The sequence below is a fragment of the Rhizophagus irregularis genome, chromosome 1 (assembly GCF_026210795.1).
Source record: "Rhizophagus irregularis chromosome 1, complete sequence".
Classification (NCBI taxonomy): domain Eukaryota; kingdom Fungi; phylum Glomeromycota; class Glomeromycetes; order Glomerales; family Glomeraceae; genus Rhizophagus; species Rhizophagus irregularis.
Window position 1 is genome coordinate 6,424,922 of NC_089429.1, and position 57,893 is coordinate 6,482,814.

At 27.4% G+C, this 57,893-nt stretch overlaps 9 protein-coding genes across 9 annotated transcripts; 2 read left to right on the forward strand and 7 right to left on the reverse strand.

The window, feature by feature from the left end:
• Window positions 1-3,358: 3,358 nt before the first annotated feature.
• OCT59_001324 (uncharacterized protein) lies at window positions 3,359-4,970 on the forward strand. The gene has a single exon (XM_025316099.2). It carries the CDS (start codon window positions 3,393-3,395, stop codon window positions 4,815-4,817), a length of 1,425 nt encoding a protein of 474 aa, XP_025181319.2. The 5' UTR covers window positions 3,359-3,392; the 3' UTR covers window positions 4,818-4,970.
• Window positions 4,971-10,143: 5,173 nt separating this feature from the next.
• Window positions 10,144-11,260, reverse strand: OCT59_001325 (uncharacterized protein; the record flags this gene model as incomplete). The annotated part of the gene is made up of 2 exons (XM_025330255.2): window positions 10,144-10,880; window positions 10,954-11,260. 2 exons carry the CDS (start codon window positions 11,258-11,260, stop codon window positions 10,144-10,146), a joined length of 1,044 nt encoding a protein of 347 aa, XP_025181320.1.
• A 7,600-nt stretch (window positions 11,261-18,860) lies between these two features.
• Window positions 18,861-19,305, reverse strand: OCT59_001326 (uncharacterized protein; the record flags this gene model as incomplete). Its single annotated transcript, XM_066139482.1, has 2 exons — window positions 18,861-19,072; window positions 19,215-19,305. The coding sequence occupies 2 exons, from the start codon at window positions 19,303-19,305 to the stop codon at window positions 18,861-18,863; spliced, it is 303 nt and encodes a 100-aa protein (XP_065988881.1).
• An 11,594-nt stretch (window positions 19,306-30,899) lies between these two features.
• OCT59_001327 (uncharacterized protein) lies at window positions 30,900-31,220 on the reverse strand (the record flags this gene model as incomplete). Its single annotated transcript, XM_066139483.1, has 1 exon — window positions 30,900-31,220. The coding sequence occupies one exon, from the start codon at window positions 31,218-31,220 to the stop codon at window positions 30,900-30,902; it is 321 nt and encodes a 106-aa protein (XP_065988882.1).
• A 3,259-nt stretch (window positions 31,221-34,479) lies between these two features.
• OCT59_001328 (uncharacterized protein) lies at window positions 34,480-34,901 on the reverse strand (the record flags this gene model as incomplete). The annotated part of the gene is made up of 2 exons (XM_066139484.1): window positions 34,480-34,737; window positions 34,806-34,901. 2 exons carry the CDS (start codon window positions 34,899-34,901, stop codon window positions 34,480-34,482), a joined length of 354 nt encoding a protein of 117 aa, XP_065988883.1.
• Window positions 34,902-36,285: 1,384 nt separating this feature from the next.
• On the reverse strand, window positions 36,286-39,044 carry OCT59_001329 (uncharacterized protein; the record flags this gene model as incomplete). The annotated part of the gene is made up of 7 exons (XM_066139485.1): window positions 36,286-36,792; window positions 36,888-36,917; window positions 37,025-37,199; window positions 37,247-37,611; window positions 37,700-37,774; window positions 37,853-37,986; window positions 38,765-39,044. The coding sequence occupies 7 exons, from the start codon at window positions 39,042-39,044 to the stop codon at window positions 36,286-36,288; spliced, it is 1,566 nt and encodes a 521-aa protein (XP_065988884.1).
• Window positions 39,045-44,292: 5,248 nt separating this feature from the next.
• On the forward strand, window positions 44,293-44,675 carry OCT59_001330 (uncharacterized protein; the record flags this gene model as incomplete). Its single annotated transcript, XM_066139486.1, has 2 exons — window positions 44,293-44,449; window positions 44,554-44,675. The coding sequence occupies 2 exons, from the start codon at window positions 44,293-44,295 to the stop codon at window positions 44,673-44,675; spliced, it is 279 nt and encodes a 92-aa protein (XP_065988885.1).
• A 10,519-nt stretch (window positions 44,676-55,194) lies between these two features.
• OCT59_001331 (uncharacterized protein) lies at window positions 55,195-55,470 on the reverse strand (the record flags this gene model as incomplete). Its single annotated transcript, XM_066139487.1, has 1 exon — window positions 55,195-55,470. The coding sequence occupies one exon, from the start codon at window positions 55,468-55,470 to the stop codon at window positions 55,195-55,197; it is 276 nt and encodes a 91-aa protein (XP_065988886.1).
• Window positions 55,471-55,679: 209 nt separating this feature from the next.
• On the reverse strand, window positions 55,680-55,997 carry OCT59_001332 (uncharacterized protein; the record flags this gene model as incomplete). The annotated part of the gene is made up of 1 exon (XM_066139488.1): window positions 55,680-55,997. The coding sequence occupies one exon, from the start codon at window positions 55,995-55,997 to the stop codon at window positions 55,680-55,682; it is 318 nt and encodes a 105-aa protein (XP_065988887.1).
• Window positions 55,998-57,893: the final 1,896 nt, after the last annotated feature.

Sequence of the window (57,893 nt, forward strand, 5' to 3'; positions counted from 1 at the left end):
TAAGTAATCTTTGAAAATTCTAAGAAAAATCTTGCCTTGAATTTCATTTATTCGTCAATATGGCATGATAGTTACTATATAATTTAATTATTCATTGTTCTATATTTCGCATGTTCTGAAACTATTTACTATATCGCAGATGCTAAAGAAAAAATTATTATGATTTGTATATTGATAGATTTAGCAACAATTAAAGTAGGATACTATGTATTAAGCAGATGAAAAAAAGCCGAATTCATACGGATTGTCAACATTTAAAATTGTCTATTTACATGTATGACTAAAATCAAAAAAATTAAGAACCAATCCTAAATCAATTTTCATCCTTACCTAAGCCAATGACCAACTCTAAGGTTTTATTAATTCTATTTTAAACTTCTTAAAGAAAAAGTAAACGTCCTGAAAATAATCAAATTATAAAAGTTTGGCGGAAAGAAGTAGTCTTTATGTAATTTCTTATTCATAATTAGTTGCTAAAATAATTTGGTTAATAAATTAACTATACATTTCATATTTGATAAAGCAAGTTATTATGTCTAGAATTTGATGAGGAGAATAACGAATGAGGTAGAAGAACAATACATATTACTAGGCAATATGATTAAAAAAAGGTTGCAACATTAAAAAATATACAATATTTAGCTCTTAGCAATGAATATGGTGAATTATATGAAAGTGTTGAGTTGTGTGAATGGAAACGCTACTCTTTTCCAGACCTTTAATATCTTGAAACAAAATGTTTACTAGTATTGCATGTTTAATAATTGAGAAATCCAGGAAGAACATTTTAGAAATTAATATACACTTTCCACTTGAATCTAAATATTATAAACCTGACAATAGAAAGTTAATTAAGGTGATATCAAGATATTGTCCAAAATTAATAAAGTTATCTATGATGTTGACCATAAAAACTTGGAAACCCTATAAAAAATTTTATCCGTTATTCTGTAAAAACTCCGTAAAAATAAGCCTTTCACGGATCCATTCACGGAAAATGTATATGATTCGATAATTTCCGTGATATAAGGTTTGTATTAATCCCGGAAATATGAGCCTTTTATGAAAAAAAGACGGAATATAAAAAATGGATCAACTTTTTTTACAGGGAAGAATGACCAATATTTTTTCAATTGGAGAAATTATTTCTTACAGCAAATGTTAATATATTACCCAATGGGGATGAATTATTAAAAGTAATAAGCAAAGTGTCCACAAGAATTTAAATTTGGAGACAAATGGAATTTCTCATTGAAAGGGTTGGAGTCATTTTTTGAAACTTGGAAATCTAAAAATACAGTAGACCACCAATTAAATTTATTCATGATTGGGATGAATTGATTTATTCGTGGACGTCGGATCATGATAAGATGGCGGAAAAGTATAAGAAAGTGTAATTAGGTAAAATCGAACATTAAGTTTTATTATATATCAAATTTTATGTTGATAATTGTATACTAAAAATGCTTCTGCAAGCAGAAGTATAAATACGTTAATAAAATTTCTTCTCACCCAAATTTCTCTTATTTATATATTGTTTTCTAAGTTACTTATCATTCATGTTGTAAAATTACTGTGAAAGTTTTAACACAGCGCTATACAATTTGTAAACTGGGTGAATTATCTTTTATTTGATTTTGTCAGATCATTACTTAGGTAAACTATTATGATATAAAGAGTAATAATGAGGCTCAATTAATTTTTTTTTTCGTTTTGGATCTTTTTTAAATCGGACAATAAAAATGTAATTTATGCAAAATCATACCAATCACATGTTCTTTTTTTTCCTTCAGTTCTCCTATTATAAAGCTTACGTATTCCATTTACGATTTAAAATCAAGACTTAATTTTATTTTTCTAACGTGACGCACTAGGACATTGATCACGCGACTGATATGATTTCTGATCATTTCACAGACATTTTGAATGCACGCCACTAAGATGAATCATATATAAGTACCGTTATGAGACTTTGTAAAAACAGTTAAGTTGAATTGATTTTTATTCAAATAAATAACGAAATCCTCATTCTCTTTTTTACATATTATAATAGTTGTGATTAAATTTAATAAAGCTTAAGTTCTATTTAATCCATATTAATTATAATAAAACCGGATTAAATTAATATAGTTGTCGGAACAACCGATTTTTAACACCAAAATATTGTAAATAGAGGAACATCAGATTAGAAATATGTGGAAGTTTTTTCATGTAAAAATTTGTTTATATATATGTTATGTGTCGGATGCCGATTTGCGTCTGACGACTCTGACGTGCGTCAGCAGCAGATGACGCCGGTCTACATTATCGGCCCGATATTGCCTGATATTATAATGCCTTAAGTGTGTTGGCCAGAATTACTAAGCCAGTCTTCATCTGATGCACGTCAGGACGTCAGGTCGTCAGGTGTCCACATCTGACGCACAACATTATATATTTAAACAAGCTTCAAATTACCTGAAAATGATAATGTTGAATAAAAAAAGCAAATATTTGATCTCTTAAAATAGTAAAATTTCTATTTTTCTTTATTCAATTTATTAAAATATGCAGTTTGAAAATATTCCATGGAAACATGAATTTCTTTAACATCCTGCATAAATAACAACTTGACATCACATTTATATATCAGCATTTATATATATCAGTAAGTTTTTCATAATCATATCAAAATTATAGATTCCATCTAATTCCATAATTTATTCGTCCATTTTTAATAGTTTGATGATTAAAACTTGGCCTTAATTCTTTGTTACAATATATCCTCATATTCTCTGAATTTTTCTGTAATATGAAATCTAAAAGGGTATTTAGTTTTTGTCATAAGCATGTTCATATTTTCAATACAGTACTATATAATACGACAGAACGTTGTCCTACAAAATTTATTTCATTATATATCATTAAGAAAGAAAGTAGGGCACAATTAGATGAATTACATAGATAATTTAGAACATATTAAAAGATAAAATTTTATCCCAAAGTTTGAAAGACAAAGTTTGTTGGTTTCAGTCAAAAAACCTTCGTGAAATATTATAATTGATTTATAAATTCGCAATTTAAATATTTGACTCGTACTATCAATAATCATAGGTACCATTGAAATAAACTGAAATTATTTGATCTCATACAACTTATAATATAGAGTGATAACATAAGTGATGTAATAGAAATTTGTTACTATTAAAATTCGTATGTATATTAGTACGTAATCAACAAAATGACGCATTCCCGAAGCTCCGCTTATTGTAACACAAAATAAAATTTGTGATCGATGCACAAAAAAATCATTGCCATTTTTGCATTAGATCAATTTCAAATGAATAAAAGGGGAACGTAATTCTTAACCATTTATTTATAAGAATTTTTTTTCCCCCTTTTTGAAAAATAAAATGGAAAAATTAAATATTGATTGCCTTATTCTTATTTTTAAAGAATTATGGACAGATAAAAAATCATTATATTCCTGCCTTTTGGTTAATAGAGAGTGGTGTCACTTAGTTGTCCCTATTTTATGGAGAAAATATCCATACTTTTTCAGTTGTAAAAAATCAAAAGAAAAATTTTATAATATAATACTTTCTTGTCTACCAACTTCTTCAAAACAACTTTTACTTGACAATGATATTAAGTTACCCTTAACGAATCTTCCAAAATCCCTAACATTTAATTATCTCAGCTTTTGTAAATATCTTAAAGTTGATATTGTAGATAATATTATAAATGTTGTATTTAAAAAAGAAATTTTTAATAAGGCAAAAAAAAGAAATCTTTTAGAAAAAGAAATTTACAAATTATTCATTAGTCAATGTAAAAATATTAAAGAATTAGAGTGGCAAACTTCTAAACCTCTACCATTATTTTCAGGAGCCCTAACATGTTTCCCTCAACTCTATAATCTAAGTATTGATTTATATTCAGTAAATTCCAACAATCTTCGTGAGATGGCAGAGATTTGCAAAGATTTAAACAAATTATGTGTTTACAATTATTCTCAAAGTGTTCCCGGGTTGATTTCTTTAATTGATGCACAAAGAAATTTAAAAAGTTTTTCATTTAGTTCTCATATTAAGAAAGGAATAACATGTGAAGAACTAAGTACAGCATTAACAAGAAAAGGTCGTACAATTAATAATCTTTTTTTACATGGTTCAATTGGGGTTATTTCACATTCATTTTTAACGTCACTTATCAATCTAAAAGATTTAACAATTTATCATGATTGTGAAAGTTATAAAGGAATTAAAGAATTCCAAAAATATTTAGCAAATTCAGAATTTCCAGATCTCAACTCACTTGGTATATATGATGATTTTTTATGTTTTAAGGAAATGGCAATGTTAATTGAAAAAACCAAAGGAAATATTTCATATTTCTCTGTTTATACATCTAATAAATCTGCTGAGGGTACAGGAATGTTAATTAATGCTATTTCTAATTTTTGTCCAAAGATAGAATACCTAACTACATATCTTGGTCCTAAAGATTTAATTTATGTAAAAGCATTATTAATGAATTGCAAAAATTTATTAAGTTTACATCTTAATAGTTTGAATGAGACTAGCGATATAGGAGATGAATTATTAGATAATTTAACAAAATTTTCTCCAAAATCTTTAACTTATGTAACAATTAGTGGGGATTGGAAGTATTCTATTGATGCTTTTAAAAAATTTTTTGAAAGTTATAGGGAACGAAAATTACTTTGTTTTAATATCGATAATTATATTGGAGAACATTTTACAACAGAACATACAGATGTTGTTAAAAAATACTTTAATGAAGAGATAATAGTAAATTCAAATCTTTTATTTTAATTATATATTCGTCCGGAAGTTATCTTATATGTAAGAGCTCGTGATCCTGTAAATTTACGTAGGTTTACAAAAAAATTTCCTGATGTTTATTAAGATAATTACATAATTACAAGTATTAGTTCAATGAAGCTTAAAAATCAAAATTAGCATAAGGTTTGCGACTTAATAAGGATTATTATAGAAATTACTTGTATATTTTTAAAAAAATAAAATAAGAATCCCTTTCGCTGACATATAAATGTTTATAAAGAAATTTGCTCGTCTTGTAACAAATGAAGTGAAGTTATCGTAAAAGATAACATTTACGTTACATAAGCGTAAAGTGTAAACTTTTTTTCAAATTTTATTGAAATTATTCCTTAATTCGGACATAATGGTGGATTCGACCTATGAAAATACGATGTAACGTCAATAGATAATACAAATTTTTTTTTTTCTTCTGTAAAAAATTTACGTCGAATAATATTATTTTGATTATTATAAAAAAATTATCTGTAACTTAAACACATCCGGTACCCAATTAATTATATCAAAATATGCAAATTATTATAAATAAATTTAGAAATATTTAATTTCATTTCATATTTATTCTCATTATGAATGCATTGAAGCAAATATAATATTTGTTTCGCCATTGATATATATTGTATTCTCAAATGTTTTTTGCAATTATCAAAATATTTTCAAAAATTGGGAGAAAATATTATTTACTGTTGATTATGCTTTCTAAAAACACAGAATTCATTAAACCTTAACGGCTAATAACAATATTATTCTTATATCAAAGTTAGAAATTGACACAACAAATACTCCTTCATTAGATTTTAATTTAAAGATTCGTACTAGGAAATTTTTTTCATGGTCAACTGCAAAAATAATCGTAGTGTTTCAATCCGTTTATCCGCAATCCGTATCCGTGGACGAATATCCGCTATTTACGGTTATATCACTAACGGATCCTAGTGGATCGTAACGGATTTGTATCACTAACGGATTATATATTATAATGAAAAAAATTTTTTTTTATTATCAGCTTTCTAATTCGTTAGATCCTTTGGTTCTTCGACCACCTGGACTTTGGAGACAATAGTTAGGTTAACTTTTTTATTTCTTTTCTTCGTTACTTTTTTTTTGTTTCTTTTCACTAATTTCATTTTTCTTCTTTTAAGTCCTTCATTTTATTATAAAGAATGGTTATCTATGTCTAATACAATTATAGCTATTAAACAAAAGAAACTATCTGGTAAAAAGAACTAGAAACTCATCCCGACGCAGGACCTCACCCTTCGGGTAGCACCATTTTAACAGTAAATCTACCCTACTGAGAAAATTCGGCCCGCGTTTCCACAGTTACATGGGTAGCGTAAATAGGTGTTGCGTTCTAACCAACTGAACTAACCGGGCGATAACGGATTATCCGCGGATTGAAACACTAATAGCACAGCCTCACGAAAAATCACGTGACTAACTTTCTGGTCAACTCATTTTTACTATTGGGTTAACAAAATTTTATTTTTGATGTATTTTTTGTCACGTAATCAATTTCTTTTAAGCAATTTCGTGATATTATAAATTATATGCAAGTCAATCTCACATAGTATATCTGTTAAAAGTATAGTACTTATATGCCAAAATAACCTAATGTATTAAAAATGCTTCATATTTTAAGAAATGTCATTATTAACATCCTATAAAAAATTTTCTGGGAAAAATTCTGATAAATGATCATTTTTTTAGTTTTCATTACAAAAAACTCCGATAGTATGTGATCAATTTTCTAAAAAAATTTTATAGGGACAAGTTAGACACCATAACAGGGAGTTCCAAACAGTCCCATGAACGAAAAAGAAAAACGCTGTGCTAATCCTCAGATTATCCTATCGTTCAGCGGTGTAGAACTAGTGCCCGTCATAAAGACGTTTTGCCACCACTAGCTACAAAAATATATTTATTATTAAAATCGATAAAAATTATAAAATTAGTAAAATGATAAATTCAAAAAAGACGATATTTCTAATTAATAATATTAAAACCAATTAAAATAATAATTTCTAAAAGATGTCATATCTGCATTTCGTCACGATTATGTAGATCATTTCAAGGTACTAATCTCGTAATTAAATCAAATAACCCGATCCTCTAATCTTAACAAAAAAAATCTTAACGTCATTACGGACGCAGTACATTTCAACCACTATACACTTAAACTAAATATAATACTGCGCCCCAAAATTAATAATTTCACTAGATAATTTCGGCCCTTACAGCGGGAATCCCGTTTAAAAATTAATCCGGCGTATCGAGTTCTGACTTGTATTTCTTTAATTCTAATGCGAAATTTTTATTTTATTTTAATTTTTGTATTCATGACTTAAAATTTAATAAATCTTGAATGATTTATTTATTTATTTATTTATTTTTTAAAATAAAAAATTATAATTATCTAATTTCATCATATAATTGAAAAAATGATCATTTTCAGTTAAAAATTGAAGTTCTCTATATAATATGAACCAATCACTATTAATAATTTAATCTAAATGATAAATTTCAATTAATCATATAGGCGTTTTTTAACAAACAGATTGGATGAATAACTGAACAATCATCATAAATTCACTATTTGTAATTTGAAATAAATTCTTCGCCCAATTACGATAATTGCCATCTATATTTAAATATTCCATTTAACTAAGAAAACTATTCCAATTTACACGTAAATCATTTGTACTAAACACGGCGTTATATAATTCTTGCTTCATTGCCTCTATCTTAACTTGGTAATCCTCCGATTCATCTTTGGATTCAAATACGAAACTAACCTTAATATTCTTTTACAAAATTAATGTTTCAAACATTTAATAATGTTGACTTAACTTGTCAAAATAAATTTTTTGTAGACGTCGTGGGATAAATCGAGTTGGTAAAGTGTAAATAATGTGAATTACGTTTTGTGATTTGACATGACTGTTTTTTTGAACAGATGAACAGATGATCAAGATTGTAAATAATTCGTGTGGAATTTGCCCAACGTTCTGAGTTGCCACGAAAAATAATTAAAGTTAAATAATAAATTTTTGTCTTTTTATTTCACTTCACTCCCAAACCGCTAAAACCAGTCATCCATGTAATACCAAAACAGTAACCCTCGAAAGGAGATACGAGCCGAAGCCCATGTAAAGTTGAGGTATTAGCTTCTCAAATGTGGCCAGCAAATGAGCAGGACACGGGTGACATCGATCCTGGTAAAAGATCCACCATCTATTTAAAAGAAAACTAAAAATTATGGGATTGGAACAGGCTGGTAAATCATCGGAAAATTGCTGTAAGTCTTTTCTATAAATGTTGAATAATCTGATAACCTGATTAACTATTTAGAAATTACGGCACGAAAAATAATTACATATAAAAATCCACCCTTTTTATTCATTAGACTTTACATTATATATAAATTATAAAAATACAAATATACTCTATTTTAAAGGTGGAAAACAAAAGTGCGGAGAAACAACACATATAAATTCTAAAAATATGAATATACCTACTTTAAAGATGGAAAACAAAAAGGTGCGGAGAAAAAAACCCACAAGTTATCAGATTAAGAATACCTGGCACATGATGTTTTATGTGAATTGGTTTTACCTAGTTGTAACTTTTATGGTTAAAAAATGTACCGTAGCATGTTTCTTCATATTCGCCTGATGCACGTCTGAAATTGGCTCAGTTTACGTGGTCGTATTCTTTTTTTTTATTTTATTTTTTCGTTTTAGGAACATTGTTATTCTTTATTTTATTAGAAACAGCCTCTTGAACTTTAATGGGCGAAATAGAGGTATTTATTTTTATTTTTTACATTTTATTTTTGTTTTAGGAACGTTACTAACGTTACTAACTGAACGTTCCTTTTTCCTTATTTTTTTTTTAGGAACAGCCTCTTAAACTTTGAAATTGGGCGAAATGAAGGTATTTCTTTATTTTTTTACATTATATTTTTGTTTTAGAAACATTACTAATTATTTTTTCTCTAGATCGTAATTTGTTCTTTAGTTTAAAAATTTATATCAATTAGTAATAGATATATATTTCTCTTAAACTTGTGTGATTTGTTAGCAATCTCATTAATTTGAAAATAATTTGCAGTAATATATTTTAAATTACGACAAATAATTCTATTTAAAATATAAAGTATTATAAAACAATTTATTTCAATCTAAAATTTCTATTAAAATCCTCATTTTTTAAGCAAAATTTACAATATATCAATCAATTTTTATTAAAATTTCGTATAATTTCAAAGAGCAACTTTTACATATACCATAAAAGATGGGTTGATTAATAAAAAAAAAGGTTTATATAGAAGTACAATTGTTGTAGGTGATCGGACACTTTTTTCGGGTTACGGTACATTTCGCCGAAACCCATTTCGCCAAAGCCATTTCACCGAAGGGACGTTTCGCCAAAAGTGCATTTTATCGAATCCAAATGGACATTTCTCCGAAAATGGTAGCGATTAAAATTTTAATAAAAAATATTCGTCGCGCAATAAAAATAAAATAAAATTATTTTTAGATTTTTTTTTTTTCGGGATAATATCACTTTAGCATTCAAGTAACTGCTGATATTAATTGTTAAGAAATAAATACATTTATTCACGAAAAGTAAGTAAAAAAAGACTATAAATATATTATAAACAACGAGATAAATTTAATAAAAATCAGCTAATTCAAAATTTTTCTAGAAAACATTTCTTTATGTATTTAATATAAAAACAATAAACTAACCAAATGGAATAAATAATTTTTCGGCGAATGTTCATTCGATAAAATGGATTCGGCGAAATGGAATTCGATGAAATGGGGTTTCGGTAAAATGGTATTTCGGCGAACGTCCTTTCGGCGAAATATCCTTTCGGTGAAATATCCCTTTGGAGAAATGGCTTCGGCGAAATTGGTTTCGGTGAAATGGACTTCGGAGAAAAGTCCGGATACCCTTTTCCGAGCACTGTATATATAGTATTAACCTTACGAAAAGTAATATCTATAAGGGAGAGCCATTGCTGCCTCCCTCCGCTTATAGCGATAAAAAGAGAGTCTTCAGTAGTAAGGCTTAATATAGTCATAAAAAAATAAACGGTATTAACTGAATAAAAAAAATTGTAATATTTTATGATACATACTAATGAAAACTTAAATATATGAAAAAAATTTAATATTTATTCATTAATTAATTTGCCCATACATGTAATGTAATAGCTAAAATGAAATGAAGAAATAGAATCTATAATTTATAAAAAACTGTACTTTTTAAAATTTAAAAAAAAAAACTATCAAAATTTAAAAAAGATCTTATATAAAGTTCTAATTCTCAAAAATTCAGTATAAATTTCTAATAAAGTTATATTGAAATTTTCATAATCTTCTAAATTTGCCGAAATTTCTTTAAATTCTTGAGATCGATAAACCTCCTCAAAATTTATTGCCATAAAATTTAAAACTGGTTTTTTTAAGTCATTATAGTTTGGGACTAAATTAAACATAATTTTTGATACATTTGAGATTGTTAATTCGTCTAAAATCCTAGTTTTTGCTCGTTCTCGAAGATCTAATAAAACATATTGATCCGCTAAACGAAATAATTCTATAGCGATAGAATCATCATTATCTTCATTAGTCCATTGAATTTGATTTGTGTAAAAGTATTTGAGCATGGCAGAAATTGTAATTGGGCTATATGTTGAAATTTGAATCCGATGTTTTATTTGACATGTCGAATTATTAAGTGTTGATTCGAACCAATGACCTGATAACATTTTCTCAAAATATTCGGATCTTTTGGAAAGTATTGAACTACATGCATAGAATTTTTCACCTTGTACATCAAATTCTACGTCAGCCGATTGAAAATTAAATAAATGTTCTTTCCATGCGTCTATAAGATCCTTTGGAATAGGTTCAGGATAATATGTTTTGCTTTGATTATATTCAATGTTATCAAAATTAGCTCCAATTATCAATTCTCCATTTTCAAGTGAAGATTTTCTAATTGCATAACGATATCCAGGATCTATATTAAAAAAGACATAAATTTAACGATTAGAAAAAGAAAACTAAGTGTGAAAAGAAACACCAAATATTACCATTATCAATAGGGGTACCAGGAGGTATAGCAAAGCTTTTACTATAAAGTTCAATGATTTGATTATCATTTCTAATTTCTTTTGCGAATAAATTGAAAGTTAATTTTGAACGTTCTCCCCAAATAATTTCATCTTGATTTGCAACTGGCTGTAAATAAAGTCCATAATAGTCATCGTCTTCAAGAAGTATAAATATTCGCCAAAACATATTATTTGTACCAAAAATAGGACTATAATAATCTTCTTCTATTTCAAGCGATTTAGGTAAATTTACTTGATAAGTTAATTTTGGAGTTATTTGAGACATTTTTTTTTCTTTGGTATTTTTGGATTAATCCAAAAAGGCTCTTTATAACAAACATTTTGTGAAGGCTTGTCAATAGAAAAGCAATTTACTAATTTATTCCGTGTTTTATCGCTCCATGTTACTTCCGTAAATATCATATTCCCGGAATTTATAGCCTCAAAGCATGAAATTATCCAAGTTCAGTTGCTTGGTATTCACGGAGATTTTACGTGAATTACTGAATTACGGATAAAATTTGAACATTAGCCCTGTTCAAAAATCCAAGCTCATATTGCATATATATTCAATTTCGAAACATTCGGATCAATTTTTTTAATCAATTTGAACAGGATTATTGCTAAATATCAACCTGCTGGTGATTGTCATCTCACCAGAATTAGGATAGAATTTTGGGCAGAATTAAAAATGTCATGAAACTCCGCTCGCACTCGGTGATTGATCACCACACTGTGATTTTTGACATTTTCTACAGGATAAATTTATTAAATTGCTTTTATCTTTCGTAATTTTGATGCAAAGCATTTTAGCTTCGGATAAATTTTCCTCGTTCAATAAGTTATAGTAGTAATATTTTATAAACTTAATATAAGTTCTTCTATAAATTAATTCTAATTTCCTTGGCTTAGAGAAAGCAAAGATGGGCTTATTGGTGTAGGCTGTGTTTACCACAAAATTCAAAAAAAAAAATTTGGACAAATTCAATTTGAGATGATGAGAAGGAATGTGAGAAAGTTTTACCATCACTGATGCTGATGCTGATGTGGCTTTCAATGTGGCTGCACAGCCTTCTGCAACAAAGCATGATTTTACATATTATTTGACTTTGACTTTAATCATGCAACGATTGCAACATATGTACTAATCTAAGGTAAAGCCACATCATGTATCAAAAAAATGCCGATATAAATTATACGTTTAAACCTATAGTGAGAGATTTGAGAGTACTAAGCCTCAATGATGATGAAATGATACAAAAAAAAGTTAACGAAATCACAAATTTTTTTTTATTTGTAGTAGCTTCATTTGATTGGATATTCGTATCAATTTTTATGAGAAAAAAATAAACATTTCTCTTTTAAAATTACATCAATTACGACAATAACGGCAAAAATTCGTTTTATTTAATTTGGCAAAAAAATCGCTAAATATGGCAAAATATTACACACAGCACAATTAAAGAGAACAAGAATTTATATAAAAGAGAAAACGAGATATTATTTAGTCGTGGTAATTTTTCGATAAGTAAATACGAGTGGTAAAAAAGTACGATAACGTAACGTAAAAAAATAATAAACGAATTAATAACGAAAGGTTCTAAAATAGCGATTTTAAAAATTTACTCTTAGAAATTTTTTTTTTTCTCATATACAAATATAAAAAATGCTTTTTTTAAAAAAAAATTCTTATAATTAAAAAAAATAACTGCCAAGCAGCGTGTAAAAAATCTCGGTCACTGGAAGATAAGGAATGTTGCATATTCCTATCGTCATCCTTCTGAATTTGCCCCGTTAGAAGAGCCAGTCTTCCATGTTTATCATTCGTTAGGCGCGGTAAGAAAATAACACGAAAAAATCCGGTTCACTGAACATATTCCAGTAGATTTTATACGCTGCTGCCAAGCAATAAAATCTTATCTTATTTGGTGGTAAAGTTAATGATTTGATTTTCGGTGCAGGCGGCACGGGCGGTTTTGTAAATGCAAATGAAAAGAGAGTGTGTCATTAATTTTTTTTTTTTTTTTTTATTTAAGAAATCGGGAGAATTGAGTGTCATTAAATTGTTATGAAAAGAGTGTCATTAATTTGTGTCATGAAAAGAGTGTTTTGTCATTTTTTTATTAGAAATCGGGAGAATTAAAAAGTCATTAAATTCATTAAATTTTTTTTTTTTTTTTATAGTTAGAAATCGGGAAAATTTTAAAAAAAAATTTTTATGAAAAGATTATATTAAATTTTTTTTTATTTTTTAATATTTTTTATTTTTTTTATTTTATTTTTTTTTTTAGAAAAATTAAAAAATTTTGAACACTTTTTATAACAATTCTTACAATTGCGTAATATATTACATCATACAAATTGTGTATACGCTTTTCCTAAAGATATTTAACAGCTTAATATCTGTGTCTCAAATTTTTGAATTATTAGACCAGTACTTTTGTGTTTATTTTATCATGCAATTGGTTCGAGGTTGTAGATTAGCGGAGTTTACTTTTTTTAAAAGGAGAGCGTGTTACCGTTATATAATTATTTTACAAACAAAAAGTAATATGATCATAACTTTTCGCAATTTTTATTTGATGTCGGAAAAACTCCAAATTACAAATTACACAAACAATGACAAACCAATAAACAATCTTTTTTTAGACCAAATCCAATTTAGCAATTAATTATAAAATATTTATGGATTTTAGGAAGTCACCCGAATAACACAAAAATAATATTATTTATACTGTATACACAGTGAAATTCGATATAATTAAACCATCCGTTCCATTAGTAAAATTTGTCAAAAATCCGTTATATCAAGAATTTCGTTATATCGAGGGTAAATTAATTATGTTATCCGTTCCAGACCCCAATTCCGATATTTACTTACGATCCGTTATGTCGAGGTTTCGGTATATAGAATTTCATTGTTTATTAAAATATTCCAGTTTAAATTAGGTGTGGGAAAATAATAAATTTAATTTAACCATATTTCTGAAACGATATGGACAAAGATTATGTTCAACATTTCTATAATTATCTATTGTAAAATTATCTTTGTTAAATGAAATATAAATTTTGTACTCCTCGGCCGTTATATCGTATTATGACGAAATTCTATATTTCGACCTATTATTATTACTTTATATTGTATTGTTTATATTTTTGATTTATAATCATTTTTTTTTGATTAATAATATCATAGAGATTAAAAAATTACGTATAATGTTTACGATTCGGATATTCGTTATCCGGTTATGGATGAATTTGGATGACAATAAATTCTATTGTCACTAAAAATAAATATATTTAATTTAATTTGAACATTTTTTTTTTGTGTACGTGTTTTATAAATTAAAAAAATCCAAAGTTCTGAAATGATACAAATGAAACAGAGATATCCGGTACAACGTTATGTTTACCTCCTTAAAATTTGTATTATTTGGAGATGAAGGAGGAAATTTAAATAATGAACTCGAACATATAACAAGTAATAAATTATGGCCAGGAAAATACTTTTTTAAGAGATAATGACTTTAATTTTGACAAAAGAAAAAATGATGGCGCTAAAAGTACAAGATAAAATATAAATTCAAGCCACAAGATAACATGGAATTAGTAATTTACCATTATAATGGTAAACGTCTAATCTTATGATATTGCGTCATTTACTACGATATTATTTTATTACGGGTAAAGATAACATGCGGGCCGATTCCTTTGTTATTTAAACATAATTATGGTTCGTTTTTTAATTCTAATTTTATTTTCATCCAGAAAAAAATATTTAACATAGACGGTTAAAAAATGTTTTGTAAGTTCAAGATTCTCTTGAAATTCCGGTAGATTTCTTAACAACGAATTTAGAAGCATTTAAAGTTGAACTTATATCAAAGTTATTACAAATAGTTTTCTTCCTAGTTCAATTATAAGCGTAATTAAAAATTTAAGCTTGTAGAACCACCATTATTAGGGTCGCGTTTAACTCTCCGACAATTACTTCACCGACATCATTTCACCGACAAACGTTTCACCTCACCGACATATATAAAAAATATTTTTACATATATCTTTATATGAAATGGGGATTTTTTTTGTTAGTAACACGTATTTCTTAGTTAGATTTAATAAAATACAAAAAAACTACTACTATAGAGAAATTGATTTAGCTTAATTATAAAAGTACTTTTCACAATATATTTTTTTGTCGTGATGACGCGAAATTTATATTAAATTACATATATAAAAAAAATAAAAAATACAATAGATATAACTATATGTTATTCTATCTATCTACTAACGGAAGTAAGTATCAATATTTACTTATTAGATCTAAACTAAATATCTAAATAAAAAGTTTTTATAATAAAATATCTCGCATTATTACGAGTAGTTCCTCTTTCAAGTTTATTATAAGCAAAATTTTGTTCCAATTGATGGTAATAGCAACTGAAAATTAAAAGAGATGAGAAGATTACGTTAAGCAGGAATGATAATATTTATAATAAATCAGCAAATTTGAAACGTTATTTAATTTCGTTGGAAAAAAGCAAGAAATTACTTATTTTTGCCATTTGTTTTGGTTTAATTTTTAATAAAAATTTTTTATTTACATTAATTGATTTATTCTATTATTTGGCAATTTATTTACTTATTACTAAAGTATTACATCTTCGTTATTATAAATCTAAAAAGTATTTGCTGTATAACTAGGATAAACGGAAACTCGTAATTATAAATCACGTGTTACAAGTAAATACAAAATATAAAAGGAAATAAGCAGGGTAGTTTGGTGGAAAATTACATGGGTTACAGTCGCTCAATAATGGTTAAAAAATTTCAATTTTCTAATGGATTTTGGAATTTAACACTGGATTAATTGTGAGAATATCGATACTGTTCTCAATTTTCTTGATTTGGATTTTGCAATTTCAGTTATTAATTAAACTCATAAATTAATTAACCAAATTTTTAATAATTTTAAATTTTTTAAAATAAGATGAATTTAAAATACTAATATTATTTTTTACATTAATATAACCTAATTTTTTTTTTATTTTATAGATATTCATGTCTTAATTATTTTCGAAACCATACTTCTATATATTAGCATTTGCACGCACCGTGTAAGGAGACTAATTTAAATATTTTATTTTATGTAGGTTTGTGTTGCTCAGAAATTCTATGATATTGAGATTAAAGATTCTAGAGTTGCTAACAAATGTGACACTTAATATTGAATTTAAGTGCGATTTTGATCCCACTTCTAATGATAATCCATTTCTTCAGATAAGTTGTTATAATACGGATTGAAAATTATTAACAATGATCCATAAATTTAAAAAGAAAAAAACATAATTAATTCATATTAAATTGAATAATTTCATTTGAACCAGTTTTTATCCAACCGGTTTGCGTAAACCAATCCCATAATTTACTAGATTTATTGATATCTATTGGAAGATGTCTTTGTGCATCAGTCTTACGAAACGGGAGTGATTGTTGCAAAAAACTTCTTGCTGTTGAAATTAAAATGAATTTGGCTCTTAAATATTGAAGAGGTGTAAGACGTAAAGAGAGCTTTTTTCGAATATAATAGTTTGTAGTGAGATAACATTTCTATAGATAAAGGCTTTCTTTTTTTCCAAATGATGTTTGGTGTTATATGTTCAAGTATATCCGAATCAAGATTTAATTGTGCAATATTATTTATCAAATCAAAGAATTTCATAGAAGAGTGTTGGTATCAATGATTTCTCCTTTACAACCACAGGAATTATAACAAGAACTATCGTGGCTCTGTTTCTTTTACCTCTTTTTTATAAATGTTTTGTTTGATTTGTTTTTGTTTTAGCTTTCGATTTCTTTGCTTTTTTTAGATGTCATGTTTGTTTTAGTTTCATTGGCATGATTCTGTGGGAATGGATCTGTGCTGGACGAACCATCATTAAACGGTGATGATGTTGAGAATGATATTGATGAATCATTTCTTCGTAATAAATCTTTTGGATTCTTTTCAGGTGGTGTGTAGATCTCAGGAGATGATTTGGAAGAAACTTTCTCTTGATAAGAATTTTTACTATTATAGTAGATTTTTAGATGGTGACGTCATTATATATAGGGTATATCCGCCATAATCAGAAAAGTTTTATGAATAAAACTCAAATTATTTTCTATTGAAGATTCAGTGGAAGGAATTTTGACATATTCAAGTCCATTTTCGTTATTAGTCAATGACTGTGGTGAAGGAGATTGTGTAAAAGATTCGACGGCCTTAGGTAGCAATAGGAACTTGCATTAATAAATTTGAAGACATTCTTTCGAAAAAAAGAAAACCGAGAATAATTTATTTATTATTTAGGAATTATTTTTTCTTTAGAAGTTTACTATATTTTTTATAAAAAAATTTTTTTTTTTTTTGGGAAGTGGTTTTTTTTTCAAGAATGGGTACTTTTGCACATCGTTTATATATTTGAATTTTCGTAGTTAAGATATAATTGTATCCAATTGAGCTACAGTATTTTAATTTACATGTATAAAGTCACCTTAATTAATTTTTGTGAATATATAGAGGTTTTACTCTATGTAATCACGCTTCTATATAATCACCAATTTGGATGTGATTATATAGATAAATTTGTTACTGATATACCATATATACATACCTATATATATTGTAAAGTAAAATAAGTCCAAAGTTTTCTCTGTTTATTGATATTTTAGTGAAAGTATAAGATTGAGTATCGGTAATGTATTAATTCAATACTTCGAATTTTGTAATTATCCGGAGCGAAGCGAAGGACAATATGTCTACGCACTATAAAAAAAAAATCAATCACGTGAATTTCTCTGTCCGTCACGTGATCGTAACCCAATGAAATCGCAAAATTTAGTTTTTTCTACAACGGTTCCCGTTTCCTAGTATTAGCAGATATCAGATTAATCAGTTTGTATAAAAAAGGGAAGTGAAAAAAGAAGGAAGTTCCGATCCGAAATTGACAAATAGAGGCATTTGTAACATATATCCGTTTCAAACATTTCTACACTTCCTTATAGAAACGCTCTACACTGCGCAACATATGTAAAACAATATCCGTTATTTTCTCATGTAATTTGATTAGTGAAACAAGAAGATTTATTCCTTACGGAATTTGAAATTTTTTATTCTAAATATACAAGCGTATTGTTTGTCATTCCAAAGATTAAAAATGAATTATTACATCTGGGAAACGCTAAATGCTAACAGACAATCGGGGATCGGAACGACTTTCAAGATTTACCATTTATGAAACGACCATTACATATAAACAATAAACGATTAATAATGATCGCTAGCGAATTCGACTAATGTTACTCAATAAATCTTTTTTTTCTCATGAACCTAAATACCCCAAAAATCAAAACTTGATACTAATAGAAATGCAATAAAAAAAGCTCGACAATTTTTTACTATAAATTGTTAGTACAACTTAATAGCTTGTCGTATGTGTAAATAATTATCATTATTGCATTCGTCAAGTATTATTAATTGAATGCGAAATAAATTTAAAATTGTTCATGAAATAATCATTTTTAACTCTTTCATCAACCTTTTTGTTTCTTATGTATCACTATAATATAAATACAATCGTTATGTTTCAGAAATATTCCAAATAAGGAAACTTATTGTTATTTTTTATCGTACAGAATTTAGAAAAAAATTGATTTTCTCCCCTCGCTTATTAATATGATAATATCATGTACGAAAGAATATTAAATTTATGAATTATCAACATGAAACAGGTACATACATTTTTTTTATAAATTGTATCTTATTTAATTGTTACACACGATGAGATCCAAAGGTAATCAACGGCTCAACAAGTAATCGTGTGTGTAATTAAATTACAAAAGTTTTATTTTAATTGTTGCCATATATAGGAGATAAATGTACCATAAATTTCATTTGAGATGATATTTTTAAACTGTGTCATTTGTGTATGAGATAACAAAGGTATTTTATTATATGCGTTCGGAATATTTGTTTTTCCTCTTAATCTTGTTTCCTTAAATTTTAAATATTCAACTCCTAAATATGGTATATAAGCAATTAAAGTTACACTTTTGCCTACATTATAAATAGGACCGCAAAAAAAAATGCAAAACCCCAATTATAAACAATTAGTAAAATGTATACCAAAGAAATAATATTTGGTGATTTCGACACGATATACACGATATCTATATCGTCGATATTCAATAAAACCTACCTGGCCCTTTGGCAGTATCGACATGATATACATGATATCTATATCGTTGATATTCAATAACACCTACCTGGCCCTTTGGCAGTTTCGACATGATTACACGATATCTATCGTTAATATCCAATCACCTAAAATCTAACACCAACTTGACCTTTTGGTAGTTTCGACATGATTACACGATATTTATATCGTTGATATCCAATAACACCAACCTGGCCCTTTGGCAGTATCGACATGATTACACGATATCTATCGATCACCCAAAATCTAACACCAAATTGTTACTGATAGTATTTGTATTTTTTCGAATAATTTCCACGATTTGAGGCTATAAATTTTATATTTGCGGAATACATTTACAGTTTAAAATAAAATTTTTTCTTTCTTGAGGTCTTTTTTTCAAGAATTTTTTACAAATGTTCTTCCAATTTAGTATAAATTTATTCGCTATCTTTGTAAATATTGTAAAATTTAGTATAGAGAAATACTGTAGTATGTAGAATTAAGTCCATCATATCCTATAAAGAAGAATTCTGTAATAACTCCGATAATGATCTTAAAGACTTAGTTACGTTCGTAGTTTGATTTTACAATATTTCTAAAGTTATATGAGACGTAAATAAAATATATGCAATTTTTTTTCAAAAAAACATATTGATTTGTGCTCGCATATTCTCTCATATCGTTAGCCAATAAATCGAACCAAAGCGATTAAAATTTATTGAACACATTCATAACCATTTCCTAATTTTACGAAATTGATTCTTCAAAATTGACACCGAAATATCTACCTGAATAGCGAAAAGTTCGAAGACGTCCACGTTAGTAAATAATAGTTATCGGCTCGAGGTATCACGATGCAATACACGAATTATAAAAAATCACGTGATGCCGGATAAATCACTTAACTATATTACTCGGCTATATTTAAATTGCCGATAATACAGCAGTTATACAGCATATTTCAGGAAATTTATTTAGCCGACCTCATTGCGAAAATTCTGTGACAAGTCAACCTGCATATTAATATTGTTCATTTGTTTTGTACTATCAATTATTGTACAAAAAACTGAATTTAGAAACAATGAACAAAACATATAAATGACAGAGGAACAGAAATTTTATAATTTAACTTATTTTATACAACAGGGTATGCTGACCCACTAAATTTTTGTTTATTCAAATTACATTTTTGTTTGTGCGTGCAAAACTTTGATTTCACGCGAGTATAAAATTTGAATAAAACAATCGTTTTTTTTTTATTTATTTGATGGTAAAATTTATTTATCTATTTTGGTAAATAATTTCTGACATGTTTCGAGTTTTGTGACACGTTAATTTGAATACCCGATAGTAAATATGAACACATCGCTTATTACACAGCATCATCGTTTTCCTTATCATTCTAGTTTTGTTTCAAGGAAAAATGACTTAAACTTCTAGATTTCTCAGTTGAACATTTGTTTACTTTATTCTGAATTTTAATTTGAATCTAATACAAAGAAGTTGTGATGGAAAGAAATATTGGAGAAAAAACTTGTACCACAACCAAAAAAAAATTCAATTTAACTTGTTATGATAATGAATTCTTTCTGCTCTCGGTAAAAAGGACAAAAGAAAAAAATCATATGATTTATTTTACCTTTGCCAGTGCATGAACATCAACAGGAAATAAAAAAAGAGCTGAAATTCCTTTAAATTATTCAAGAAGAGGAATAAAAAAAACTTATAATAAAATTGAATTTCAACAATATATAGTTATATATGAATCTGCGTTAAGGATTTCAATTTATTTGAAAAATGGGATTTTTTAGGTAGTAAAATGTAATAATACGTCTATACATGAGGGTGTCCAGGGTGATTTTCAACGATTTTTTCGCAAATTCGCGATTGGCTGAAATTAACGTAATTTCGGCCTTTCTAGTAAGGCACCATAATTTTAGCCGGAATTATTTTGGCCAGAATTTCAGCAAAATCATAATCACATGGTTATCCAGCCATCCAATCAAATTTAAATATCGTGAAAATCGTGAAATTTTATCAAAATCGCGACCGCTGTGGAAAATAAAATACAGAAAATAGTATATAACCGATTATATGCTAACATAAATGATCTCATGCATTTTCCTGTTTTCATCTCCCAAACTTTACAATATTTCTAAAATTTATCAGGATTGATAATAAATAAATTGTGAAAGTTACGTACATCACTCATTAATTTCTATTATGAATTCTGTAACGTAAAATATTCAAAACACAAAAAATTTGCAACTAAATCAATGTAATCGGTGCAACTTTATAGCTCATTACAGGAATTAACGTGATTTGTGGTATTTTGTCATAATTTCAAACGAGTATGCGTCTTTGGTACGGATTCGATAATAATTTTATTTCTCACGATAAATCTATCTTATCGTACTGATGATAAACGTGTTGTTCGTTTTGCTATATAAATCTATCTCACCCAACTTGTTTTTTTTCTTTTTAAAAACAAAATTTTTAAATTTTATTTTTAAATCTTCCAACATTTCATTTAAATCATTATAAGTTTATCCGTCACTTAAACTCATACGCATTTAAACTATTCATTCATATTAATTTTGAATATTAAATCAATAATCGTTCCAAGTAGTTTGTGGAAAATATTATTAATTTTTGAATTCTTCAACCTACATGTATTATTTATTATTTGTACGTCATGCCTTCTTTACCAGTGTATTAAAAGATAATAAAAACATCGTTAAGAAATCTTTTATGGCTATCTAAAGTATAATAATTTATAGTAACTTTTACGGGTTATTTTGATTTGTCAAATTCTTAACCAATCATGCATTAACTCGTGTAAAGTTAAACGTTATGAACCCCTTTAGATAAATAATTAATAACGTTAACGAAAAATGTATATCGAATTAAGTGTATCGTTCCGTAAGTTTACATGATAAATCAGCTGCTATATTTGTAAAAGATGGAAGAGGAACAATATTTTCAAAATTAAAATTATTCTTTATATATATATATTTTAGAAAATTAAACAATCGGAAATCGCCGTCACATTAAATCATAATCTTATGTCTTACTGTATTTGTATTGTTAGGAAATTTCAGTATCATCAGAGCGATAATGTTGTTTTTCTAAAGATGCGATTCACGAAAATTATATAATTTCAAAAATTCTAAATCAACTTTTCCAATATTTGGATATCCATAACAAATTAATTTTACAAATTACTACAGTAACGCTCGTTATAGTGAAGCTCGTTATAGTAAATTTGGCTTATATTATTCCCCCAGTTCACTTGCTAATAAATCTAATAACGCTTTTACTATCGCAATCGATGTGACGTATCTGCAATCCTGTGACATTGGTTTCCTTCCGCAGCCAAATTAATCGTAATGAAACGCTACGTCATTTGATCATCGCGCATTTTTGATAGACACCTTTCCAATTAAGAGATAGGTCGCAACACGGAAGTCGACTAAAATAGGGCGTTTCGTTTCCGAATTTCTTATCAAAAAAAAATGTGAAAATTATTGGATAGAAATATTGGTTTTCTTTTACACCTGATGACAAACGTGTAAAACACGAGTATTTTTCGCTACGCTTCGGACAATTATTATTATGATTATTAGTATATAATTATTTTAAAGATAATATTTTATTTTATTGATTTGGTTTCATTTTATATTATAAAGTTTGGTATATTAAATGCACAAAAATTTATTTATTTATTTATTTATTTATTATTTATTAATCATTACGATACAAATATTCCTCAAATGTAATTTTAAAATTTTCAATTACACCTTCATTTTTATATTTTTCTTTATATCACTTGTCGACCTTTTGACTCCTCCAAAAACGCTTCCAAACTTCTTGGAGAAAATCAAAAATTATTAAAAATATAATCTCTTTTAGATCTAATTAATATATCAAATAACTTATCTCCTATGATTACAATAGTATTTAATTTAAAAATTACTAATAATGAATGCAAATTTTGACAATCCAGTAAATATTCATCTGATGGTAATAATGCTAATGATAAATATTCAATTAAATGGCAGTACTTGCAAATATTACAAATAAAATAAGAGAATCTTCAGAAAAATTATCCTCATAATTAACAAAATATTGGTTATTAAATAAAATTTCTTTGATATTCCCTCCGCTATTTTAATAATACTAAAAACTACATTTAATTTAATATCTCAAGGTTAGGGATATATTCATTTCGATTTGCTATATATAAATAAATACCCATTAAATAAACGACTTCCTCATGTAATATAATTAACGAACCATTGAAATATCTACAGCTTCATCTTCATTATAAATCATATGAGTATTCGTCTAATTTACTTGACAGCTTCATCCTCATTATAAATCATATGAGTATTCGTCTAATTTAATTGACGGCTTCATCCTCATTATAAATCATATGAGTATTCGTCTAATTTAATTGACGGCTTCATCCTCATTATAAATCATATGAGTATTCGTCTAATTAAATTGACGGCTTCATCCTCATTATAAATCATATGAGTATTCGTCTAATTAAATTGACGCTTTCATCCTCATTATAAATCATATGAGTATTCGCTTACTTTATAAAAAAAATTCTGGAAAAAACTCATTTTTCTAGTTTATATTCCAAAAAAAACTCAGATACGTAATCATTTTTCTGAAAAATTTTTTATAGGGTTATTTATGTGTAACACTCCTTTAAATAATAATGATGTATAGTTGTATGGGTAAACATGTAAAAAGAATACTTTTGAAATATCTACAGCTTCATCCTCATTATAAATCATATGAGTATTCGTCTAATTTATTTGACGGCCTTCATCCTTATTATAAATCATATGAGTATTCGTCTAATTTAATTGACGGCTTCATCCTCATTATAAATCATATGAGTATTCGTCTAATTAAATTGACGGCTTCATCCTCATTATAAATCATATGAGTATTCGTCTAATTAAATTGACGGTTTCATCCTCATTATAAATCATATGAGTATTCGCTTACTTTATAAAAAAAATTCTGGAAAAAACTCATTTTTCTAGTTTATATTCCAAAAAAAACTCAGATACGTAATCATTTTTCTGAAAAATTTTTTATAGGGTTATTTATGTGTAACACTCCTTTAAATAATAATGATGTATAGTTGTATGGGTAAACATGTAAAAAGAATACTTTTGAAATATCTACAGCTTCATCCTCATTATAAATCATATGAGTATTCGTCTAATTTATTTGACGGCCTTCATCCTTATTATAAATCATATGAGTATTCGTCTAATTTATTTGACGGCCTTCATCCTCATTATAAATCATATGAGTATTCCGTCCAATTTATTCGACGACTTCATCCTCATTATAAATCATGAGTATTCCGTCTAATTGTATTTGACGGCTTCATCCTCATTATAAATCATATGAGTATTCGTCATATTTTCTGAAAAGTTTTTTATAGGGTTACTCCTTTAAATAATAATGTATAGTTGTGCAGGTAGCTGTAAATCATATGAGTATTCGTTTAATTTATTTACTACGTTACTTTCAAACGATTAAGAACATTCTTCTACTTTGCTAACATGATGAATACTTCCTCATACTTTCTCGTATGAATCTTCATCAAATCCTCTTCAAATTAAATTCATCATTCTATTCAAAATAATTTTTTGTATATCATTTTTCTAGTTTTTATTCCGAAGAAACTCAGACACGTGATCATTTTTCTGAAAGATTTTTTATAAGGTTTACAAATTTTTCCTAATTCACAAAATACACGGTTTTTACTAGATGATAGCTGATCTGCTGTAGCGCTATACTTTCTTTGATTGTATTATAGTTTTACTTAGACTTCTGCCTGCTTGACATAAACTAAATTTTCTAATTCAAAAGGTAGGAGGGATTAATTATGGTGTACAGACTAATTCTATGAGTAATTCCAGTCGTGGATATAGCTTCTGAGATGTTCAGTGTTTATCACGTCGAGATATTGTACTCTTGAACATTTACTTAACAAGAGTTGGTAAATTTCTCATCATTTTATATTATTGGGTAAAAACGTTAACAATTTTATGATAACGCTAAGGTTTTCGCCATAAATGCACCAAAGTTTATTTATTATTGAACATGAGTGTGGAGTATTTAAATCATCTTGAAATTTTTATCATATTTTTATAAAGGTTGGCGATTTCTAACGACTGGAGTAGTGCTTTTAAATATATAAATTTCGTCTAAAAACCAATACAAATCATTCAATCATTCGTATGACAATCACATAACAACATGTATTGTGCATATATTAAAAAATAGATGCGCCATAATTCCTTATAGGAAAAGATCCACTTTTTGTGAAAGAATTTTTACCCATGATCGCATAACTTATCACCTCAATTAATTTACTATTTTGTTATCACTTTATAAATATGCCGGAACATCCGAGATGGAATGTTAGATATATAAATAGCCCCTGACTTCTCATGTAGGATCTGTAAACCTTATTTTAATAGTTCATGTGATTCATGTGATATTTGATATTCACAAAAAAAAAACTTGTTAATTGTTAATATGCACTATGCAGTTAAAAATACAGCAACTCGTTCATAATATGATGGGAATTATTTTATTTAAAAATAATCAAGTATAATGACGGGTATGTTGGTGTGGAAAAATTACTAACTATTGTATTGCCCACGCCAAAATTTTAAATAAAAGAAATCTCTTAAAATCACAAGAATGCGAAGTTATCACCAATATATAACGTTTATTTGAATATGATTCTTATTCATACAATGAAATTACGCAAAAGGAATAATGAATAGGAATTAAAAAAAGAATTTTTTATTTCAATGACATAAACACATGTGAAAAATATAATCTTACAAGAATTTATACAATTAAAAATGTCAATAAGAACTTTCGAAATCTAATTTAAGTAAGGGTTTACTTGATTCTAGAAAGTTCAAAATGAAAATTTTATTTAATAATTCTTTTAAAAGGTTACATTTTTTGAAATTACAAATGCATGTTGGCGCTTCAGAATTAGTCATCTGCCATCTTTTTTTCTAAAAAAAAATCCTCGTATCTTATCAAGAAAAATATGACCGAATTTAGTTAATTCATTATTTTTTTCACAAAATATTTGTAGTGTGATTATATCATGAAGTCTTAGATTATTTCACAAAGATTTTAAGTGATTTTTTACGATCGTCAATTCATTTAAGTACTTATTGCCCGACCCGCAGTCGACTGCAGTGATTAACATAATGAATAATTTCGTAATCCATTTCTTAATATCTTAGGAAATTTTTAATTAACCTTCATATTTTCTTATATGACATACTCTAAATCCTTTTTTCTATATAATTTTGTAAAATTCAGGAATTAAAGTTTGGATCGCTGCAATCATTTCCGCAGTAAATAAACTTTTCGTTATTAAAGCATATAGATGATCATACAGTATTCATATATTTTCCATGCATATACTACATCTCACGAAAACGTCATTGATAATTTTCATAATTGTGTGTATATGTTTTTAGTCCATAATTATATATTTTTTATATAAAACTCTAGTAATAATAAAAAGAAAAAATGCTTAATTATTTTTTCGCATTGTTGAATTTCCGAATTATTCATGTTCCATTCATTTCATAGTTGCCTAACAATTTATTAATTAGATATAAAAGAATCTATAACCGCTTTTCTTCTGCTTCTGTTACCATAAATAATGGCGACGGATGTTATATGCTACATATTAGTTACTAAATACCTCAATTTGCGAACGTAAAAAATGTAAACACATCATTTGAGGCATCTTCGACTTTTAATGGCGGATGAATTGTTCAAGGGATCATAATTTAATAATAATATTTTATTATTCTAACCGAAGTTTTATTTATATTATTTTATAATAACGCGTACAATAAATAAAAAAATTAAATTTTTTTTTTTTTTAAGACAAATTGAACGACTCTAAATAATAACACGACTGAATATTTTTCTTTCACAAAAGAATTTCAACGAGTGTTTTAGTATGTAATATATTTTCAATAAATAACTTTTATATGTTAGAAATTGTGAGTTACAGCTTTCGATCTGTTAGAAAATCAAATTAAAATTTTTTGAAGTTGATGTAGCTTCAGTTGTGGTGACAAATCAATGACGTACTTCTATTCTGTAAAAATTTCTTGATGAAATGGAGCATCACGTTATCAGTATGTAACATGATTACGTGAACTTAAAAATCACGATCATAATAAATTTAATAAAAATTATTCAGCGAGAACGTCTTCCTGTAACTTTTTATTTTAAATTAATATATAATTTATATTATTAGCTATTTAAGTTAATGACACCTACTTTTTCAAAAAATTGATTGTTTTCGTTTTAAACTTTTCATTAGTGATCTTCGGTTTCTTATGATGGACTGTTTCATTTTCACGGGTACCCTCAGGAATATTTCGTTATGATGGATTCTTCTAGAGCTTTTCATGTAGGATGTCTTATTCGTTTAAGTGTTTGATATGATTGATGGGACGAATAAATTCCTAGTTGACGGCATTATAGATTCATGAGGTCTTTTAGTTGTTGTCGCAGCGCTTTTTTTGCTTTTAGATATTCAATCAACTGAGCAATTTCAGGATCATTTTCAATATCATATCTATGTCTTCCGACAAAATGCGTGTGTAATGAAAATTTTGTTTTACTATTCATTTATTATAACTTTTCTGCTTTACCATGGCGTAGTAATTTTTGTACACATGTAATTTTAATTAATGAAAAATTTATAAAATATTTTTTTTTGTGATCCTGATGTTGATCACGGGATTTAAGCTTTTATTAAACTTTTCACTCACAGTCACATGTAGACTTATTTATTACTTTCTAATAGTTCTTTTGTGTAAAAAACCTAAAAAAAAGATGCCGAATACCAATTCTAGAACGCCAACATGCATTGGAATTTCTAATCCAAATGTAATATACTTTATTTTTTTTTGTTTGTCCATTTAGAACTTAAAAGATTTTTGTGTTACAAAAATTCTTTTATATGTTTCACACATGTTTATCATAATTTGATTTAATAATATAAAAAAGAAAGAAATTTATTTTATTAATATATAATATACATATAATAAAAAAAAAGAAAATTATACATATATTTTTTTTTTAATTGTTTTTTTAATTATTCTTTTTACAGAAAAAGAAGAAAAGAAATTCAAAAGAGTTACATACGGATTGTCCTATTTTATGCTCGTTTTGTTATTATGGATCGAGCTAGGCCCTGTATATCTAAGATCTGCTAACTTTAAAAAAAATTAGTTTTCTACTCTCATATTTTTTTTTATTGGTTATTATTTAAAATTGTATTGTTATTTTAAAATTATTCAATTTTTTTTAACAAACTCCGTGTGAATTTCTTGAAAAATATATTATTCTTAAAAAAGATTATTAGATTGACAATCCTTATATTTTCATTACTTGTGTTCATGTTTATTTTCAGGAGATAAAAAATGTTTCAATTGTTTCATGATAAGTTGAACCATATTTTTTTTTTTCTTTAGAGAAAGGTTATATTACATGTATGTTAACGCAACAAAGAATCCTAATGGCTAATCCTATCTATATATAGTGCATCACACAAATATAATTTTTTTGACAATCATTCATCACTTTATGATCGACATTCCCGATCATCATATGTGATATATCACAGTCAATTAATATATGTTGTATAAATTCAGGTCAAACTAATGATGCCGGCCAGAATTACATATTTATAATATCACGTGATATATTTTATCGATTATGAGATTACATAATGTAATCTAATCAAATTTCTGACATCATATACGGCAAAGTGTTCGAAAAAAACTTCCTTTCCTATGGTATACATCGAACATTATCACTTTAACCTGAGTCTGTCATCAACCTTCCCAAACGACACGACATCAACACCTAAATCAAGAATCTCCGCGCGTTACATAACTCCTACTATATCAGATATAGGTGATATTTGACCTAATTACATCATTAGTGCACAACTTACCAATACCTTCTTCTACGTTTTTCCAACTCAAACAAAATTAGACAACTCAACAAACCACATATTACTTATCGTACGATCACATACAATGATTTTTTAGAATATTATCACCCACATCTAATCCAAATCCAATCGTAGACTTGACGCCTAATGCCTTTTCTTTACTAGTTCCCCTACTTCTATTGTTAATTTTTAATTAAAAAATTACTTTTACCAATTCTTTAAATACAGAATTTTTTAATATTACTAATAGATTACAAGATTTTAACCAATTAGAATTTATGCCGTGGCTTTTTAAAAAGAAATGACAAACTTACCAAACCAAGATGGGATACAGCTGGTATTTCACTTCCCCTAGCGCTCATACTGTTGTTCATTTGAACAATGGCAAACGTTTTCGATTTTTACGATATGTCTTAAATTTAATCACGTGACGATTTATACAGATTCTCAATCAACCATATAAACGGGTCTGGTACAAAATCCCGAATGTCAAAATCCCGAAAATCCCGAACCGGGCAGCATTATGCTTAATGTTGGCCAATATTTCGGGATTTCGTACCATTCGGGATTTTGACATTCGGGATTTTGTACGGATCCCATCCCATATACCCATATAAACGCATAACAACCTGGAGTCTTGGATAATCCTAAATTAACTCAAGACGGCTCCAAAAATCAATAACTGTCTGTTATGCCAAGGTATCAAATATTTAGTCAATTACATGTATCACTGCTGAAAGTTAAGGCTCATTCTAACGATCATAAGTTGCATTTAGCACCGGGATCCGTACAATATCCCGAATGGTACGAAATCCCGAAATATTGGCCAACATTAAGCATAATGCTGCCCGGTTCGGGATTTTCGGGATTTTGACATTCGGGATTTTGTACCAGACCCTTAGCACCATTATTAGAAAAAAAGAAATTCATTTTAGATTTTTTTTTTTCTTGTAGAAGCTAATTCGTGCAAGGATAATTAACTTTTCGGAACCATGACTGAAATTACTTTCTCTCCCGCTAAAAACCCTATCCTTTTAGAGGACGATATAGATCATTTTTTTAAATGATGGCTAATGAAATATGGACATGTAACTGATGTAAAACCTTTTCAAATGCTCATGATAGAAGCTTATAAAAATAATTCTAATTTTGGGACTGATGAATTGGATGATTATTATACTTCATGTAAAACTCGTACTAAATATTTGAATTTTATGAAGGATTATTTAGATAGACTTACGAAAGATCAAATATTTACGCTAGCGTGGATGGTCAATTTACTCGTTATAAAATGACCATTAACGATTATTGTAATTTTTTAGTGAGTGGGAAACCAAAATAATAATAACAATTTAAAAAAAAATTTGATTACTATGTATATTATATTAAGAGAATTAGAAGACAGTAACATTTGGTCATGGATCAGAACGGTGAGGTGGAATAGGAATAGTCGATTGACTTGAGTTGCGTGTTTTGTTATTCTTAGCTCGATGTTTGTATGATTTCTTTTCTTTTTAGTTTTATCCCTTGAGATAATTCTTATGTCTTAAGCGCATCACAATGTGTTTTCCAGATCAGTTGGTAAAGTTGTGAATTAAATGAATTGTTTAGTTGCAGTGTATTTATTCTTATATTGTTGAATTGGCTAATTCCACAGGTATTAGTTGGCGAATAATTAGGTAGATCGGATGAGATATAGAGGTGACTTGCGTGAATAACCTTAACGTTGTTTTGTGTTTATATGGGATAATAAAACTTTTGAGTTTTGTTCCGTTAAAATGAGTTGTAGCGCCTGGTCCATCGCCCAAATGTGAATTCGTGTCTTCATTTTTGAGCAGACGGAGCAGAGGTGACAGAGGATAAGTCGGGATGGGTATAATAAAGGGTAGTGTTTTTGTAATATATCGCCACATGGAAGAATATAATTTAAACTCTTGATTTACAGGCATTTTTTTAGTTTTGAAAGGACTACACATATCCAAAGTGTTGTTATGTTTGATCCAATCCTGTGTGAGCGGCCAGTGTATTTCCGTCATCGAATGACGGAATGATTACTGGAAATTTGTGATCACTTTGAAAATGAATGTCCATCGTACGTATACGCTTCACTAATCCTTGTTCCAAATTTCCTAATATCTCTATCGATCGGTTCTATGGCGTCCCACATAGACGTCATTAACGAATTGGAGACGAATTTCGGGTTAATCAAAATCGGAGGCGTGTCTAACCTTCTTTGGCCAGAACATCAACCATTTTGTTGTAGGTGTTCTTTGATCTTATGGAAAATGATATTTAAGTTACGTTGAGTGTATAATTGTTAATTTTAAGATATCTACGTTCCGAAAGTAATTGGTTAGAAGTGTTGTAGTATGTTGAAATAACGTTCTGCAAGTCGGTATAGATGCTGACTGTACTATTCTCGGGACATGTCATAATGGCCGTTAAAACTGCATATCCTTCAGCTTTAGTAGACGACGGAGAAATTGTAGTACTACTTTGAGAGTAAGACTGTAAGAGGTGGTGTTGACTGGTCTTTTGCCCAACCAAAACTTATGCATGTTGTAGTGTTCGACTCCTTATTATATTTTCGTAAAGAACCGTCTCTATAGAATTTAAGTCTTTCTATATGTCCGCATAAAAGCTGTATAATATCCGCATCAAAAATTGCATAATATGATGATGGATAGCTTTATTGGCGGTGGAAATGTGTTAAGATCGGTTGTTAAAATCGTTATGTTTTGAACGTATGGATTTGTTGTTAAATGTTGGATGTTGGAAAGATACTACGTTTTGATAGCAGACGTGAATTAAAATTAGGTTTGTATTTACTAGAGTGAATTGAAAACTTGATTAATTGATTAGTATTCATAAGGACACATTTTGGCCCCTGGGTAAGGAATTAAAATAGGGGCTTGACTTTGTGGTGTGAATCCTTGAAAATTATCGTCTGGATGAGTATAAGGTATAAAATGTTCCTATACGTGATCGATATTTTCATAGGATCGTTAACTTGTCCAATAGTTTATCCATAGAGTTCTTTGTTGGTGACTGCGTCCGGCGTCCCAATAAATAGTCCATTCGTTATTTGGGCGATGATAGTAACTAAGCGTGATTTTTGGTGCCTTATAATACAAATAATTGATAAATGGTGACGTTAAAGGTATGGTTAATCTGCGATTTTGTGGCGTCAAAATACCGTCGGATTCAATTTGCAAAACCAGTTTGGTTTACGACCTTTAAATTTGTTTTGAGGGGAGATCACGAATATGATTCCATGTTCTCCGTCTATCGTGGTAATTTGGTCTTTAAACATTATATGTTTTTATCTAAGTGAAGTAATGTCTTGTTTTGTAAGATTCGATATATGATAAATAATGGGGTATTACCTCCTGTTATGGGGATTATTATGGGATAAGAAAGTAATGTTAAATTTGTTGTATAATACTAATTCTTTAGTTAAAAGTGACGCTTTCCCTTTAGAAGAACCATTAAATCGTTCAGTGTTGGGAAATGTGGTAACCAGTATTCATACTGGGTTGTAAGATTTTTTGGTAACCTATAATTTTAAACATTCTTGAATTGGAAGCACGTTAGTAATGGCGCAAACGCGCAATATGCGTAAAATTGGTTATAGAAAAAATTGTTGATACAAGGGGACAATTTGTTATGTATGATATTTGTCGTATGTAGATTTAGGTAATGATAAATTCGGGCCATGAGTATGGAAAGCATTGATATAAACTGTAGTAACTTTAATTGATTTTTGATGAGTGACCTGTAATGTAATTTCTTTGTTGCATCTTTTCTTGTCGTTTGTTAAAATTTCGTATTTATCATGATTGATGGTGATATTAGCCAGTTCGTAGAATTCGTTCGCCAATTTCAATTTCTCTAAACTTGGCGCGTACCAACTGGTATCGTCCAAATATCCTACTACTGATGTGTTAAAGTTGATTTGTTGGTCTGAGTTTTGATTAATTTTTGTTAAGTTATTGGTCAGGAGATTCATTAATTTAGCGAACATTGGATCGTAATAACAGATTCATAGAATTGGACTTATAACTTCGCCTTGTTCGATACCCTGTAAAACATCGTATGGTTTTCGTTGATGAAATTTAAGTACGTCTTCTAAGAACAGGTTTTAAGTGTATCTTTAATTTTAGATTTCCAATGTGGGTATTTATTTTGTTCGTTTTGATTACGTCTAAATCTATGTTGAAATCTCATTATGGTGATTTTATATTTGTTTTGTTTTCTTGTTTTGATAGTATTTTCAATATAGTTGTAAAGTTCAATAGTTAAGTCTTTATCTTTTGATTGGTCTGCCAGTAAGTATACGTTAATTAATCTAATGTGTTTTGTGTATTTAAACATAGATCAATTGTTAACACTCTTCCTTTGTAATGGGTTGTTTTAATAATATGTTTGGAAAGTGAATTTGATAAGACTACTGCGACTTTTGATTCTTTAGTCGAGCCGTTTACGTCGTAATATATACGGACTTTGTCGTTATTATCTTCAATGGTCATATGTATATGTAATTGATGTGTACCATAGTATGTTTTTCGTGTTGTTTTGGTATCCTAATTCTGTTAATGTAAGTATGTCGAATTTCTCAAATTTATAAAATGATAGGATATCGTTTAATTTTGAGTGATATCCTTGTTGTATGTTGATGGTGCCTATTTAATGTAATCATTAAAATGTAAAGAAATATTATTGTGTTCTGTTATTGTGGATGTATTTGTCTCGTAAGAGGAGTTATTGTTGTTAATTTAATTTAATATATTGATGTCATCGATATATATCTATTGGGTGCGTGTAGTGTAGTTTTCTATTTGGTAAGTAGATTGGGGTTGTTCGTATGATGAAGAGAGAGTTAAGTGAAGGTAAATAAGAATGGGTTGTTATTATTTTGAGTATATGAAGTATTTAAAGAATGAACATTCTATGTTGATGATTGGTCAGTAAGTACTGTATTTTTCGTAACCTCTCTTTTTGATTCTTTTTGTTGATGATGTGTTATATATATGGGTGAAGGGAGTGTACCTAGCGCATTTTTGTCCAGCTAGTGAGCCGGTGAATGGTTGAGTTGAATCATTATAAGAGGTATCAAAATCTTCATTGATAATTAATTCATTATTATATCCCATTGAGTGACTTGTACTAGCTTGTTCGTATTATCAGTAGCGTCTTCTAGATCGCTAACTAAGGTGTTGTCACATTCGATGAATCGTTTAGTTTTATGATTTTTGGGTGTTTGATAGATTGTCGTTGTTCGTTAAGTGGCGTAGTATCATTAGTTGTTTCAGTTTCCATTTGAACTGAAGTTGGTGTTTTTGGACGTGTAGTACGGGTTGATTTATCAGAACCTGGTACACTGTCGTCGTCCTTTTCAACATCAACAATATCAGTCGTTTGTTTAGCTTCCGATATATGATTCGTTGATAATATATGATAGCATTTCTTTGTTCGTCTTGACGTCCATTTTGATTTGTTAAAATAGATTGTGTAATGGTACTTAAATTGTGGACTATTTCACCTAATTTATTGATCATAGATTCTTGATTAATTATGACTTTTTCTTGATTTGTGACGGTTGTAGTCAATTCCTTTAGTTTATATTCCATATCTTGGATTCTATTTTGTATCTGACTAATATTATCGTCATGTATGGATACAGTAAGTCCTAAAGTGTTGTATAATTTTGATCGTAGTATTCATTTTTATCCAGCGGATAATCCCCATTATTCGTTGGATTCTTCTTGGGTTTATTATTTTAAGATGCGTAAAGTGGTTTGTTAACGTCTTCGTCTAATTGAGGAACTAGATATCCATATATGAAGCGTTCTCCGTTGTTACTATAGGTGTTATTTTTGTGTCCTTGAGGGGGACGGTCGTTTATGTTGTGCCCCAAGTTGATGATCTGCCCCAAATCTAAATTTCAATTTGGGGCGATCCAACTTAAAATTTCAAATTGGGGCAATACAATTTTATTGCCCAAATTTTAAATTGGGGCAAATTGAGATATTGGGCCTGTGGTGCCCCAAGTTAACTATTGCCCAAATTTTAAATTGGGGTGATAGTCAACTTGGGGCACCACGGGCTCGATATCTCAATTTGCCCCAATTTAAAATTTGGGCAATAGTTAACTTGGGGCACCACAGACCCAATATCTCAATTTGCCCCAATTTAAAATTTGGGCAATAGTTAACTTGGGGCACCATAGTCCCGATATCTCAATTTGCCCCAATTTAAAATCTGGGCAATAGTTAACTTGGGGCACCATAGTCCCGATATCTCAATTTGCCCCAATTTAAAATCTGGGCAATAGTTAACTTGGGGCACCATAGTCCCGATATCTATATTTGCCCCAATTTAAAATTTGGGCAATAGTTAACTTGGGGCACCATAGTCCCGATATCTATATTTGCCCCAATTTAAAATTTGGGCAATAGTTAACTTGGGGCACCATAGTCCCGATATCTATATTTGCCCCAATTTAAAATTTGGGCAATAGTTAACTTGGGGCACCATAGTCCCGATATCTATATTTGCCCCAATTTAAAATCTGGGCAATAGTTAACTTGGGGCACCATAGTCCCGATATCTATATTTGCTCCAATTTAAAATTTGGGCAATAGTTAACTTGGGGCACCATAGGCCTGGTATCTATATTTGCCCCAAATTTAAATTAACGAATGTAGTAAGACTTTAAGTTAACTATTATTTTTCTATAAAATTAAAATAGAAATAATACTTATTTAAGGTCTTAATTTCACTCTATACATTTATTTATATTGTCGCAATTTTTTAATTAATTTTTTTTTAATCATTTAATTATTTAAAATTTGAATCTTTTATTTTATATTTTAGTTGTTAATGTTAATACTCAATATTTTATAAAATTTATCTTAAATTTTTGCAATAGAAAACTTTTAAAATTCCAAAATAAACAATTTATAATTATAAAATTAGATCTTTATTATTGTAGATTTATAAAATTTTTAATTATTATAAAGAAGGATTATGACATGTTTTACCAGGATGACATCTAATATTACAAGACAAATTTAATTTCTTACATGCACATTTCATAGTACTACAATTTGTATTAGGACATTTGCATTTAACTGAATTTATATTACTTTGTAATCTAACTGCTTCTGTAACAGTTACTACCTTGTTTGGAATATTTGTTAATTCAGCCATAGAAGTTAATTCAGTTGATTCCAAACAATTTCCCTTATAGTTTACATTTAATGTTCCCGCAAAACATCCCAAATTGTAAAAGCCATTAGATTTAACTTGTAAAATCTTACAAGGTAAATGACTGCGTCCTAATTTTCCTTTATCTGCTTTTGGAATTTTAAGATTAACAATATCACCAACCTTAAATAGATCTTTCTTTTTAACTTTTTTCTCCATTAATATTTTCATGTCATCTCTATATTTTTTGTTATTCATTTTTGCATCTTCACGTATATAATCATGAGATGTTGAAGCTTCAATTGTTTCAGACTAAAAAAATAAAAATAAATTAATAAATATATTTTTTAAAAAATAAAAATAAATAATTAAATATAATAATTAAAATAGAAATTATTACAACTCACATTTTGTTCATTATCTAGTTCATCAAGCCACTTGTTGAATTTTTTTCCCAAATATTTAATAAAATATTGTCAAATGAATTTGTTTCGCGCATTGCTTTTAAATCACGTAAACATCCTAGGATGTCTCTTTTAATTACGCCTAATCTTAATTTATTACTATATCCAAACATGCCTTCCCATGATGCATTAATCTCTTCCCAAGTGATATTTTTAATTTGTGGAGGTTTTAATTGAAATAATGTACTTGAATCAACATTAGATACTTGCTTAGGTTTAGGTTGCTTTATTAATACAAATTCAAAAAAGAGTTTACTAAAATAAATTAAAAATTTAATCAAGAATATAACTTTTTTGTTTACCTTCTTAATATTTTTATTTTTGTTAAATTGCTTCTAAGATCGTTAAAATCTTCAGAATTTTCATCAAAATCATCAGAATCTTCATTAAGATTATTAGCATGATCTTCATTAAAATCATCAGAATCTTTGTTAGAATCATCAGAATTTTCATTAAAATTATTAGCATCTTCGTTAAAATCATCAGAATCTTCATTAGAATCATCAGTATCTTTATTAAGATCATCAGAATCTTCATTAAAATTATCGGAATCTTTGTTAAGATCATTATTGTAGTGATTATAATCTGATTCTTTATTTTGATTATTGTTAACAGCAAAAGTTACTTGCTTTTGTTTACCTTTGTTTTTAGAATTTTTATTCAATGACTGCATAAAATTATAAACAAATTTTTAATATATTGAAATAATTTGATTTAAAATATTGTGATTAAATAAATATATTACGGTTAACTACCTTTGTATTTCTACTTTTACTCTGATGTTTATCATGAATAGAATTACTATTATTATCTTCATTTTCGTCATTTTCCTATGTTATATATTGTAATTTTTTAAAAAAAATTATTTTATTATAAACAAATTTAAAGATTTTTTTATTTATACTTACTTCTTCAAAGTCAAGTGAAGTATCTTCTTGTTCTACATTAATATTTTCTAATAATTGCTCTTCATCTATACAATTTTCTTCTTTAAATAGATGTTCCATCCATGCTATATCACTGTGTGGATGCATACCAAATACTATTTCATATGGAGTTTTATTGGTAGCTCGGCATATAGTATTATTCATAGTAAAAATAACATAATTTAAGCACAAAGTCCAATTTATTGAATTATTTTGTTCCATCCACATTCCAATTTTTTTTTCTAAAATAGAATTTGCTCTTTCTATTAAGCCTTGTGATTGTGGATGCCTAGGTCTACCATTTACCAATTTTAAACCAGGCCATAAGTCTACTAGATTTTTAATTATTTGTGCAGTAAATTCTTTGCCATTATCACTTTGCAAAATAATTGGAGGTCCAAATTGACAAAAAATTTCATATAATATCCCTGCAATAGCTGCGGGTTCCTTAGAAGTTAAGGGTTTTGCCCATGAATAACGGGAAAAATGATCTCTTACATGTAAGATATATTTGAAATCATTGTCAGAATACTGACGTAAATCAACTAAATCCATCTAAATATTATAAAAAAATATAGCAAATTAAACAGGAGGTAAAGTAATCAAACAGAAGCTAAAAATCAAACATTAAAATTACCTGTACTCTCGAAAGAAATCTTTTCGCAACTATAGGCCTTGCTGCTAAGGTGGATTTGGACATAGTTCTGCGTGGTACACATATTTCACAATGATTCACAAACTCCTCTATAATCTTCTTTTTCACCCCATACCATTTGCTTCTTAATTTTCTATACAATTTTTTTTGTCCACAATGAACATTTTGTACATGCTCCAAACAAATTGTTTTATACATTTCTTCTAAGACTAATATTGGTAAAAAATCAGCAGATTTACCTTCTTTATCTAAAGCTGTTTTTGTTCTTTTATTATTATTTTTACATACAACAGAATCACCTCCAGTATTTAATAAAATGAAATTCTTTCTACACCAATAACGAAAGTCTGCATCCCGTAATGTAGAAACATGATCTAAAAGAACTGTTTTTATTTCATCATAAAGGTGTCTATTTATAAATTGCTTTTCAGATGTTTTAGATTTACTGTTTTGTATACATTTATCAATAATTTTATTAAAAGTATCTTTACTAATAAAAGAAAATTCTTCTGTTTCCATGATAAAAAATTTTTTTATAAAATTTAGGGTGGAGAGACACGAAAAAAAGGATTGATAACAAAAGAAACGACAAGTTGGAGTTAACTGAAGTATAATGCTTTTATTGAATAAACGTAGGATTATTGTTTTATAACCAAAACAATAAAAGTGATAACTTAAAAGAATTCAAGGGAAAACTAATTAATGCTTAATACTCTTATGATTTCTGAACACTTTTTCACTATTCTGACACTACTTCTATCAGTGAGTTGGCAGAAGGTATAGGGATGCCAAAAGTTCGGTTATAACCGATCATAACCGGTTTTTACCGGTTCGGTTATCGGTTCGGTTTCAGTCCAAGACCGACCGGTTAACCGTCAGTTTTATATATAAAAAAAACCGATCAAAAAACCGATCGGTTAATTGTAAATTTTAATATATTCCGGAAAAAAAAAATGATTTTGTTTATTGAGAATACCATTAAAAACTATTGTTTTAGTGTTTTTATGTATAATATTCTCATTTTTGAAATTATCGAATTTACGCGTTGATCACGTGATTTTTCGTTTCTCTGAAAAATCACAACATCAGCGTTATTGTTGTAAAAAATTACATCAATTCAAAGAATATTATTCAAAAAGTTATAATTGATACTTTATGGCATTATTTTATTCGATTTTGCGGTATTTTTGTAATCGGTTTTGTAGTTCAGTTTTATCGGTCGGTTTTGCGGTCGGTTCGGTTTTGGTTGAAAACTGCAGTTTTAAAACCGAAACCGAACCGAACCGACCGTTGGCATCCCTAAGAAGGTATATTTATATCTATTTTTATCTAACTGACATCTCTTTTTCTGATATTAAGGGCGAAATCTAATCTATTGATTTCCTATTGACATCATATATCTATCTAGATTGTTAGTGTTTCATTATAATATATCTATGTAATTACAATGGTGACAGTTTTATTGTAAGCCACATTTTAATAGAACACAAATGATAAATTTGAACGGTTAATTACTATTGAGCTAATTATTCTACAATGAATCTTAATAAAAATCGTATACATATAAACAATACAAATACAGAAAATTAATAATATAAACAATAATAAAAATGAATATACATAATAATACTATATGTGTAAATTAATCAAATATAATCAATATTATCTATTAGGTTAATCTGTCGACTGGTTGTATATCGACTTGTAACATCGGAATCATGTGTACAAAATTTTGCGTAACAGTTTCACAAACAAATTAACAAATTGAAAGCCAATGATTTTTGATGATCATATAAGTCACATGACCCAAAATCAAAATTTCGGGCAGTAAAATGTCTGTGCCCCATTTCGAAATTTCAAGTTGGATTGCCCAAAATTGAAATTTCAATTTCGGGCAAAATGGATCTGCCCCAATTTTAAATCGGGGCAGATCGCAACTTGGGGCACAACATATTCGTCCGATTGAGGATTAGCGGATAAAATTCTGAAGTTAATTGTGCCATGAGAGATACTCCAAATGTCATGTTCGATGATCTCGTTAATAGATTTAGCAAAAAATGTCATACGGATTTGAAAATATTTGCAAAACAGCAAAGTTATGGCTCAACTGAAAATTGTTATAAAATATCCTGTCGGCTTTGATATTGATCATTATTATTTATTATTTATCGTTTTAATATATATATTTACGAAAATCCTTAACAAAGATCACGTGAAACTTTATACAATGAATTTTCACATTTTTTACTCATTTCATATTATTAATATCTTTACTATGATGTTCCAAAGTATTTTTTATGCAGCCAGATTCCATAATCGACCAATTTTGATAGTTCAATTTTAATCGAGGCTGCCTGACTGTTTGGTCTTACGATATATTTTCATTAATAATTTTATTAAGGAGAAATGTTATCTTTTAATGCATTAATATTATTATCGTATTAGAATCAGTAATTAACATACCAAATCGATTGACATCGTTGGAACGGAAAGAAGCTCTCGGGTGATCGTAAAGGGTGAAACGGAGAAATTTCCAGAAATAAGACCGGGAAAACAAATGAGCTTGAGATGTATATCGCCGGAAGGAAAAAGTTACAGAAATAAAGTTGTTCAAACTGATCATTCAGGAAGTGTCGGAGATTCACATAAATGATGCGATCATCATAAAAGGTGGAGAGAGAAGTGCATTTAGATAACTCAAAGTCCAGATGATTCACCATGCGTCTTGGCAAGGCAATCTAATATTTTGTGATCGAGTCATTGATTGAATCAATCAATGATCAATATTAATTAAGAACCCTAGGCAACCAATATATTAATTGAATTATATAAAATTTGAGGCTCAATTTAAGGTCCAATATAATATTTAATATTACATAATTTTGCAAAGTTTATGAAGTTCACTAATTTTAAATTTTTAAAATCCACATATTAAGAAATATATTTTTATCATTAGATTCATCTAATTAAAACAATTCTAATGATAATAATTTCATGCTTGTAGGATCAATATTTTAAATACAATTACGCTTTAAATATTTAGAATTATTCTTTTTATAAAAGAAAATATATATAAAGATTTATGGATTCTCAAATTACCTGTGTTATGAAATTATTAGGCATATTTTATGATTACTTTAGTCGAAAAATTTAATTAAAAAAAAATGACAAATATTTATGTAACATATTTATTGAATGTATTATTATATATAATATTTAATATAATATTTTTACTATTTTTACGTATAAATTTTACATCAAAGTTTGATGGGCAAATCACATGATGATAAATGCGTATTTTTTCTGTCATCTTTATACATATATTTCGGGGTCCTTGTATGCTGTATCCTATATTATCAATTAATGATCGATTGTGCTTAACGTTTATAAATATTTTAGTGGAGGTAAAAATGAACAGTGTACATTATAACCATTTTCCCTTTTATCACTATCGCTCATATTATAGCGCAGAGAATTCCTTCGTAAAATTGAAATCGTATGCTAACCATTAGAGATGAGAAGAGGGTAGTTTTTTAAGTATCGATATTTATAATTTTAAAATAACGCGACCCAAAATTAAAAAATATTTATATTTTTAATTAAAGGGAATAGCTAACAATCAAATTTAAACCCGTAAGTAACTTTCCATTTTTTTTAAAAAAAAATATCTTGTTTAGTTAGATTTGAAATTTGAAATTAATAACGTATTTTATTCTTTTATTTTTTAAAAAATGGGAAAGTAGATTTTAATAATATTTTGGAAAGACTGACAAATCATTTCACACAAAAATTTGCTCTTACAAAATGTATCAGATATGAGACTTGCCGGCGCAATTAATGCCAAAATTGTAAGATTCATATTGAGATTAAACAAATTTATTAAAAAAAAAGAAAAAATCTATAAATATCAAAAATCAAACAAATCAAATAAAGAAAATCTATAAAAAAAAAGAAAAATCTATAATAAATGAGTAAAAAGGAAAAAGAAAAAAGAAAATAAACTTGAAGTCTTGAGTCTTGATGTAGGTTTGTTTTCTCTGATATGATGGGAGTACGTAAAATTTCAAGAGATTATAATAGCTGCGGCCTCCTTAAATAAAAAATAAGTTTTAGATTTTTGCTTGAAAAGTATTTAGAACGGTCGAACAATATCACATTATAAAACACATATCCCCATCCATCAGATTCGTTTAAAATGATGTGATGTCTGACATTTTTAAATCAATTTATTTAAAATTTTAATTAAAGTGTTAAAATTTAAAGATTTTTTAACGTCTTTTTTAAATTCCGTATGGCTAAATCGGTTACAAATTACAAATTTTTTCTTCATTTTATTTGATATAAGAAATGGATACATTTAAATTTTGTATAAAAGAATTTTTGGGGGACGCATAACTTATATTTATATTTATAATTGCTGCTTCAACGCTCATGGAAAAATATGTTTGATTGGTACTTCAGTCCATGAAAATGATTACCCAAATGGTCAAATTCAGGAGGGCAAGTCATGCAAAAGAATTAAATATTCAAGATACCAATTTTGTTAAATTGATCATACGATATTTCGCGTTATACATGATTGGTTCTTCTATCACAATTCACGATTGCAGCCTTTAAATCAAATCAATACAACCATTAAACTAAAAAGATCGAATACTTCTATGATATGAGACAAAAGATATAACCGTTTAGTGTTTGATTCTTCCGCGCTATTGCTAAAGAATCATCGGCAATATCTTCGGAATTTTTTTTTTCTTTTTTTTTGCAAAGAACTTTGTTAAAGCATCACAATTAATTTTTCTAATAAAAGAAATTTATTCGGCCATGTGTTTTTAGCAGTACTCAAATGTAAATGTGACTTAAAAACATTTGATATTTCTACATTTAGTAATTTTGATAACGATTAACTATGGAAAGCCGTCCTTGACAAAAGGTTGATATCCAGACATCATGTTGGATAATGTCTAGACATCATGTTTGATATATGTAGAATAATGTTTGTACATCATTCAACATGATGCTCAAGCATCAACCAACATGATGTCTTAGACATCATGTTACCAAATATAGTAAATTTTATTTTGTGTAACTCATAAATATACTATATTTGGTAATTTGATCAGCATGATGTCTAGACATCATGTCGGTTAATGTCTTTCACATCATATTAAATAATGTACAAACATCATCCTACATATATCAAACATGATGTCTAGACATACCATCATGATGTCTAAATATTATATTTCATGATGTTTGGACATCAACCTTTTGTCAAGGACGGCTTTCCATAATTAACGAACTAAAATTATGATAAACATGGCTTGTACCATTCAAAAAACAGCTCGATGTGCTTGACATCATGCATTTCTTTGCTTCTTCTTATGAACTTTGAATTTTTCTTACAGCGAAATAATTCTTAAAAAACGTAAAGAAAAAAAATTAACATGTCTAATACTAATTCTAAAAGTACTGCCTCGCTCTCAACATGGTAACCCTGGACTTTCATTATACAAAAAACGTACAAAGCCTATTTCTCCCACTTCTAAATGTAAAAAGGCTCACAATGAGGACGAAAAGCAACGACAAATTGAAAGAAACGAAAATTGATGTCGTTCCAGATAATGAACAGAAACTATCAAAGGAAAAAACAAAGAAAAAAAAATTATTGAACTGTCTTACGAAGATAATACAGAAGACGCACGCATAAAGTACTAAGTATAACTACTCCCTTGAGCAATATCCCAAAAATTGATGATTCTATAAGATGAAAGTTAATAAATTTGTCAATGATTTGAGGGGACAGACCAAAGCAAAACTCTTTGAAGTTCCCAAAAAGCCGCTTCCAACTTATTTTCATGAATATCAAAATATGTTGTTACTAAAGATCCATGTTTGCCAAGAAATTATTGAAAGTAATGAAAGTAAGTATTTTTATTAAAGTTGTCGATTTTTTTTTTTAAAAAAAAGGTTGAATCGTTAATATTTGAATAGTACTTCAATATTCAGACATACAATTGGTTTACAGGAGATCAAAAAAGTCGTCTCTTGAAACTTATAACGGATTGTGACTTAGTTCAAATTGCGGATGATAATGGAGTTCCTATTGACACTCCAAGAATTGAACGAGAATATATGGCGCGGAATTAGAATATAATCATACTGGATACACAATGGAATAATCTTGAAAAATTTAAGGCCGAAATTCTCAAGAGTTGAAAGGTGATTATTTATTATTTATTTATTTTTTATATATTAATTAAAACGTTATCATTCAATAGAGCTATGATCATGAACAAGAGTAGGACTCTGAGAAAATTAGGGAAGTATAATGTAAGTGATCCGTATTCCCGAAATGACCAAGGCACAGATCATTGGATTAGATGATACATTAAACATAAACGACAATTTAAAAACATGAGGATAACAGTTTTAACGAAATTAAAGTAATCACTTAATTTAATAATTTTTATTCAATGTTATATGTTATATAATTCTAAATTTGTTTAGGTTGTTGTCATTTGAAACTCGAGTTATTAGAAGGTGAACAAAGCAAAATCAAAGATGACATACATCAATCCAACTCGTCTGGAAATGAAGTTTTAGATTTTGACGGGTGTGTTACAAAAGGTTCTCGTTATAATGGTAATGCCTCTAAAAACTTTAGCACTGTAAGGTCAGAAGATTATTCCCCAAGTCTATTCGAGGCGAGAAATGAATATTGGACGAAAAAAATCAATAATTTTTGTTTTTTCTCTTTTAATATTATATACACTTCATTTTATCGATTAATGTAAAATATAATTTATAAACGATATTCTGAATTTAAATATGAGATGTTGACATAATAAAGAATAATATGTTCATTAATTGATAATAGTATAATACAGTTAAGATTGGTATTACTGTAATATCATCTGGCTTTAAAATAAATTTCCAATGATTTTCTCATAATTTTCTATTTGCTTGAGTAACAATAATTTAAGGAACTGGGTTCGATCACGTAATTTGTAGGCAATCTTCTATCTTGTAAATTAGATTTGCGAAAATATTTTTTTCAAGACATACAGTATCACATGACTGAACCGACATAATTATTCATAACAAATTTTTATTTTAATATTATCAGTTATGTGATATGCATTATTTATAATACAAGTATTATACAATTATTGCAATATACAAAATTTTTCTATTATACCAGATTTTCATATCATTTTCTTATAATAATTAACTAAACTTTAGTTAATCTGTTAAAATATTAAAATTTTCAGTTTTTTAATTATTAGTAGATTAACAATATATAATTTATATATAGATTATTTTGAATCCTATATAAATTATAAATTAATGTACTGGTAAAAGTAATTGGAATTGCAATTAATCTTAAATAATTATATAAAACTATATTATTCTTAAATATTTAGCTAAAAAAAATTTGATTTTTATATAAATCAATATAAAATTTTATATATGATAAAAAATATATATAGTTAATTTCTTATTGGTAAAATTAGACTATTTTAAATTATATTACTAAAAATAATACTTTACAATGAATATTAATAGGCTAGTAGCCAAATAATTATTATAATATTTGCTTTTATATAAAATTAATATATAAAATACTTTGCCAGTTGTTAATATATAAATTTAATAAAAATCCTTTTATTTCTTTTAAATTGCAAATTAACTATTAATTTAACATTTTAACTGTAAAATTCCAATAATATTTATAACAAAATTTAAATAATATAAAACAAATAAATTAAATAAAAAATTTTTCTAACTATTACTGAAGGTGATGATCACCAGTGAGGCAGTGACTGAAATTATGATGATCGACCAGCATTAAAAAAATATAGTACCAGTAAAAATTGATAATTTTGACCAATGGTGATGATTACCCCTAGTAAAAATCTTAAATAAAATAAATAAAATAAAAATAAAAAAATTAAAAAATTATTATAAAATCTTTATAAAATTATTACATTATATTCCATTTTTAATAATATATTAATTATATAAAATTTTCAAAGAATTGCTATTTTAGAAGTATTTTTAAAAATTTTAAATTATAATTATACTTCTCTATTATATTTTAGTTAATTAATAATTCAAATTTAATAAATTTATACTATTTTCTAACTTTAATATTTACTAAAATATTAATTCTTAAAAATAGGTGGAAAAAAAAATTTAATTAGTATTATTCTTATTTTTTATATTGCAAATATTGCAAAATAAAAAAATTTGTAAAAAAAAATATATTTGAAATTTATTTTATTTATATTAATTTACAAAAAACTAATTAAAAAAATAACAATTAAATTTTTTAATAAATTAAAAAAATTAAAAATATTTTATTATTATTATTATTATATTTAAAGAAAGCAATAATCTTTATTTCAAAAAAATATTAAGAATCTATTCTATTATAAATGATTTGCATCTTACCTGCCAGTCCTATTTACCTACCTGCAAATATACTTTATGAATCTATAAATTAAAAATATATTTTATTTTATTTTTTATATAATTATATAGTTGATTATTAATAATTAAGTGTAATATTAAATTTTTATTAAATTTTTACTTTACTTTAAATTTTAGTATTTTTTCTTAAAAAAAAATTAATTGTAAGATAAGAAAAATAAAATAAAAGGTTGAAATTTATACAATTAATATTAACCTATTTAGCAATAAATTTACAAATTTAAAGTAATTTTAATTATATAATGTCAAAAATATAATATTAGAATATAATTAGTTAAAATAATTATTTTTATGTTAATATATTTTTATATTTTAATAATACTAAATTCAGAATTAAATATAAATAATGTATAACAATTTATTTGATCTACTCAGATTATTTTTTAATTTAAAATTAGTAAAAAAAAAATATATATATATATAAATTTAATCAAGAATTTGACAAATTGGCCAGGCTCTTGGTTTTTTATAAATAATAAGAAGGTAATTTGACTATAATTTTCAAACTGGTTAGAATAATAAGTTTCTCTATTAATTAAAAAAATTGAAGTCTAATTTTTCCTTTGATAGAAATAAAGATTGTGAAAACTATATTCATTTTATATAACTGTAAAAGTTATATAATATAGTAAATATATTATGTTTTATATAATATTTTAAAAATGTAAGTCTTATACTCTTATAATCTACTAGATAATGATCTTAAAGCATTTGCTAAAATGGTATATAGTTATTTTATATATCGCCTATCTGATTAGCCAATATGACCACTCTGTTTCAAAAAAAATGATGAATGATTTAATATTAGAATAATTATAATAGTAGAATAATTATTTGGTTTTTTACTTTTATATATACTAAATTCTAGCTTTATTTTAATAAATTTGTAAATATACTATAATTTTAATATTTATTTATAAAATTTAATTGCATTAAAATTTAAAAATTATTAATTTTATTTTATTAATATTTTTATTTTTATTTTGTTTTTATTTTTGTTTTTGTTTTTATTTTAATTTTTATGTTTATAGTTTATAGTATGTTATTTTGGTTTGCTTTTTGATTACTTTTATTCTTAATTCTATTGGTAATATAATATCTAATGTTTGATCAGACTGGCCTGGAGCTGGAAGTATCATTCATAGAATATTTGTGATTATTATGTAATCCAAATATATTCTAATAAAATGGTACATGATTCAACATTTTTTTTTAAAAAAAAAAAATTTAAAAATAATAAAAAAATTAATAATTTATAAAAATAAATAATATTAAAGTAATTTCTTTTATATATTTAAGTATAAATTTTAAAAGAAGTTGAATTTTTATTTTAAGTTTTTAATATTAGTTAAAATTAATTTACAAAAAAATAATAAGAAAAAAAGATTTATTAAATATCAAAACCATTTATATTTATCAAGTAGTATATATGTTTAAATACCTTATATATATTAAGAAATTTTTTATATAAATTTAATATAATTAGCTAATATAGTATTAATACTTAATATATCAAATATCAGTATATTAGGATCTGAATATTTCTCAAATTCTAAAATAAAATACTTCTAATATATTAATTTACTTTAAATAAATATTAAACTAATACAAACAAATTTTTATGGTATTTGACTATATTCAAAATAAAAGATTTAGCTTTTCCATCAAATATATTCTTGCTTAATACTGTAATAGCTTAAAAGCTGCTTTTTTGAAAATTTGGAAAATTCATTATGATAAAAAAAATACATGCCACTAAGCCACTCAGCCACTGATGTGGCTATTACCATAATTAGCTACTTCATTTGCGATCATACCCATATATGGTTAATATAATTAATTTTATTAAATTTTTTAATCAGTTTTTTAAAGTTGATCTGTTTATTTCGAAATGTTAATAAACCGCGTTTACTCTACAAAATTGCTTTTATGAAACCTAGTAAAAAAACCTAAATTTCAATATTTTACGAAGAAATATAGGTATTTTTCATGTTTTAATAATATTTCAGCGTTTTTATATGTAACTCTTGTAATTTTTAATTAGGCGTTGATAATGTTAAAAATAATTTATATTATAATTATAATTTCAATTTGTAACTTGTATAATCAGTAAAATTCTTTACAACTGGTTTCCATTTTTTGTATTCTGTTTAATTGACTCTGCTAATGCATTCTTTTTTTACGTAGTGGATCTATATTTCTATATTTTCAAGATCTTTTTGATTTTTTACCTTGAGTTTTGTATAGACGTTACTTGCACTTTTATTCATTTATTATTTCCAATCTTGAATATTTGTATTTCTAGCTTTTGATAATTTATATGCTAATAAAAACCTTTTAACCCAGTTCGAAAGTTTGGATCTCCATTTTTAATATATTATATCTTTTAATAAGTGCATCAGGATTATCATCATCAGATGACGAAAAAAATTTTAACTTGATTCTGAGATCGTGAATACTGAATACACTTATACACACACTGTTTTTATTACAAAATCTTATATTTAACTGGTTAAGTTACGGTTACCATTATTTACTCATTAATTTATCCGATTATGTTTAACCGATTACAAAATTTTAACGATATTTAGAACTGAGTTTCGGGTCGAATTAATTTTATTTTATTTTAAAAAATACCTATCATCTTTTGATACTAGTGAAGAACTAATTAATAATAATAAACTTTCAACTTTTCGCACAGATTCATGAATATACATTGATAATAAAAATTAAAACAATAAATTAGAAAGATTATTATTATATATATATATAATTATTGTACCTTGCTCATAATTCCCATCACAATCATCGTCAATAATTAGAACTAACTTTATCAAGTTTTGACAACTTTTTAGTAATTTTTCAAATTCAACAAAGATGAACCTTTGTTGATGGTACCTGCATTTTCAATTTCCTCAATAATATTTGCTTTTTACCGGAAAATGAGCGATAATGCCTCAATTAGTGGGCATTTTTTACACACACTACTAATTAATAGCAGGGTATTTTTGGTGAAGTTTTCATCATCCATTATAAAATTTAATTATAAAATCCATGCGTAAGATGTTGACTTCGAAGATTCTCTCTTGAAGATGATTTACACCAACTGTTCTAGCAGATAAACAATCGTAATTATTAATCTTATTATCAATAATAGATTCGCTCTTCAAATAGATGTAGCCACTTTATTACCTATTTTCTCTCCCGTCTATTTCCTTCCAGATATCCCTCCAGCTTCTATTTTTTAGTAGTAGCTCAATGAAATATGTACTTTCGATTTTGTTTACCAGAATATTCATTTGCACTACTCAATCCTCTTCTATCCTCATTTAATTACTCTTCTCTCTTTCCTTGCAATCAAGTTTCTTCTCTCCCTTTTTCTTCATGCAACCACTTTACATCCCCATAAGCGTTCATTTCTTTATCATTCTTCGTCTTTTTTTAGTTTTTCTGCATCGAATGTCAAAACATGATTTAACAGATATATGTCTGCAAATATATTAAGGCGATCTTCACATTTCGCCGTCAAAGGGAACGCGGAACTGTTGTTTTCATTTTCTGTTTCTTCAAAATCTGTAATTTCATGATTACTTCCTCAACCAGAATCACATTATCATTATCGGTTATTTTTATAACTTTGTAATTTAAATTCGCTTAATAAAATCCCCACTTTCCGTACTCGTCTAAAAAAAAAAGAAGAACGAAACGTTAGAGACTATTTCGTTAAAATAATATATTAAAATTACTGTGTTCCCACCTAGATCCAAATTTCTGAATTTCCACTGAAATCCACGTCCCAGATCTGACTAAAATGAAAAAGTTGAAATGTCAGATTCGTTAAAATTAACAAAATTAAAAAAATATCTTCCGATTTCTCACCAAGAAAAACCTTTGATTTCCTACTGAATTACTGAATTCACACATCCATACTCATCTAAAAAAAAAAAGAAAAGAACGAAATGTTAGAAACATTTCGTTAAATGAAAAAAAATTAAAAAACATATTCGTTTTCCCACCGAAATCCACATTTTACCGTCTAAAAAAAAAGAAATTTTCCGAATTTTATAAGTTCAGGCCTATTTAAAATTAAAAAAAAAAGAATTTGAATGTTAACAAGTATTTTCAATAAAATAGGTCTTTTTTGGAATATAAACATTTTCATTTTTTTTTTTCATAACAATTGTTTTAATCGTTATAATTTCAATAAGGAGTAGCGTTTAAAACAGAAAAAAAAACTTACCGAAAGTGAAGTTCCGTGCATCCAAAGATCCCAGAGTGCAGTGCTTGCTGTTTGAGAAAAAAAGAAAAGAGCAAAACGTTAGTAAGCGTTTCATTAGAGAAATTTTAAAGAAAATTTCTGGAATCCCTACCAAAATTCAGCACGTCCAAGGACTTGGCTGCTTATAAAAAAAGAGAGAAAATCGAAACGTTAGCAAAATGTTTCGCTAAAAGAAAGAAATTACGTTTTTTTTTCAGAAGCCCTTACCGAAAAAAAGAAAAAAATCGAAACGCTAGAAACATTTCGTTTAAGATTTTTTCAACAAGAGAAGCGGGAAAGGGGAAAGAAAAGAGAAGGGAAATGTAAAAGTAAGAGAAAAGGGAAGGGAAGGAAAAGGAAAGAATGAGGGAGAGATGAAGGAAGGTACAAAGGGAAGTGAAAGGGCAAACGAAAGAAAAGGGAAGAATGAAAAAAAAGTAAAAAAAAAAAAAGTTTTTAGTTAGTTGCAGATTATATCACGTGAATCATATGATACTTGAAAACAGCCACCCAAATATATTTTGGAATTTATAATTAACATCTTAAAGAGATGGCTCAGCAGGATCTTATGGTCTTCACAATCAATTTTTTTATTTTTGTTGTTAATAATTCTAATGGCTATATTGGCTAGTAAATTAACCAGGTAATAAACTAATAATCTCTAAGCCAAAATACAATTATATTTTTATGCGATTACTTTATTTACACACTTTTCCGTAGGAGATAAATAAACGCATTTTTATAAAAAAAATCTTTTATTAATAAAATTTTGAAACATATTTTATTTTACATCCAAATCGAATCGTATGGTAAATGATCCTTGAACGAATATCGCGCATACGCTTGTTCATTAGTTGATACATTAAAGTTTTCAAAAAAGAAAAATGAGAATTTAACATCTGGGATTTCCACTAATTAATGATTATTTTAGCTTAAAAAAAATTTTATATAAATTTTATTCTGTGAATAGATATACAGTATATTCTTTTCTGTTAATATCGTGTGATAAAGAAGTAATAAAATAAAGTCAAATGATATGTTGAGCGAGGAATCTGAAAAATGTTGTGGTTGCAAGAATATTAAAATTTCTTAAAAATCAAATAGATGTTCTAACATGAAACTTCAGATTGTTCAGAATTTATAGAAATTATTAAACAATTTAGAATGACAAGTGTTAATGTAAGATTTCTCCATTTTTTGCAATGGGAAAGAATTTTTTCTTATACAAATTAAACATATGACTGTATGATAGCCATTACTAAAATGATCTTAACTTTCACACTGATATATGAACATATTTGGATATCTTTGTTTCTTTTATCTGTTCGAAAATCAATCTTCCACTGCTCAAGTGCGCGTTTAAGGCTTAACAACAATATCGGTCGATATAAGATCAAAATACAAGCAAAATACAAACGTACAAATAACATTAAGGTAATGGAACAAAAGATTTGAGATTTGTGATGGTTATAGAAAATTGTGGGATTAAAGATATTTTTTATTATATACAGGATTACGCGTGACTATCAATAGTACAATTATGCAGAATTGAATAAAGATGTTAAAATCTTTAGATTTAAGATTTCTTTCGTATAATAAAATGTAAATAATTTAAGATTATATGGTGGACATCTCAATATTTGTATAAGATGTTCAATTATTAGAATAAATTACGACAAAGTATTATACCGCGTCGGAGCGTCCTCCCCCTTATAACCAAAACATTACTTACAATAAATCTAAAAATAGATCACACATCATTAATGAATGTAATATTTAATTAATAATATTATATATGTCAAATTAATTTATAAAATAAATAATATACCGTAAAGTCCCGATTATAAGCACCCCCGAATATAAGCACCCCAGATTTTTATATTACCCGAAAGTAAGCACCCTTGACCAACACTATGATAATTTTGGCCAATACTACAATATACCAAATATATAAATTTACCCAAATATAAGCACCCCTATAACAAAAAAAGGTTGCTTATATTCGGGACTTTACGGTATTACATACTTACACTATTTACATTTACGGAAGTAAGTATTCAAAAAAATTTACACACGGAGAAATATTATATAAGATATCTCCAATTATTTCTGCTGGATTTTTTTTCAGCTCCATGGGCTATTAATCTATAGGCCATCCAAATTTTGTGTTTGGGATTACATACATACATGAATAGAAGTTTTATTGCAATCATGAATAAAATGTGCGTTATTAACCAAGTTTAATCTGATTAGTCTCTTCAAACCATTTCACAACAATAAATGCATAAAATTTATCATCATTGCCTTGATGACTAAAAATTGCTTCAATAATAGCATTACTTTCATTATAATCTTGTATTGCATCATAACAAACATCTCCGATATGCAGGTGATTTTTGGTGAAAGTGCCATGTTCATCTTCGTAAAGATATGTTGCAAGCTCATAAATAAAAATTTTTTGTATATCAAAGCTGCATTATAACCCATATTTGTCATTAATTCAGATCGGGTTATGTGTCCAGTTTCTATCTGGATTACTCGACTCGGATATATTGGATTATTTAATTTTTTTTTTTAGAGACTTTAGATCGAAGTCGCACGTTGTTTATTAAACTTTATTATCAATATACTAATTATAAATAAAAAGTGATGCATGATGAATTCAAAGTAAAATACACTGCCCAAGACTAATCTACAGACCAACCCCGTGTCAAGAGCTTGCTACAAGACTCTTATAATGAAATGATATATACCGCATCCCCCAAAGTTAGTACCCCCACGTTATAAGACCCGGGTATTTTACTGATATAAAATTTTTACTCTCAATTAGTACCCCTCCCCTAATTCTGGTAACTTTAGCTTAATTCCGGTTAAAATTATTATGTACCCCCTCATATAATACCCGGTATCTCACAAAGTACCCACGGGTATTATATAATTTTTAAATCAGGTATTTTATATAATACCCGGGGTATTATGTGCAGTGCGGTACGGTAATAAAAGGATCTAAATAAGACATGTAGTTAACGTGTAGCGTAAAACCAAAATATACTCGCAACGAAATCGTTTTCTATAAAATCGTGATTAGAAATAAAAGAAAATTATTGTCACTATAATTCCTATTACGATTTCTATATTCCCGTTTAAAATTCCTATTAGTATTATGATGCTTTTCTTTGGAAGTTGTTTATTACAACGTGGTTTCCAGATTTTCTCAATCATTCTCGATATACATAATATTGTAAATCTTGTACGATTCCTGTACGATCCTTCTTGTTAAATTAAAGTGACGACAAAAATTGAGATAAAGATAAAGGAACAAAACCTTTGACCAAATCAATAAATGTCAAATCAGAATCATCTTGAGGTAAGATCCATAAATCGGAAATCTGCGATATCGTGTCGAGTAAGACTCTACTTTGATTATCAGCTAGTTTGTTATTGATACATTCAAGCAATACCTATTGTAACATGAGCGTGATCAGTACAAGACCAAATATGATTAAAGGTTCCGATATTAGTTAGATTCACAAGAAGGCATTGGTCATAAATGTCTAAGAAGGTTTTCTTCATCTGTTCAATTGTAGGAAGTTCTTCAATTTTTGAGCTTTGAGAGCGGAAGCTTGAAAAGATGTAGTGTTAGAAGATTCATCACATGATAAAAGGAAAAAAGTCGATTCCCATTCCACATTATTTCTACGATATTTCGTATTGCGCGATAAATTGAAAAAGGATTTAAAACCTTTCACAAGCGAAGTCTGCGCAATAAATTTTCGTGAATCCCATACATACTTTATGTTGATTAAATGTAGCGTCGCTAACGTAACAATTGAGGCATCGTTATCATTATGAGTATCAGATATCTTTTGATCAATAAAATTATTCCATGTGTTTTGACGTGAAATAACTTGACAATTAAACGTATAATTTCATTGACAATATTCCATACCAATAAATTATTTTGTTGTTTAAAAATGGTACGAATATGTGGTAGTCCCACGTATCAATAATAATATTTTTGCTGTCAGTAAAAATCGTAACATTAGCAAATTCTGGTGAGACGATTAAAGCAGATAATATCGCCATGATGGATTCAGCCCGATATGAAGACGGCCAATGTTGACAAGTGGAAGTGAATAAAACTTTAGGCGAAGATTCACAGGCTTGTGCAAGCCAAAGCTCATAGAACATGATTCCTTTCCCACGTCGATGAGAGATTCATCAGCAATTCACCTTTGATGCGTAAGGGATCAGCAGTACGGGAAGAGGTATTATCCAGATATTGATCAACGAGAGTGTCGGCGAATTAAGTAAGTCTTCATTAATTAATGGATGAAATTCAGAGCCATATCGGTTAAAATGGAATAAAAAATTATGCTTGTTGATAATAATCCAGAAGATTACAAGTTGTAGTCGGTTGTGTTTTCACATTGGTAAAAGTGGCAATCGGAAAACGAAATTAAATCTTTGCATGGGAGAATAAATTGACAATTGCCTTGTTGATGGTTGTTAAAAATACATCCATTACAAAACGATGCGTATGTAGAAGAAGGGAAAGGGGTAGCGATAGAAATACCTTTAAAATTAGTAGCACTAGCAGAAATAAATTCAGATCGAAGGATATACGAATTAGGGGTAGTAATACGGCTAGCCAACAAAGCAAACCATTTAGGTACAGTAGGAGGTGAAATTATATTAGAAAATGGACGACTTTCCATTGAATAAGTTGAGTGCCATCCAAATTAGAAAGTTGTATCAAAGATCGTTGTCGCAGATGATTCAAATCTTTCAACGGGAAATCCGAACCAAGAATAGAACGTAATTCAATGTTACCTCTCAAGACGCGATTCTATATAATTATGTTTTTAATTGGCAAAATATTTTGATAAAAACCTATAATTTTTAATTTTGACGGTCATGAAAGATGACAAAGGCGCAGCCGTTTGGACAACTTTAGTCACGTGATCTTATAGGATTTTTCTTTCTGGATCCTGGGGATAAGTTTCCTGAATCGCAAGTAAGATTTCACTTTTTTCTTTTCTGGTACCGGAGGTTTTCGAAACGTCGGGTAACCATATTTGATAAATATTTCTTGGTTGAGAACTAACAAGTCAAAATCCCGAAGAATTAAAAGATTTATAATTATTATAATTAGTTTAATATTAACAATATATATTTTTTTGTATAAAAGGTAAATAAAATATTTTTCAACAAAGAGACGTAATTAGTGCTCCTACCGGGTCAAGTCGGGTCGGGTTTTGAGAATATATTCGACCCGACCTGAAGTGAAAAAGGAGGGACTCGTATATGTTCAGGTCACACAATTTTATAACCCGAAATCGACTTGACCCGAGTGTAGTTTAACCCGTATAACCCGGGTTCAAACTCGAATTTTTGGTTAACCAATAATAAGAAAAATTGACCTACAAGATAATGACAATGATCATCATGTAGGTTGCACAACTTTTATCTATCGTATTTAAAGTTATATATTATTCAATTACATTTAATTTTAAACTTAAAAGAATTTACATTACATATGTATAATTAACTATTTAATTAAGATTAGAATTAAAATTCAAAATTTTATTAAATACATCAATAGAAACTCAATAATACCTTTATTTCTGCCAGAATTTCAAGCACATGCTCTAATTGTTTTAATAAAGGTGCGAAAAAAAAAGATTTGGATAATCAAATGATTATTCGGGTTAAAACCCGGGTCAAGGAAATATATGACCCGACCCGTCGGGTCGGGTCATGCGGGTCATGCGGGTCACGAGTCACTCAAAATTACAAGTATCGACCCGATTTAAAAGTCGAGTCGGGTCAAAATAACCCGGGTTAACTCGGATTATTCGGAGCACTAGACGTAATACGATCACGTGATATAGCTGATTACGAAATTTTACGTAATTAAAACGCAGTGCGTCGTTGATATTTTATTGGAAGATCACATGTGTTGTACTTCATGATGGCACAGAACAGCAAAAAGAAAATAGTATAGAATTTCGGTCATGCAAATTTGTGCGACAAATTTGCAATCAATATTTTTCCGAATGAATTTTTGAATAAGAGAAAATAGAAATAAAAAAAAATCAAAAATATTCATAAAAAATTACTTACATAATATATAATTTATATTTTAAGATGAATAAATATCGAAAAAAAAATTATTTTTTTAAAAACTCATTTTTAAATATTTCACGTTAAGAAAAAAAAATACCACCAAATTTTGACAAAAAAAAAAAAAATTGGAATTTTCTTTTTTTCTTTTGTGCTTGTTACTTTGTCTAATTTGTTTATATTGATTATGGTTTAATTGTCATGATGCATGTAAAAATGAATAAATCGAATTCTGCAACAATCTTTCCTTTTTAAAAAAAACTATTGATATAATTTTGATAAGTCCTTCCGTACAAATTCCGAATATAAATATAAATAAAAATTTATTAAATTTATTAGTCTGTAATACTTTAATTGCATATCTTTTATATCTTTTTAAACAAGTTTTTTTTTAAGACTCAATTTGGTTTATTATCAAATATAATATGCATAATTTTTTTTTTTTTACATCGGCCATTCAAAAGTTTTTTAAAGTCAGTTGAAAAAAA

Excerpts from the sequence above, each read along its gene's own strand:
- OCT59_001324 (XM_025316099.2), top strand. The coding sequence starts at position 3,393 with ATGGAAAAATTAAATATTGATTGCCTTATTCTTATTTTTAAAGAATTA.